The 72,089-nt window shown below is 38.4% G+C and overlaps 1 protein-coding gene and 1 long non-coding RNA gene across 3 annotated transcripts; both read left to right on the forward strand.

Annotated features, from left to right (window-relative positions):
- Positions 1 to 35,178: 35,178 nt before the first annotated feature.
- LOC107800961 (cytochrome P450 98A2-like) lies at positions 35,179 to 40,000 on the forward strand. The gene is made up of 4 exons (XM_016624233.2): positions 35,179 to 35,671; positions 38,240 to 38,637; positions 39,242 to 39,677; positions 39,761 to 40,000. The coding sequence occupies exons 1-4, from the start codon at positions 35,185 to 35,187 to the stop codon at positions 39,961 to 39,963; spliced, it is 1,524 nt and encodes a 507-aa protein (XP_016479719.2). The 5' UTR covers positions 35,179 to 35,184; the 3' UTR covers positions 39,964 to 40,000.
- A 1,898-nt stretch (positions 40,001 to 41,898) lies between these two features.
- LOC107800970 (uncharacterized) lies at positions 41,899 to 43,996 on the forward strand. 2 transcript variants are annotated; one of them, XR_001651536.2, is made up of 3 exons: positions 41,899 to 42,366; positions 43,457 to 43,595; positions 43,708 to 43,996. It is a non-coding gene; the product is annotated as an uncharacterized LOC107800970 (long non-coding RNA). The 2 variants fall into 2 exon arrangements; XR_001651530.2 differs by having other exon boundaries at positions 43,521 to 43,595.
- Positions 43,997 to 72,089: the final 28,093 nt, after the last annotated feature.

Raw genomic sequence — 72,089 nt, forward strand, 5'->3', positions numbered from 1 at the left:
TACGGAATTTTCATCGCAGGTGTGGGCTCGCAGAAGCGAGCTTGGAAAGCGTAGACACGGACAAGGGGCTGGTGAGGAAGTGGTCGCAGGTGCAAATGGGTGGTCCGCAGAAGGGGCGTCGATTGCAGAAGCCAAAACGAAGGGGCCGAGCTGCTTTGCAAAAGTGGACAGCTTCTCACAGAAGCGATGGGAATTCTCGCACCTGCGAGATCGCAGATGTGGCCAATTGGGTCGCAGGTGCAAAAACACTGGACAGTGTATAAAATAAAGGGGTCCGAGATTTTCTCATTTTTGGACATTTCAAACACGGTTTGGGTGATTCTTCAGAGAGAATTCATGGAAAATCTTGAGATAAGTCACTTGTGATCATTGTTAGTCAATAATATTGAATTATCATTGAGTATTCCGACTAGATTACGTGTTTTTGAGGTGTAATTCGAGAATTTGGGCCTAGGGATTTCAAAATAAGAATTTAAGATTTGGAGGTTGAGTTGATGTCAGAATTTGATAAATTTAGTATGGTTGGACTCGTGGTTGAATGGGCGTTCATATTTTGTAACTTTTTTCTGGTTCCGAGACGTGGGCCCCATTGATAAAATTTTAGTTGAATTTCGGATTGTAATTGGAAATTTTAGTATTTTCATTTGGAATTTATTCCTAAAATTTGCGTTGGTTGTATCGAATTAATTGTGACTAGATACGAGGCATTCAGAGGCCAATTCACGAGGCAAAGACCTATTAGAATAAACAATTGCACGGTTTGAGGTAAGTAACACTTCTAAATTTGGAGTTGAGGGTATGAACCCTGATTATACGCGTTATGTGAATTATTTGGAGGTGACTCACATGCAAGGTGACGGGCGTGTGGGCGTGTACCATATAAATTGTGACTTAAATAAATTCCGTAGAATTGCATAATCAAAGAATCATGTCATTATCCACATATCCTCCACGTGTTAGAGAAATTGAGCTGAGACTCATTTTAAAGATCATGTTTAGGCTATGTGCCGATATTTTGGGACCCGCAGGGGTCGTGTTTCTGTTGAATTAATTGTTAAAAATGTAAATTGTACTGTCACATCTAGTATTTGCACATCATATCTCAGTCTCCGTTGTCATTCATTGTTACATCATATCATTATGTCGGATTGATTTTCATGTCATAGTGAGCCCGAGAGACTGGAGATTGTGAGTGATATTTATGGGATTGGGTTGCACGCCACAACATATTTTATTTATTTATGCCTGGATTTGGCTATTATAGCGCTTGGGCTGAAGGAGCCCCTCCGAAGTCTGCACCCCACGCAGTGAGCGTGATTGATTTTATATTGAGGGATGGATCTTCTCTGGGCATGGATCTTGCCCGAATCATTTATATTTTGGGATAGATTTTCCCTGGGCATGGATCTTGCCCGAATCATTTATATCTTTGGGATGGATTTTCCCTGGCATGGATCTTGCCTAATTATCTATATTGAGGGATGGATCTTCCCTGGGTTGGATTGGCCTTATACTGTCACGCCCCAAACTCGGGGAGCGCGACCGGCGCTCAACCGAGAGAACCCGGCCGAGCAAGTCTATTAGAATTCCTTCTACCCAAACTCATCCATGAATAAAGAGGAGATGTACTCCATTAATCAATCACTAAAAAGATTTTATTAACAACTTCCTTTTCATTCCCATTAGTAGCTTCATTCATAATTTCCAAAACATTACGAGTTTATAGAATTAATGAAAAACATAATTTCCAAGTACCAACATTTCTAGTTCAATTCCCAACATCAACCATAACCCACAACCTGTCTACGGAGCCTCTAAGTACAATAGAAGAGTAATATGGAAATGCCGGCAACAAGGCCCCGACTATACCTCAAAATACAGTGCATGAGAAACAAAAGATACATGACCCCGATATAAAGTGGGGCTCACCATATCAGCTGAGAAGAGTGTACTGCTATCACTGATCAATGCCGCCTGTTGAAGAACCACTTGCATCCATTAAAGATGCAGCGCCCCCGGCAAAAGGGACGTTAATACTGCCGAATAGCACTAGTATGCACAACTAAAAGTCCTCTTTCAAAATAGAATGCCCACATAAAAAAAGGCAACACATAGAAACAACAAATCATAATCAACAATATCCAAATGTTCAGTTAAAACATAATAATTTTCAAAATACGAACTTCATATAAAAATTTGGTTGGGAGATCATTAGAACCGATATACCACCGTCTTTGTTAGCATGAAGTCCGATCACGCTTGATCGGCTAGGCCATCTCCCCACGAACAATGTGGTTTGACATGTGATGCGAAAGAAAGTTGTTACCAAGAGTAGTACCACCATATGCGCAATATGGCGTCTGATCTCCACCCTATCAGCTAGGCCGTCTTCCCACATATGCCATGCGGGTTGACTTTTCCAATCCACAAAGGTTCCAATTTCATCCCAATTAAGGGAAATAATATCACGATCCACTCCTACACCGGCACGTGTAGTTTCAGGTGTGGGCCTTATGACCCACCCTTCCTCGGTTTTGCTAATGATTCTCCCAAAAATAGTTTTGATTTGATTTACAAACAGAAATATCATAAATACAATTGTACTCACCTCAACATCTTTCACATTGTATGAATTCTTATTAGTATTTCCAGTCATCCACAACGACAATATTTCCTTGGCTCATTAGGCCATTCACAAGATTCTTTATTCCTGGCACGATGGCCGTATTTCATATTCTACACTTTCACCTCTTTCAATTTCAAAGATCACCATTAAGTATCAACATAAAGGATATTTCAGAAATCATATACTTCAAATCCATTTGAAATAGAAACTTCAAACACAAATGGTTTCTTCCCAAAGAATGAGGCATACCAACCAACAATAGAAACACACATGAAAATCATAAACAATCAATACACCATTTATTCTTACAATGCTCTTCCCTAGCAATGACAATGTACCAGTTCAACACATGAGTATATAGAACTCGAATCATACTAGATATATTTATAAAGCAAAGCATTAGTTAAAGCAACCACTAATGGGCATGAATTGAGTACAAAAGCTTTTAGGTAATTCTATCTTCGAAGTCATTTTTAAACAATTGAGTCGAGGCTCATTTCATATTCTTTATCGCATATTCTCAAATCATTTGCACTACTACACACAATCATAATTTAAATTCTTGACATGTTGGCCACACTCTATATCCCCAATTAACTTATTTCACTTCCAACCATCTTTATAGATTATCAACAATAAGATATTTCCAAATCAAGACTTTAGGTACACATATGAGCAATTAAGAGTCTTAAGAATATGGAGATTTTCTCACACAATTTGGCATACTATCTTTCATTGAAACACGACTCAAAGCCATAACCTTTTAATACGCAACCCATACTTTGAAACTTACGGAAACATTATGGAATTTAATTCCAAGATAGAAAGTTTAGACAACATACCTCAATCGAGCTTCCTTAACTCTAGAATGATCCGGAATTCATAGCAATCCCGATCTATTTTGAGACATAACAAAATTGAACCATAATTAGGAAGATATTCATAATCTCAGCTCATTTGAGCATTTTATCAGACACTAGGTGTGCAAATTTAACCACAAGGTTCTTCTACAAGATTTCCTCCACTCCACAACCCAATCCTTACTTATTTCAGCTAAACAATCTTCCCACAATTCTTATTGGTACATGCATGTATAAATAATAATCTCATACCCATGAATCATATACTCCTAATCAACCATCTTCTACCCAAATTCGAAATTAAAAATTAGGGTATGGAACCTTACCTCTTAGATGAAGAACTTGTGGGTTTTCCTTGTTAATCTTCCAAGATTTGAGCAAGACTTGATGAATAATTAGCCTCGGGTTTTCTTCTCTCTCTAAAACACTCTCCCTTCTCTCTAAAATATCAGATTTTTGCTCCAGAATGATCCAAAGCGTGTATTTAACGAAGTAGGGTCGGGTTTTAAAAAACCCAAAAATGGAGCTCCGGAACAGGTTCTACGGTCGCATATGCGACCGCATAATGGATATGCGGACCGCATATCAGTCGCATAATTACAGACCAAAACGATCAAAAAGCTGTCCGTGTATGCGGTCACTATGCGGTACGCATAACTGTTATGCGATCGCATAATGCACCGCATAACAGTTATGCGGTCGCATAGCCGACCACATAATTTCCCCCAGACTGGCCCTTATCCTGCTCACTTCTGCGGCCATTATGCGGCCCGCAGAGTGATTATGCGCTCGCATAATGGACCGCATAAATACGCTTTTCTGCCAAAAAAATTTCTTTACTTTCCGGTGCATTGTTCAACCCGTAAGCCTCAAACACGTAAGCCTACTCCGGCACCACTAAACCTTGAATTCACTTGCGAAATTTACGGGGCTTTACACTGAAATACTTCAAAATTTTCCGGGGTGTTACATATATAATACTTAGTGACTGACTGTCAGTGACATATATGTGGGGATGAATCTTCCCTGGGCTGGATTGGCCATATACAGTACTGAGTGATTGAGTATTCTGAGAGTGTGAGTACACGAGGTTACCATTATGGTACATCACATGCAACATGTATTTTGGCATGTAGATATAGAGACGTCATATTCCTCATATCATGCAAAATTTATCTATTTTACTTGTATTGGGCTTATCTGTTGAACATGAAAAACATGCCTAAATTTTTGTACTATTATTTCTATATTGGACTGTACCTGTTGAGCTCGTCACTACTTTCAGCCCAAAGTTTAGTCTTGTTACTTATTGAGTACATTGAGTCGGTTGTACTCATACTACACTCTGCACTTCGTGTGCAGATCCAGGTACTTCCGAATACGGCGGCTACTAGATTTCAGAGTTTTATTTGTTGGAGATTATCGAGGTAGCTGCTTGGCATCTGCAAACCTTGACTCTCTTTTCTTTCAGTTATTTGTATTGTTATATATTTTCAGACAATGTTTTATTAGCCAGACTATGTATTATGTCGTACAAATTTGTTGATCCCGGACACTAAATTTATGTTATTCTATTCTCTCATAGATGATGAGGATACGTACTACCTGATCGGACGGTCAGCCACCAATGCCACTAGTTAGGGCCATGAGAGGTCGGCATCGTGGTAGAGGTTGAGCTGTAGCTCGTATAGCAGTTAGAGCTGCACTTGTAGAACCACCAGTTGCTCCAGTTCAGGAGCAGGTTCCAGATATAGTTGAGCCGGCGGGACCAGCTCAGGAACCAGCTATGCCTATTGTGATTCTAGGCCTTTAGGAGGCCTTAGCCCCGATATTGACTGTTTTCAGGTGGTTTCGGCTCAGGCCACACCGGCCACTTCTCAGGCCAGGGGAGGTACTCATACCCCTGTCGCCTGTACTCCAGAACAGGTAGTGCAGGGAATTCAGATACCGGGGGCACTACCAGTCCAACCGGTTGTAGCTGCTCAAGCCCAGGTGGGTCCTATTATGAATGGCGAGGAGCAGAAGAGACTAAAGTGGTTTGAGAGACTCCGTCCTCCATCATTCAGTGGAACTAAGTCAGAGGATGCTCAAGATTTCTTAGACATATGCCAGCGGATTCTTTGTACAACGGGTATTCTGGAGACCAATGGGGTCTCATTTATTACTTTTTAGCTAATCGGGGCATCCTTCAGATGGTGGGAGACTTATGAGAGAAGCAGACCAGTTGGTGCAACACCACTTTCATGGCATGAGTTCTCAGTATTATTATTGGAGAAGTTTGTGTCACAGACCCGCAGGAGGAGTCTCGCAGGGAGGAGCTGCGCAGGCAGTTGGAGCATCTATGTCAGGAAGACTTGTCCGTGACCCAGTATGAGATGCGGTTTTCAGAATTGGCTCGTCATGCAGTTTGGTTGGTTTCCACTGAGAGGGAGAAGATAAGGAGGTTCATTAATGGCATCAACCAGCAGTTTCATTTTGTTATGACTTTGGGGAATGTAGCAGGTGCTCGGCGGCTAGAGATGGTCCGTATTCAGGAGCGTGAGGAGAGATAGGCCAAGAGTTCTCGTGGTCCGCGTAATTCCAGCTCGTCCAGCTCATCGTGGAGCATCAGCTATCCATGGTTCATACAGTGCTTGACCAAGTCAGTCTTATCTTAGTGCACTTCCAGCTCAGAGTTCATCTCGTGCACCATCAGTTTAGGGTTCATCTGTACCAGGTTCTTCTGGTAGTTATTCCGGTTCTCGAGGTCCACCTCAGTACTTGTCGCTGTTTTCAGAGAGAGGTTGTTTTGAGTGTGGAGATTTGGGTCACATTAAGAGATATTGCCCCCGCCTTTCGGGAGGTCCAGCTCAGCAGAGGAATCAGATTACGACTTCAGCACCAGTTACTTTATTACTCGCCCAGCCAGCTCGGGGTGGGGCTTAGTCATCTAGGGGTCGCCCAAGAGAGGGAGGCCGATCAGGTGGCGGTCAGGCCCGATTCTATGCTATTCCTGCCAGGCCAGATGCCATTGCTTCAGATGCAGTGGTCACATGTATTATTTCAGTATGCCACAATGAAGCTTCTATATTATTTGACCCTGGTTCTACATATTCGTATGTATTATCATATTTATATGCCCCGTGAGTTCTTAGTTTTACCTGTTCACGTATCTACGCTGATGGGTGATACTATTGTTGTGGACCGTATATATAGGTCATGTGTAGTAACTATTGGGGTAGTTGATCTCTTATTACTTAGTATGGTTGATTTCGATGTAATCTTGGGTATGGATTGGATGTCTCCATGTCATGCTCTTGATACCCAATTTTTTTCTCATATTTTTAATATATATATATATATATATATATATACTTTCAAAATAGTATATTTGCATTATCATTTAGTTTATAAACCTATACAATCTTTTTTTCCCCATAATTTTCCATAATTTTTAAAGGCTTTAAATCAATTTCTTTCTGCATTTTATTGTATAAATATTCAATAAGTATCCTTCAAATTATTTTTATGATGCTTTAATCATCCAAACTTATCATTTACACCAACATGTATGTTTTTAAATATTTTACTGTATTTTATATAATTACATTTGCATTTTTAGGCTAATCACATATTGTTTTGCAATAATAGCCCATATTCATGTATAATTATATTATTTTGTGCAAAAAATAACTTTTTATATTTTTATAATGTAAGTTATTGTTTTTAATCATTTTAGTGCACAAGTAATATTTTTGTTATTTATTAATTACTTTTATAAATTATTTTGTTTTGCTCAAATATTGGGTATTTAAAAACTAGCCCACTCTTGACCTTATTTTCGGACCAAACAAAGGCCCAAAGCCTAATACACTAGCCCAAACAACCCCCAGCCCAAACCAAAGTAACCCAACCCCTAACCCGGTCGCGACCCATTTCAAATAACCCGACCCAACTACCCTTTAATCGTGACCGTTGATCTCTGAGATCAACGGCCCATATTAAACCCTCCCCTTTAAACTAACCCAAACCCAACCCTAATCAGATTCTCCCCCATCCGCAACCCTAATATCCCTCACCTCCCTTCTCCCTCCTAAGAACTGTAAGGCCCCGTTAAAAATTTCTAATGATTTAATATTTTAAAGTTCGACAGCGGTATTCGGGAATAACGTATTCGAGTATCAAAGGAGACCTATGGGGTGGAACCGCATTATTTTGACATCAAAGTGTTTCAACGACGTCATTTCTTCGCGTATATATGGAGCCATAGCAAATTCAGTTTTGATTAAAGCATTAGATCCGTATTGAAATTACGGAGCCATAGCAAAAAGAATCGTCGAATTCGGACATCGTATGAGAGAGTTATGTCCATTTTCGGGCAAAATAGAAAAGATTTCCCATCGCCAGTGCCCAGGGTAGCGTGGGGCGCTAGTCCTAGCGCTGGGATTTTTGAGTTCTGAAAATTAGGCCACAGGTAGTGCCCCACGCTGCCTGTGACGCCCGAAATGCTATATACTCATTCGGGGTTCATTTTACCCCATTTTTCTTGACCAAACTTTGGGATTTTCCTCCACTCTCTCAAGACCTCTAACTCCCCCCATCTTCACGGTGAGTAATACCTACTAATTTGGTATTTTATTCCATCAATTCCACCCTAAAACTAACTCAATCCTCCATAAAATACATAGATCTTAAAGAAATTTCTTCAAGAACTCAAAGGAGGGTTTTGCAAGATTTCTTCCAAAAGGTAATCCTACACCCTTAGACTTACATGTATGGATATATTATGAGAATATGAGTATGAATTACGTATTGAAACTTATGGTATGGTGATTGAAACCCATAAGTTCCCACTTTAAATACATAACCATTGTAGAGATTGAAAGGTGATTACTTGATGGAATTTTGTTAGTTCAGGGGGATGGATGGTCATGTATGTGATGTTTGGAGTTATGGATTGTTCAAGAAGGATGGTGGGATAAATTATTGGTAAATGATAGTAATTGGATGAACTAATTTTGTGGGTAAGAGATATAGAGATTCATGCCTACTAGGTGTTTGATAAAGTGCATAAATGGCCTAAACTATAAAATTTGTTACTAATATTGGTTCCATTGGATGTTGTCATTGTAGATTGAAGTTGCTTAGTATAGTAGATCGTTGTAGTATCATTAAGAGAAGGATTGAGGTATGTATGGCTAAACTCCCTTCTTCTTAGAATCGAATTCCATGGTGTTCATGTAATTGAAGTAAGACCTTGATCATTATTGAATTGGCTATTCCTAATGTGGTTGTGTCAAAGGATTTATGTTCAATATTTATTCTAAATGTTTTTATCATGTCATCTTGCCATTTGAGGATATGTTCAAAATGTGAAATATGTGTTAGAAATGTTATGACTTCATGTCAAGATCGAAATAAAGGTTGTTATGCCAAATTGTATGAAAAGCCTCTATGTGCCTAAGATTCCCAAATTGTTGTGTTATGTGAACTTACTGTCTTGAATGGGAAGCCTTATTGTTGTTGATAATGATTATGATAATGATATTTGAATGTGGAAAAGGGGACTGAAACTATGAAATACGGCCAAGTGCCAAGAATGATTTGTAATCGTGATTACTAGTGCCAATGAATCGAAAGAATATGAAAGAACTATGATGTGAGATAATTGAAATTGTGGTTATGGTTGATGTCTCAAGTGAGATGGCCTAGCCGATCGGGCCGTGATCGGACGCCATGCCGCACACATGGTGGTAACTGTGCTGGAAATAATAATTGAAATTGTGGATATGGGTGATGTCTCAAATTAGATAACCTAGCCGATTGGGTCGAGATCGGACTCCGTGTAAGAACACGGTGGTATTGTGGATTGTGGCATATGGCACTAAAGATTACCCAACCTAATAAGATGGAAATTAACTTGAGAACTTATGTGATCCTTACTTGATGTTTTAGTATTGTTTTAAAGCTCTTATTGAACTCATGACTGTTTCCCCCCTTGTATTATTGTCCATTCTATTGAGATGGTGTTTTAGCTTTACATACTAGTACTATTCGATGGTACTAACATCCTTTTTGCCGGGGGCGCTGCAATTTTAAATGGATGCAGGTGGTTACATAGCAGACATTGTTGATCGTAGTTAGTGTTACATCATCATCTTCTCAGCAGAATCAGTGAGCCCCATTTCATTCCGGGGTCATGTATTGTACATTTTGTTTATATTATGGTCTCTTTTGAGGTATAGTCGGGGCCTTATTGTCAGCACCATCTTTACTCTCTTTTGTATCTTTAGAGGCTCCGTAGACACTATGTGGGTTGCATATGAGTGTTGGGAATGTTGAATCAGTTATGTTGTGTTTGATCACTTGTTCCATTCGAACTATAAGAAATATGTATTTTGAGACTTAAAGGCGCAATGGCTAATCAAATGATTTAGCATCGTATGTATGAACTTCTTGCTGTATAATTTATGAAATCATGTCTTTTCTTAATTATGGGTGAATTGGGGATAAAGAATCTAATAGGCTTGCTCGGTCGGGATTACTCGGCTGAGCGCCGGTCGCGCTCCTCGAGTTTAGGGCATAACAAACTTGGTATCAGAGCCTAAGGTGTTAAAGTGTCATAGGATGTCTCAGAGCGGTGTCTAGTAGAGTCCTTATTATCGGTGTGTTGTCGACCACATCTATAATTAGGATGCTACATGGGCATTTAGGAATAATACCCTTCTTTCATGTTCTTGATCGTGTGACAAAGCTGGTTGTAAGATTGTTCCTCCTTTAACTCCTACGTTGCTCTAATTTTTCAGTACATGACACCTAAGAAGAAGGCAAGAACTGGCCAAAGAGCCAATGTCACCCCAGGAGTGATAGATGAGCACCCGAGGAGTGAGAACATTCCTCCAGTTACTACACTACCTGACTCTACTACGACTGATCAGACCGCACCTGTCCCACACCTACTGAGGGTGCAACGGTCCCTCCAACTGATATACCAGTTCCACCTCTAGTCCCAACTTCCAATTCTGGTGTTTCTGATGTTGATCTTAGGGGAGCTATCGAGATGCTGACACAGATAGTGGCTTCTCAAGCCCAAAGATCAAATGTTGCACCTACTTCTTCTAGCCAACAAGGGGATTCTAGTGGTTCCAGGGTGAACAAGTTTCTTCAGTTGGATCCTCCGGTGTTCACGGGTGCTAATCCCGAGGAGGACCCACAGGACTTCATTGATGAGATGCATAAGACTCTCCGGGTTATGCGCGCAACTGAGACGGAGGGAGTGGAGTTGGCCGCCTACTGCCTAAAAGGGGTGGCCTATTCTTGGTTTGAGCTGTGGGAGGACTCTCGAGAGGAGGGGAGCCCTCCAGCAAGGTGGAGCGAGTTTGCTGACGCTTTCATAGACTATTTCTTGCCGGCCGAGACTAAGGCAGCTCATGCCGCAGAGTTTGAGAATCTTAAGAAAGGGAGTAGGAGTGTGTGGGAGTATCACATGGAGTTCGCGCACCTGTCAAAATATGCCATTCTAATGTTGCCTACTATGGAGGCTAGAGTGCGCCGGTTTGTGCAGGGCCTTACTCCCTTGGTTATCAATGAGGCCGCTACAACTGCCTTGAATTCAGATATGAACTATGTGAAACTGGTAGCATTTTCTCAAGCTACAGAGGACCATAAGTTAAAGAACAGAAGGGAGAGAGAGGGTACTAGTAAGGCCCGGTACGTAGGCAACTTTGGGGAGTCATTTGGTAGGGGAAGATCAACTTTTAGGGGAGGGTCAACAGGGCCATCCCAGTCTTTTGCTCAGTCATTAGCCAGTGCACCGCCAGCAGGGGCTAGTCAGCAGCAGGCGAGTCGTTTCAGGCCCAATCAAGGCAGCAGGGGACCCGACCAGCAGGGCCGATCAGAAGGGTGATTCCAGCAGCAACGGAAGGCCCCATACCCCAAGTGTGGGAGGATGCATTTGAGAATCTGCTACATTGACCTGCCAGTATGTTACGGGTGTGGATTGAGGGGTCATATTCAGAGGGAATATCGTGCATCCCGCTAGGGTGCGGGCAGGGGCACAACACATCCATCCAGTTCTGCATCTGCTACATCTTCAGCACCCCCTCTAGCTCGAGGCACCCCAGTACCAGTAGGGCGTGGGGTAGCTAGGGGTGGAGCATAGAGTTCGGGAGGATCCGACCGTTTCTATGCTATGAGAGGTCGTCAGAATTTAGAGTCTTCTCCAGATGTTGTCACATGTATATTGACTATCCAATCTCATGATGTATATGCACTTATGATCCCGATTCCACTTTGTCATATGTCACATCTTATGTTGCTATAGAATTTAGAATAGAACCAGAACAGCTTCATGAGCCGTTCTCTGTATCTACTCCGGTTGGTGAGTCTATTTTGGCCGCACGGGTTTATAGGGATTGTGTTGTCACATTGCGTGGTCGGGACACCGTGGCCGATCTTATTGAATTGATAATGGTCGATTTTGATTTGATAATGGGGATGGATTGGCTTTATTCAAGTTTTTCCAAGCTTGATTGCCGAACTAGAACTGTTAGGTTCGAATTTCCAAATGAGCCAGTTATTGAGTGGAAGGGTGATGATGTAGTGCCGAAGGGTAGGTTTATTTCTTACCTTAAGGCCACAAAAAATGATCAACAAGGGGTGTATTTACCATTTGGTCCGGGTTACGGACACCGACGCTGAGGCACTTACACTTGAGTCTGTGCCTGTTGTGAATGAATTTCCAGGAGTCTTCCCGGATGAACTCCCTGGGATCCCACCAGACAGGGAGATTGATTTTGGGATTGATGTGATGCCAGACACACATCATATATCTATTCCACCCTACAGAATGGCACCAGCAAAGTTGAAGGAGCTAAAAGAACAATTGAGAGATTTGTTAGAAAAAGGTTTTATCCGGCCAAGTGTGTCACCTTGGGGCGCACTGGTCCTTTTTGTAAGGAAGAAAAATAGGTCACTGAGAATGTGTATTGACTATCGACAGCTCAACAAGGTCACAATTAAAAATAAATACCACTACCAAGGATAGATGACTTGTTTGATCAATTGTAAGGTGCCAGATACTTCTCCAAAATTGATTTAAGATCCGGGTATCATCAATTGAAGACCAGGAAGCAGGATATTCCGAAAACAGTATTTAGGACCCGGTATGGGCATTTTGAGTTTCTAGTGATGTCTTTTGGGCTAACAAATGCACCGGCAACCTTCATGGATCTTATGAACCGAGTTTTCAAGCCGTTCCTCGATTCCTTTTTGATAGTGTTCATTGACGATATTCTTGTATACTCACGAAGTCGAGAGGACCATGCTGATCATCTTAGGGTAGTTCTGCAAACCCTACATCAGCACCAGTTATATGCAAAGTTTTCAAAGTGTGAATTTTGGCTTGAATCTGTCACATTCTTGGGTCATGTTGTCTCTAGTGAGGGGATTAAGGTTGATCCTCAGAAAATTGCAGCTGTGAAGAATTGGCCGAGGCTTACAACTCCAACAGAGATTCGCAGTTTCTTAGGCTTAGCTGGATATTACAGAAAGTTTGTGTATGGGTTTTCTACCCTTGCCTCTCCATTGACTAAATTGACGCAGAAGGCAATTAAGTTCCAGTGGTCAGATGCATGTGAAAGGAGTTTCCAGGAATTGAAAGCAAGATTGACTACGACATCGGTGTTGACCTTGCCAGAGGGTGCAGATGGATTTGTGTTATATTGTGATACTTCAAGAATTGGGGTTGGATGTGTATTAATACAATAGGGAAAGGTGATAGCTTATGCTTCTAGTCAACTCAAGAATCATGAAAAGAACTATCCAACACATGACTTAGAACTTGCGGCGGTGGTATTTGCATTGAAAATTTGGCGTCATTATTTATATGGGGTCCATGTAGATATATTCACTGACCATAAGAGCCTTCAATATATTTCCAAGCAGAAGGAATTGAATCTGAGGCAGAGAAGATGGCTTGAGTTACTCAAGGACTACGACATCGATATCCTGTATCACCCGGGAAAGGCCAATGTTGTGGCGGATGCTCTTAGCCAAAAATCTATGGGTAGTTTGGCTCACTTGGAGGCATATCAAAGGCCATTGGCCAATGAAGTTCACCGATTGGCTAGTTTGGGAGTTCGTCTTGCAGACTCTAGTGAAGGAGGGGTGATTGTACAAAATAGGACTGAATCATCACTTGTGGTGGAAGTTAAGGAGAAGCAATACAATGATCCATTGTTGGCACAATTCAAAGAGGGAATTCATAAAAATAAGACCATGGCCTTTTCTCTTGGCATGTGTGATGGTACACTAAGGTACCAAGGGCGTCTATGTGTTCCAAATGTAGATGGTCTCTGGGAAAGAATCATGACAGAGGTTCACACCTCTAGGTATTCTGTGCACCCGGGTTCTACGAAAATGTATCATGATCTTAAGGAAGTCTACTGGTGGAATGATATGAAGAGTAATGTAGCGGACTTTGTGGCAAGATGTCCAAATTGATAGCAAGTGAAGGCCGAACACCAAAGGCCCGATGATTTGGCACAAAACATAGAAATTCCATTGTGAAAGTGGGAAATGATTAATATGGACTTCGTGATAGGATTACCTGGTACTCCTCGTAAGTTTGACTCAATTTGGGTGATTGTGGATCGACTCACGAAATCAACACACTTCTTGCCGGTTAAGGCTACCGATTCAATGTAACAATATGCTCAGTTGTATATCAAAGAAATAGTCAGGCTGCATGGTACATCGGTTTCCATCATTTCTGATCATGGAGCACAATTCACTGCTAATTTTTGGAAGAAATTTCAACAAGGTTTGGGTACTCAGGTGAATCTTAGTACAACGTTTCACCTACAGACTGACGGGCATGCAGAGCGGACTATTCAGACGCTTGAGGATATGTTGCGTGCTTGCATTCTAGACTTCAAAGGTAGCTGTGATGATCATTTACCACTCATAGAATTTGCCTACAATAATAGTTATCATGCTAGCGTTCAGATGGCACCGTTTGAGGCATTATATGGAAGGAGATGTAGGTCTACCATTGGGTGGTTCAAAATGGGGGAAGCGGAGTTGATAGTGCCAGACCTCGCGCATCATGCTATGAAAAAAGTTAAAATCATTAGGGAGCGGTTGAAGACTGCTCAGAGTCGTTAGAAGTCTTATTTAGATGTTCGTTGTAGGGATTTAGAGTTCAAAGAAGATGATTGGGAATTCTTGAAGGTTTCCCCCATGAAAGGTGTAATGCAATTTGGTAAGAAAGGAAAACTGAGTCCGAGGTATGTCAGACCATACAAAATCATTCAGAGGATTGGTGAGGTGGCATACAAGCTTGAGCTACCACCTGAGATGTCGTTAGTGCACCCGGTATTTCATGTGTCTATGTTAAAGAAAGTTGTTGGAGACCCGACACTCATTGTTCCGGTAGAGACTATTGAGGTTATTGAGAAATTTACTTATGAAGAGATTCCAGTTTCTATTATTGATCGGCAAGTCCAAAAGTTTAGAAATAAAGAAATTGCTTCCGTGAAAGTGTTATGGCGAAACCAGCAGGTTGAAGAAGCCACATTGGAGGCTGAGGAAAAAAATCAAGAAGTACCCTGAATAGCTATGTAATCATTCTATGAAATTGTTCCCTGTGAATTACATATCATTTGTACAGCTTATGCTAAGGGTGTTCCTTTTCTAGTAATATATTTTGCTTATGAAGCCACGATTGGTGTTGTTTTCATGTTATATTGCGTCATCATATTATGTATATGTTGTAGGATTGGTTTCTGAGATTCTCTGACAGGTGGATAGGCTTAGTCACAGGGGAGACTCTGGCAAAAATTTTGGAGTTAGTAAATATTGGGAACTATTGAAGTGTGGATGAGAATTTAAGTCACATTGGGTGTCAATGGAAAATTCTAACCCTCATTCGAGGACGAATGATCTTAAGCGGGAGAGAATGTAAGGCCCCGTTAAAATTTTCTAATGATTTAATTTTTTAAAGTGCGACAACGGTATTCGGGAATAACATATCCAAGTATCAAAGGAGATCTATGGGGTGGAACCGCATTATTTTGACATCAAAAGTATTTCAACGACGTCATTTCTTAGCATATATGTGGTATTACATTTAGCAAATGAGCTCCAAATTCAGTTTTTATTGAAGCATTAGATCCGTATTGAAATTACGGAGCCATAGCAAAAAGAATCATCGAATTCAGACATCGTATGAGAGAGTTATGCCCATTTCAAGGCGAAATATAAAAGATTTCCCATCGCCAGCGCCCAGAGTAGCGTGGGGCGCTAGCCCTGGCGCTGGAATTTTTGAGGTTCTAGAAATTGGGCCACAGGTAGCGCCCCACGCTGCCTGTGATGCCTGAAATGCTATATACTTATTCGGGGTTCATTTTACCCCATTTTTCTTGACCGAACTTTGGGGTTTTCCTCCACTCTCTCAAGACCTCCAACTCCCCCCATCTTCAAGGTGAGTAATCCCTACTAATTTGGTGTTTCATTCCATCAATTCCACCCTAAAACTAACTCAATCCTCCATAAAATACATAGATCTTCAAGAAATTTCTTCAAGAACTCAAAGGAGGGTTTTGCAAGATTTCTTCCAAAAGGTAATCCTACACCCTTAAACTTACATGTATGGATATATTATGAGAATATGGGTATGAATTAAGTATTTAAACTTATGGTATGGTGATTAGAAGCCATAAGTTCCCAATTTAAATACATAACAATTGTAGAGATTGAAAGGTGATTACTTGATGGAATTTTGTTAGTTCAGGGGGATGGATGGTCATGTATGTGATGTTTGGAGTTATGGATTGTTCAAGAAGGATGGTGGGATAAATTATTGGTAAATGGTAGTAATTGGATGAACTAATTTTACGAGTAAGAGATGTAGAGATTCATGCCTACTAGATGTTTGATAAAATGCATAAATGACCAAAACTATGAAATTTGTTACTAATATTGGTTCCATTGGATGTTGTCATTGTAGATTGAAGTTGCTTAGTATAGTATATAGTTGTAGTATAATTAAGAGAAGGATTGAGGTATGTATGGCTAAATCCCCTTCTTTTTAGAATCGAATTCCACGGTGTTCATGTAATTGAAGTAAGACCTTGATCATTATTGAATTGGCTATTTCTAATGTGGTTGTGTCGAAGGATATATGTTCAATATTTATTCTAAATGTTTTTATCATGTCATCTTGCCATTTGAGGATATGTTCAAAATGTGGAATATGTGTTAGAAATGTTATGACTTCATGTCAAGATCGAAATAAAGGTTGTTATGCCAAATTGTATGAAAAGCCTCTATGTGCCTAAGATTCCCAAATTGTTGTGTTATGTGAACTTACTGTCTTGAATGGGAAGCCTTATTATTATTGATAATGATCATGATAATGATATTTGAATGTGAAAAAGGGACTGAAATTATGAAATACGGCCAAGTTCCAAGAATGATTTGTAATCGTGATTACTAGTGCCAATGAATCGAAAGAATATGAGAGAACTATGATGTGAGATAATTGAAATTGTGGTTATGGTTGATGTCTCAAGTGAGATGGCCTAGTCGATCGGGCCGTGATCGGACGCCATGCCGCACACATAGTAGTAACTGTGCTGGAAATGATAATTGAAATTATAGATATGGGTGATGTCTCAAATGAGATGACCTAACCGATCGTGGCGAGATCGGACTCTGTATAAGAACACGGTGGTTTTGTGCATTGTGGAATATGGCACTAAAGATTACCCAACCTAATAAGATGGAAATTAACTTGAGAACTTATGTGATCCTTACTTGATGTTTTAGTATTGTTTTAAAGCTTTTATTGAACTCATGACTGTTTCCCCCTTGTATTATTGTCCATTCTATTGAGATGGTATTTTAGCTTTACATACTAGTACTATTCGACGGTACTAACGTCCCTTTTACCAGGGGCGCTCCATCTTTAAATGGATGCAGGTGGTTACATAGCAGACATTGTTGATCGTAGTTAGTGTTACATCATCATCTTCTCAGCAGACTCGGTGAACCCCATTTCATTCCGGGGTCATGTATTGTACCTTTTGTTTATATTGTGGTCACTTTTGAGGTATAGTCAGGGCCTTGTTGCCGGCACCATCTTTACTCTCTTTTGTATATTTAGAGGCTCCGTAGACTCTATGTGGGTTGTATATGGGTATTGGGAATGTTGAACTAGTTATGTTGTGTTTGATCACTTGTTCCATTCGAACTATAAGAAGTATATATTTTGAGACTTAAAGGCTCAATGGCTAATCAAATGATTTAGCATCGTATGTATGAACTTCTTGCTGTATAATTTATGAAATCATGTCTTTTCTTGATTATGGGTGAATTGGGGATAGAGAATCTAACAGGCTTGCTCGGCCGGGTTTACTCGGCTGAGCGCCGGTCGCGCTCGTCGGTTTTGGGGTGTGACAAGAACCCTAGCCGCCACCCCCTAAATCCTCTCATAATCCCGTCTAATATGGGATTATATGGCTACTACTTGCCATATATGACCTCCTCCGGGTATTGATTACTCTCCTATACTGCTTGCCTAAACATGGCAAGCAGATCTCCACAAGATCGAACCAAAAGAGGTTCAAATCACAGATCTCCACAAGTTCGTCCTTTTTTGAAGGTTAAAGCACGAAAAGCTCCAATGTGACACTTGAGCATCAAGAGTTGACTTTACTCATCAAGGACGTTCGCACCTTCATGTAGGTCACTGTGGATCCCAAACTTCTCCTCATATACTCTCTGTTAGCTCATCTCACTTAAGAATGTAGCACTCAATTCAATGACTTGTGAAAAGTTCGCTCATCACTCTCAAAAGAATGTCACAAGTACGGCTCTAAGTACCATATGCTTGCCCCTCATGTAGATCACCACTAATGTAAGCTTACTCGGCTTGAAATCACGTAGGGCTTTTTTGGCATATAATGAAGGCTTTTGGACTAAGGTAGGAAATGTTGGAATAGAACGGGTTCATCTTTCCTTAAGCACTCCATTTTCTCTTTTTGGCTCATGCTTTTGCCGACTCTTTGAGTCACTTTCTTTTTCCTTAGGGGGACTAGAGAGACTTGACATCACTCTTTCTTGGTCATGATATTCACTTTATCCTTCTTTGTTTTCTCCATGCTTTGCACTTTTGCTATTCTTTGAATCCCATCAACTCTTCACTTGGTGGTGGTATGTCAGCTGTCTCGGTGGAAGGATTGTCTGTTGTGGAAGGCATGGCAGCTGCAGAAGGCATGGGAGTTGTAGAAGGCTCAGCAGCTGAATCTGTAACCACCACCAATGGCTCATCAGACTGGCCAACGGTAGCAGTTGCCTTACCCTTCAACTTTGGGTTTCCCGGACCTTGCAAAGAGTACCATGAGAAGGGCTTTTTGGTCGGCACATTTGTATCAAAACTCCTCGGCTCCACCTTTGCATCCGTGAGATATGTTGTGAGGGTGTTGAGATATGGGTAGGAGCTTTCACCTTTTCTGACAACCATTAACTTATTGACTGACATGATGGCACCCACATTGATTGGGCACCCGGCCATGATAGATGCCATCCAAACTTCCCGGGGAATTAGAAGATTGTTCTCATTCTGGATCGGGTCTATACGGCTGCACACAAACGTTTGCCACCCTTTTGCTTCAAAATTGAGGGTGGCCCGTGCAATGGGAACCCCCGCTGTGATCCATGGTGGTCGTGGTCCTGGATCTTCCAAGATCTCTACTAGCCAAGACCGAGCTGCATCACCCATAGAAAGTTGCTCCAAGTACTGGACTGGATCTACCTCCTCGAACCACAAGTAAGTGTTCAGAGTGATTTGGTCAAATCTGACTTTCAAGTTCCTCACCATGGTCACTTTGGTACCCCTCTTGATGTGTGTCACATTGGCATAGAACTCCTGTACCAAATGCTCCTTGGATTCCATAACACTCTAGGTGAATCACATCCACCCCTTGTGCTCCCTGAACTGTCTAAGCACATTTGGATTGTATCTATCCAAATCCTTCAATAAGAACTATCGCTCAAGTGTGAGCGATCTCCGGGGCCACCATTCTCTGAACTTTGTGAAGGCTGTCAAGCTCACAAACCTATCTTCCCATGCCTCCTTCCTCTTCGACCTCTCTAGGCCGCCCACTCTAGTGTCACCTCCTCTACCATCATCAGGATCATCATCATCATCATCTACTGCAACTGGTGCATGGGGAGTGTGTGTAGAGAAGGGCTCTGAACCCTGGTTGCCGGCATCTGAACCCTCAGAAGAACTTGCTGTAGTGGAGGGTTCGTTGCGGAGTTGGTATCTCCCAGTGAATTGTGGTGGTTGGGACTGGGCCTCAGGTTGTACCTCCACTAAGTGACCCTCAGAGGCTTCCCTAGACGGGACATAAGAGCTTGATTCTGAGGGCTCTGTGGCCCTACCTCTCTCAGTGGTTTGCTTCTTGGCTATTACTTTCGTCTGTACTGCGAGAGGTTGAGTACCCTTGCCTCGGCCTTGGGAGAGTTCACCCCTCCCTTTAGAAGTATCACTTATACCTCTTGATCAAACCATTGTCTGCAATACAAAACAACATAAGTCAGTTAAAGTCCAGAAGCAGTGTGTTAACAGTTGCAGGAACAACAGTGTGCATATGTGAAAGTGCGGTCCGTATAATATTGAGTGCGGCCGTAGACTGCCTTGTGCGGACCGCACAATTTTGAAGTGCGGTCGCACAACTGAAATACGGACCGAACAATTTTGAGTGAGGCCGCACAAGACCAGGCTCAGACTACTGATTCTCTGAAGTTGAATTTGTGGTAGCACATATTTTTCTGCGGACCGCACAATTTTGAGTGTGGTCCGCACATTGCATGCATACATTGTTTCCCTAACTCAAGATCTGTGCACCACACAATTTCATGTGCGGCCGCACAATTCAAAATAATATGACACTCAACTTAGGTTTTGCAATTATTTTGCACTGTTTAGACATGGTATTGGCAAATTAAACATGATATATGATTTACCCAGCCCCCAATGAGTGCATATGAGATTACCCACACAATTCTAAGCACATATGATGAACATTTGACCTTTTAGGCCTAAATATAACTATACTACTTAAAAACAAAAATTAAGAAAACTTGAAAAATCTAAACATGAATTGAACATACTAGTGATGAAGGATGCATGGTAGAATCTAGGCTGATGAAATGTGTGTGGAGTGTGAAATAATTTTTTGTGCACTGTGCTTGCCTTAGTCTCAAGTGTTCAGAGTGCGTAAAGTTTGAAACAAAGCTATGAGGGCCTATTTATAGGTTGACCAAATTAGGTCAAAAAAGGAAGCTGAGTGCGGCCGCACATTTTTTAGTGCGGTCCGCACTCTTTACCTGAACCCTTGTGAAGATCTGCGGTCCGCACAAAATTGAGTGTGGCCGCAGATATTTATGCGGTCCACATAATTTCGTGTGCAGCCACAGAATGGCCATTCCTATATAATTCCAAACTTCATAGAGTTGCATTTTTTGGTCTCCAGTTGTGCGGCCGCAGACTCCTCTCTGTCGTGGCATTCAATATTGTGCGATCCGCACTTTTTCAACACTTGACCAATTTTTCAAGCACAGTTCCTGTAAAGCACACGCATTCCTGCAATTCACTTCAAAACCAGTTAGCTCAAAACAAAACCTATATAAAAAAGAAGAAAAAGAAAAATAAAAAGAAACATGGGCCTTGTTGATAATTCATGAGTGTGTGGGTAATTGTTGGTCCCAATTGATGTGTGTTTGATTCACCTTAGGCTAGCTGAAGTAACTCTTTTCTTGTGGAGGCGGGAATTACCTTATTTTCTTGAGGACAAGCAAAAGCTTAAGTTTGGGGGAGTTGATAAGTGGGTATTTTGACTACTTATTTGTGCCCTTTTTACTTTCGTTTTAGCTCAAAAATGCTTAAAGGTATTCCCGAAAACTGATAAAATATGCTTTATTGCAGGAGTATTGGAAAATGAGCCAAAGCGATGAAATTCAACTCAAGAAGGAGTATTTTGGACAAGGACTAAAACCAAGCAAAAAGGGTAAAGTGCGGACCGCAGAATTTTGTCTGCGGCCACAGATCATGAAGGGATTTCTGTCAGAGCTTCTTTGAAAAGTGTGGACCGCACAATAATTGTGCGGCCGCAGAAGAGGAAGATCAGAGAGTCCCAACTTTAAGTCCATCAAGAAGTGCGAACCGTACTATTATTGTGCGGCCGCATAACTCAAGAGTGTGGCCGCACTCAGAAATGTGCGGTCCGTAGAACCTGAAGAAGTGCTGCCGCAATTCAGAATTGTGCAGCCGCAGAAGTCCCTCCTGTCAAGCTCTACATCAAAATGCGGATGGCACATAGAATTGTGCAGCCGCAGAACCTCCGAAAGGGTAATTTTATCCGAAAATTTCAGCTGTGTATAAATAGTCTTTTTTGACAAAAATTAGGAAACGTTTGCACATCTGAAAGTTGGGAGCCGTTTTTATTTACTGCTTTAGGAAATTTTATGATAGTTTGTCTATTTTACATTGGAGTTTTATCTCTTTATCACTGAATATGAGTTTAATCTTCTATTCTTCTTTAATTTTTTCATTTTCATCTATGAGTAGATAAATTTCTAGCTAGGGTTGTGATCCAACCCTAGTGTGGGTACCTAATGGGTATTTGATTTAGGGCTTGTTTATGGTTGGGTGTGTAATATTTAGCTTAGTTTTTGCTTTAATTGTAGAATTAATGGTTGCAAACATTGATTCAAGCCTATTTGACTTAGTCTCTACTTGAGAAAGAGAGGCTGAGTCTAGGAAAACTTGGCTAACAACAACTTGATAGTCCCAATTAAAGGGTTGAATCTAGAGATAGTAAAACCCGACTTGAGTATCTATCAATTGTTTTGTGAATTACCCATTTGGACTTGAGAAAGCCAAATTGGGCAAAACCACTCAATTATCGAGAGGTATTAAGTGGGTAATTGCGTGTTGATTGTTATAATACACCCCGACCAATAAAACCCACTCTAAAGCCCACAACCCGTTAGGCAAACACCTAGGTGGAAGTCACAGCCCTAGATCTTTTACATACTTGAAAAACAACACCAAAAATATTATTCTCTAGCTTTACATTTGCAAACCGTGGCATAATTTAGAAGTAGAATCAAAACACAGTTTGTGGAAGTGCATCTTAGACAATTTACGTGCTTAGTCCAAATATATACATAATCCCATCCACGCTCCCAGTGGATTCGATCCCGACTCCTAGTTGTGTATTATTATTGCAATTGACCTCTTCACAACCCCAAACTGAGGTATGATTTGGGCGAGATCACTTAATTGCAGGAATGGTGGAAAATGAGCCTCAAAGATGAAATCTAACTCAAAAAGTAGTAATCTGAACCAAGGACAAAAACAGGCACAGAAGCTCTAAAGTGCGGACCGCAGATTATTATATGCGGCCGCAGATTGTGCAGAAGAACTTATCAGAGATCTGTGAGAAGTGCGGTCCGCACATGAAATGTGTGGCCGCAGAAGCAAGGCAAGACTGAAAGTTCTGAGAACATGCATATCAAGTTCAACGAAAGTGCGGACCATACAATTATTGTGTGGCCGCAGAAGATCAGCTATGCGGCTGCAGTTGCATTTGTGCGGTCCGCAAAAGAGTCATGTGCGGTCGCACTAAAAAATGTGCGGACAATAGAAAGAGAGAGATGCAGCCGCAATTCAGAATTGTGCATCCGCAAGAGTCCAATCCTGTCAAGCTGAAGCAAAGTGCGGACAGCACATGGAATTGTGCGGCCGTAGAAACTTCGAAAGGACAATTTTGTCCGAAAATTTCCGCACCGTATAAATAGAAGAGTTTCACTTTTTTTATGTTAACTTTTGGAATTTTTGACATCAACAACCACTCTAGACATTTTCCTTTGTTCTTTTAGTAGTATTTGCTATTTTGAGCATTTTGAATATTGATTTTATCATTTTAATTATTAATATGGGTTTAATTATCACTTCTTCTTTTTTGTTTTAATAATTTAAGCATGAGTAGCTAGATTTTTACTAGGGTTATGACCCAACCCTAGTGTGTAAACTTAATGGGTATTTGATTTATTGCTTGTTTATGGTTGGGTGTTGATTATCTAGCCTTGTTCTTGCTTTTATTTGAATAATTAATGGTTGCAAATATTATTTCATGGCTTTTTGACTTGGTCTCTACTTGAGTAAGAGAGACCTAGTCTAGAAAAACTTGGCTAGCAAGAAATTGGGTTAATCGAGAGATTGATAAGCCCAATTAAAGGGTTGAACCTAGAGATAGTAAAACCCGACTTGAGCTTATTATCAACTGCTTTGTTCAAATACCCATTTGGGCTTGAGAAAGTCAAATTGGGCAAAATCACTCTCTGACCGAGAGGTATTGAGTGGGTACTTGAGTGTTGATAGCTATAATACACCCCGACCAATAAAACAAGCTTTAAAGTTTACAACCCATTAAGCGAACACCTAGGTGAAGGTCATAGCCCTAGGTTTTTTTATCATTTGAAAAACAACCAATAACAATCTCCTAGTTCCATTCTTTAAATCGCAATTGCAGTCTAACTTAGATTTCCAAATAAAACCCAATATTGCGGAAGTGCAAATTAAGATATACAAACTCACGTTTTAAGATATATACTACTAACCCCCATTCACATAACTCCCTGTGGAATTCAACCCCGACTCTGTTGGGTACTATTATTGCATCGACCGTTTTCATATCCTCAAAATTGGACGAGATCACTAATGCATGCTCAAGTTATTTAATTCATTTGTTAAAACTTCATACCAAAACATGCTAAAGCTTTGTCCTCCAGTCTACAATTTTGTCATGAGTTTTATCCGAAACTTCAGTCTAAACAAGCTGAAGTTTTTTAGTTCATTTGCTAAAACTTCAGACTAAACATGCTTAAGTTTTTGTCTTGCAGTATGTAATTTTCTAATGAGTTTTTGCTAATGCATACTGAAGTTATTTAGTTCATTTGCTAAAACTTCAAACCAAAACATGCTGAAGTTTTGTCCTGCAGTCTACAATTTTGTCATGAGTTTTATACGAAACTTCAGTCTAAACAAGCTGAAGTTTTTTAGTTCATTTGATATAACTTCAGACTAAACATGCTTAAGTTTTTGTCTTGCAGTATGTAATTTTCTAATGAGTTTTTGCTAATGCATGCTGAAGTTATTTAGTTCATTGGCTAAAACTTCATACCAAAACATGCTGAAGTTTTGTCCTGTAGTCTACAGTTTTGTCTTGCGTTTTGTCCGAAATTTCAGTCTAAACAAGCTGAATTTTTTTAGTTCATTTGCTAAAATTTCAGACTAAACATGCTTAAGTTTTTGTCTTGCAGTATGTAATTTTCTAATGAGTTTTTGCTAATGCATGCTGAAGTTATTTAGTTTATTTGCTAAAACTTCATACCAAAATATGCTGAAATTTTGTCATGTAGTCTACAGTTTTGTCAATAGTCTTTTATTAAAGAAGGACAATCGTCTTTTTGAAACGCTTTTAACTAAAAAAGGGTACGGATGCAAACGGAAAAATAAAATGGGTACAAGTTAAAAAGGGGTAACAAAATAGGGCGCCCCATGCAATTTTTACTTTTTTTCTCCTCATTACGGGCTATCTACATTGCTATAATATAGGGGTATCAAATGGGTGAGTTGGGATGATTTTGGGCGGGTCAAAATGGGTTAAGTCAATAAATCGACGGGTTATTGATCCGTCCAAAAGTTGCTTGTGCTAAGATGGGTTGGGTCAAGATGGACTAAAATATGAGTCGTATCCCAACCCGCCCAACTATTACCAGACTTTAATTCATATATATTTTTTAATAAATTGTTTAATTATCAAATATGGCTTTTTTCTTTTATTAGGGTCATATATCACATATAAAAAAAGTTACTTTAAAGATATTTTAGCAAAGTTACTCATAAATCAATTTGGGTTAAAAATCAGCCCAAATTTAGATGGGCTGGATCAAGATGGACTGAGTTTAACAAACGAGCGGGGTTAAATAGGTTTGAGCTCCCTACTATAAAAATGACAGGTTAAGTTGGTGTTTTCAATTTTGTTGTTTCAGTCAAGTGATAGGCCCAATGGGTCCAAATGAGACAAAGAACAGACTTGGTCCAGTCCCATAAGTCTAGTACCCTTTGTCTAGCCCAAATGTTTGGTGCTTTTAGCTCAGGGGCCTATCACAGTTCCACTCCATTTAAGTGAGTTTGACTCTGCAAAGTTAAGTATGGCTAGATATGGCTAATTGAAACAATCCTGGGGGATAGCTTAAAGAGAATAGGATAGTTATGCAAACCAAATGACTGTAATAAACGTACGATGTGTTATAAATATATTATATTATGGATATTCATTTAGTACTCCGTTGTAAATAAGCTTCCTGAAGAAGTTTATCTATATGAGACTCCGCCGTAAATAAGTTTATCTACATAGTACTCTATTGGAAATAAGTCTCCTGAAGAAACTTATCTTTTCGGTACCCCATTATGGATAAACATCATCCCCGGTAGAAGATTATCTATATCTGGTACAATGAGATTATCCTTTCAGTACCCCGTTATGGATAAACATCACACCCGGTAGAAGATTATCTATTTTTGGTATAATGAGCTTATCCTTTCGGTAGTCCGTTATGGATAAATATTACCCCCGATAGAAGATTATCTATATCTGGTACAATGAGCTTATCCTTTCGGTACCCCGCTATGGATAAACATTACCCCCGATAGAAGATTATCTATATCTGGTATAATGAGCTTATCCTTTCGGTACTCCGTTATGGATAAACATTACCCCCGATAGAAGATTATCTATATCTGGTATAATGAGCTTATCCTTTCGGTACTCCGTTATGGATAAACATTACCCCTGGTAGAAGATTATCTATATCTAGTACAGTAGCAGCTTACACAGCAGCTTGCATAAGCAGCTTACACAACAGCTTGCTTTCTTCTATAAATAGAGGATATTTCAGTTCATTATGTACATAAGTTTGAAGTTTGAATAATATATCAGTTTCTCTCTATACTTGTCTTTACTTTACAGTCTTTATTTTAGAACAGGTTATCAGCACGAGACTCTGCCATCTCGAGCAAATACTTTGAAAGTATCAGAGGTACGGACTTTCTTTTTCTATCTAATGTCAAATCTTTTTAAACTTGAATTTGTAGCCCTGGATATATCGGGCAAAAGCTACATGTCTTGGGTTCTTGATGCTTAAATTCATCTTGATGCGATGGGTATGGCAGACACCATCAAGGACAAAAATCAAGCATCAAACCAAGACCGTGCCAAAGCAATGATATTCCTATGCCATCACCTTGATGAAGGCTTGAAAATGGAATATCTCACCATTAAAGACCCAGTCATACTGTGGAATAATTTGAAAGATAGATATCTGAAGATGGTCGTTCTTCCACAGGCACGTTATGATTGGACTCATCTAAGGCTACAAGATTTTAAATCTATCAGTGAGTATAATTCTGCTATGTTCAGAATTATTTCCCAATTGAAACTACGTGGTGATAATATTACTGATCATGATATGTTGGAGAAAACTTTCACCACTTTTCATGCCTCAAATATGCTCTTGCATCAGCAATATCGAGAGATGGGATTCAAAAAGTATTCTGAACTTATCCCACATCTTCTTGTAGCCAAGCAACATAATGGGCTATTAATGAAAAACCATAAAAGCTGACCTACAGGTTCTTGTCCATTCCCTGAAGTGAATGAGACGAACTTCCACCAAGCTAAGCATGGAAGATGACGTGTCCCCAGTCATGGTCATGGCCGTGGTCGGGGAAGAAATACTAATCATGGTAATAATAATGCACCAAAGAACCATCCTCACCACCAGCAGTGGAAAAGGAAGGAACAAAATCATAAAGCGGTGCAAGCAACAAACGCAGAAAATACATTCTATAGATGTGGAGGAAAAGGGCACTGGTCACGTACATGTCGTACACCAAAGCACTTGGTTGAGCTGTATCAAGCCCCCCTGAAGAAGATAGAGAAAAATGCTGAAGCAAATTTTATTTCTGAAGATAATTTAAACTTCATGCATTTGGATGTAGCTGATTACTTTGCACTCCCAGAAGGAGAAACAAGTCATGTGATCGGTGATGAATATATAGAGATATAAATATTTTAATTTTTGTTGTTTGTAGTAGATAGTATGGTTATGTAATTGTTGTACATAAATAAAAGTTATGCTTTGATAATGATGTTTACTATCATATTTATTTTGTTTATGTCATTTTGAAGAATATGGATAATCCTCAAATTATGTTTGGATCAAAGACCAATCATGAAGATATTTGTGTAATTGATAGTGGAACAACTCATGCCATATTCAAAGATCAGAAATACTTTTCTTATTTGCATAAGGAAAAAAGCAAATATTTCAATAATTTCTGGTAATATAAGTTTGATTGAAGGCTTCGGAAGAGCCACTATATTTATGTCTAAGGGAACAAAACTTATAATAGACAATGCATTATTCTCCTCCAAGTCCCGAAGAAACTTGTTGAGGTTTATAGATATCCGCCGAAATAGGTATCATGTTGAGATGATAGATGAAATGAATATAGAATATCTTTGTATTACAAAGAATGTTTCTGGCCAGAAGTGCATTGTAGAAAAGTTACCATCTTTATCTTCTGGCTTATACTAATCCAGAATTAGTACAGTTGAAGCACACTCTATCGTAAACTAGAAGTTTACTGATTCAAATATTTTTGTGGTTTGGCATGGCCGTTTGGGCCATCCTGGATCAATAATGATGAGATGAATTACTGAAAATTCGAGTGGGCATCCATTAAAGAACCTGAAGATTCTTACAAATAATGAATTTTCTTGTGATTCTTGTTATCAAGGCAAAATGATCACTAGACCATCACCAATGAAGGTTGGCATTGAATCCCCTGCCTTTTTAGAACGTATACATGAGGATATATGCGGACCTATTCACCCACCAAGTGGGTTGTTTAGATATTTTATGGTCCTACTAGATGCATTTTCAAGATTGTCTCATGTGTATCTACTATCATCTCGCAACCTGGCCTTTGCAAAGCTATTAGCCCAAATAATTCGATTATGGGCACAATTCCTAGATTATCCTATAAAGGCTATTCGCCTTGATAATGCTGGAGAATTCTCATCTCAAGCTTTTGATGATTATTGTATATTAGTTGGGATAAAAGTTGAATATCCTGTAACTTATGTTCATACTCAAAATGGCCTTGCAGAGTCATTTATTAAACGCCTGCAATTGATTGCAAGACCACTACTTATGAAAACAAAATTGCACACTACTGTTTGGGGCTATGCTATCTTGCATACAACATCATTTATCCGTCTCAGACCGACATATTATAATAAATATTCTCTATCACAATTAGTTTTTGGTCATGAACCAAATATTACCCATCTAAGAATTTTTGAATGTGATATATATGTGCCAGTAGCACCACCACAGCGCAGTAAGATGGGCCTGCAGAGAAGATTAGGAATATATGTTGGGTTTGAATCACCCTCTATTATTCGCTATCTTGAACCATTGACAGGAGATTTATTTACTGCTCTATTTGCAGATTGTCGGTTTGATGAAACAAATTTCCCACAATTAGGGAGAGAGAAAAAGGAAATCAAAAGAGAAATTGTGTAAAAAGTTTCATCATTATCCCATTTTGATCCACATACCCCTATATGTAATCAGGAGGTCCAGAAGATCATCTATTCAAAAAATATAGCAAATCAAATGCCAGACGCGTCTACTGATTTGAAAAGGATAACTAAGTCACATATCGCTGCAGAGAATGTGCCTATCCGAATTGATGTCCCAACAGGACCATCTACTAGAATGAGAGCTAGTGAACCTAAAGCGCGCCTGAAGCGTGGTAGACCTTTGGGTTCTAAGGATGGAAATCCTTGAAAAAGAAAATCAACAAATGATCAAAACGATACTATGAAGGGATCCCCTGAAGAGACCCAAGATCTGATTAGTTCTGAGATTCCTGAAGAAAACAATGAACCCGTGACTCAAGTGAGTGAGAAGCTTTTAATAAGTTCTATTGGTGAAGGGATTAATTTAAATTGATCTGAAATAGTGGTGGATAATATTTTTGCATATAATGTTGCACTTAACATTATGCAAGATAGTGAGGATCTTGAACTCCGATCTATCGAAGAATGTCGACAAAGATCTGATTGGACAAAATGGCAAGAGGCAATTCAATCAGAATTGAACGCACTTGCTAAAGGAGATATATTTGGACCAGTAGTCCAAACACCTGCTGGTATAAAACCAGTTGGTCATAAATGGGTTTTTGTGCGAAAAAGGAATGATAAAAATGAAATTGAAAGATACAAAGCTTGCCTTGTCGCACAAGGATTCTCACAACGACATGGAGTCGATTTTGATGAAACATATTGACCTGTTATGGATGGCATAATATTTCGATATCTCATCAGTTTAGCACTACATGAAAAGCTTGAAATACATCTAATGGATGTAGTTACAGCTTATTTGTACGATTCACTTGATAATGAAATTTATATGAAAATCCCAGAAGGACTTAAAATGCCTGAAGCAAATCCAAAATCTCGGAAAATGTATTCAATCAGATCACAAAGATCTTTGTATGGTTTAAAGCAATCTGGGCGTATTGGTATAATCGCCTTAGTGAATATTTGCTGAAAGAGGGTTACATAAATAATGTTATTTGTCCATGTACTTTTATAAAGAAAATGACATCAGAATTTGTTATACTTGCTGTTTATGTTGATGACATAAATCTTGTTGGAACTCCAGAAGAGCTCCAAAAGGCAATTGAATATCTTAAAAAAGAATTTGAGATGAAAGATCGTGGAAATACAAAACATTGTCTTGGTCTGCAAATTGAACATTTAGCATACGAGATCTTTATCCATCAATATGCCTATACAGAAAGGGTCTTAAAACGCTTTTACATGGACAAAGCGCACCCATTGAGTACACCAATGGTTCTTCGATCGCTTGAAGTGAATAAGGATTTGTTCTGACCTCCAGAAGAGGATGAGGAACTCATTGGTCCCGAAATACCTTTTCTTAGTGCAATTGGTGCACTTATGTATCTTGCTAATGGCCTGACATAGCATTTTCTGTTAATTTACTAGCAAGATATAGCTCTTCTCCTACACGGAGACATTGGAATGAGATTAAGCATATATTACAATATTTAAAGGGAACACTTGATATGAGTTTATTTTATTCTAACAATGGTAGTGTAGATCTTGTTGGTTATGCAGATGCAGGTTATTTATCTGATCCACATAAAGCTCGATCTCAAACCGGGTACGTGTTTACATATGGAGGTACTGTCATATCATGGCGCTCCACAAAGCAATCTATTGTTGCTACTTCTTCAAATCATGCTGAGATAATAGCTATTCATGAAGCAAGTAGGGAATGCGTGTGGTTGAGATCAGTGATTCATTTTATTCAAGGAAAATGTAGTTTGGAATGTGATAAAAGATCCACAATTTTATACGAAGACAATGCTGCATGCATAGCCCAATTGAAGGGGGGATTTATAAAAGGAGATAGAACGAAGCACATTTCACCAAAATTATTCTACACACATGATCTTCAGAAAAATGGTGACATTGATGTACAACAAATCCGTTCAAGTGACAATCCGACATATTTATTCACTAAATCTTTGCCAACTTTAACTTTTGAGAAGATGGTATACAAGATTGGAATGCAGAGACTCAAATATTTGAAACAACGTTTTTATCAGGGGGAGTAAAATATGTGCCATACTCTTTTTTCCTTACTAAGGTTTTTTCCACAGGTTTTTCCTTATAAGGGTTTTAATAAGATAACTAGTTATGCATATTACTAAATATGTGTACTCTTTTTCCTTCACTAGAATTTTTTTCCACGGGGTTTTTTCTAGTAAGGTTTTAATGAGACACATTAACTTTTAATGAACATCCAAGGGGAGTGTTATAAATATATTATATTATGGATGTTCATTTAGTACTCCGTTGAAAATAAGCTTCCTGAAGAAGCTTATCTATACGAGACTCCGCCGTAAATATGTTTATCTATTTAGTATTCTATTGGAAATAAGTCTCCTGAAGAAGCTTATCCTTTCGGTACCCCGTTATGGATAAACATCACCCCGGTAGAAGATTATCTATACCTGGTACAATGAGCTTATCCTTTCAGTACCCCGTTATGGATAAACATCACACCCAGTAGAAGATTATCTATTTCTGGTATAATGAGCTTATCCTTTCGGTACTCCATTATGGATAAACATTACCCCCGATAGAAGATTATCTATATCTGGTACAATAAACTTATCCTTTCGGTACCCCGCTATGGATAAACATTACACCCGGTAGAAGATTATCATATCTGGTATAACGAGCTTATCCTTTCGGTACTCCGTTATGGATAAACATTACCCCCGGTAGAAGATTATCTATATCTGGTACAGTAACAACTTACACAACAGCTTGCAGAAGCAGCTTACACAGCAGCTTGCAGAAGCAACTTACATAGCAGTATGTTTTCTTCTATAAATAGAGGAGATTTCAGTTCATTATGTACATAAGTTTGAAGTTTGAATAATATATCAGTTTTTCTATACTTGTCTTTACTTTACAACATTTATTTTATAACAAGATGTGCGTATTTTGAACAATTTTTTATCATTTGAACCATGACTGGTATGTATATTTTCACAATAATTTAGCATATTGTCACAAATATTTAGTGTGCATAAGTTCTTGTCAATTGCTATTTGCTACCGATTCATATGACATTGTAGTAGAATTTATGCGCAGTCTAATAAGCCACCCTTATCTCAACAAGACGGATCTAAAGGTGGAGTTATGATTTTAATTTTATGGTTCTGGATTTTAGAATGACGATTTCAAGTACTAATAATTGGGTTTTAAATTTAATATTTATACATATGTAATGAATTTTTTAACACAAATATAAATATAGTGTTTGAACAAAGATAGTGGATTGGGTTAAATCCGTACTCGAGTTTCTAGCTTCGCGCTGCTGGACGGACCTTTTAATATTTTTCAACTAAAACTGGCGCATGGACACATTATCCTTACATATTCATGACATCAACACTAATGGTCTTAGCTATACAGAAAGAAATTTTTATCGTACTTGTATCAGGGCGGAAATTTGAGCATCCAAAAGTATATATATATTATATAATTTTCGAACATGTTTTTAACTTTAAAAAAAAAAGTCAATATTTGAATGGTCAAACGTATGTCATGACTTGATAAAAGATGGAGGTCAAGGCTAGCTCATGGCGTATGCCGCGTCCTAATTAAGGATCCGCAGCATTCACTGACCCATTAGACCTCCAACTTGGTTGCCCATTTACACATTGAGCCAATTCGTAAACTTTACCTTTCTTTTTTTGGGTTTCTCATCGCCCGGTATTTGTATTGGGGCTAGAAAAAATTCGAATTCGTGTCGAGAAGTTCCATATTAGGGATAAAGCACTCCGTAACAGAGGCGATACCATAATCAAGGCTCGAACCCGATACCTTTGATTACGGATGAAGGAGTACTTACCATTCTACCACAACCCTTGTTGGTATAAAATTTATCTTTCGGACCTAGTTAGGTTCATCAGTGTTGTAATATATATTCTAACAAAAGCAAGAATCTCAAATTCGAGCCTCGTGAGAATAAAAAATATTTAGATAGGAAGCATTTTACTTCCCATTAGTTGAGTTATTTAATGTGATTTCGAATTAGCGAAAGTAGCGAGTTTTGAACATTTGATGCATAAAACAAAAAAAGAGAAAAAAGGAATAATCATGAAATATAATATGAATGTAATAAATGAAGTTTATATAATATTATTACATCTTTCCTTTTTAAAGATGAGAGAACTTTATATTTACTATTAATAGTAATGACGCGGAGACGCCATGAGCTAGCCTCGATCGCTATCCTTACCAAAACGGGATATGTTTGACCATTCAAAAATTGGCATTGAGATACGAGCCGAATTTTGTTATGTCATGCTTATTTCAAGGTGACTAGCTAGTCTGAAAGCAAAATATACTTTCAAATATTTCCTAAGATCTTACTTATTCTTAATATGTGTATTACCACCAATTATCTCTCAAAACCAAGTAAATTGGGGTTGGATATACATATAAATTATCAATGTACATATCGTTCCATTTAAATACATCTCAATCCAAATCTAATACATAGTTCAAATCTCCTTAATTATTGATTTGATTTTTATCATAAATCGATTAGTTTTACTTTGGTTGTTAATATACTGCAACCTTCATCCTTTATTTGAGTTTGAAAACATACAATGCGAGCTTGAGCTTACACAGGTAGAGTTAGTCTTAATATTGAAGTTAAGACGATAATGTATTAATTTATTCTATTTTCGTTAAAATTAGTTTTGAATTTCTGTTCCAATTGAGATAAGGATGGTATGTTTGTTAGCTAGCTTATTATCAATATGTCGTCACCTACTGAATAATGCAGCAGCAAGCTAGATATAGTAGTAGTCGTAGCAGCTAAATCACACTATTCGTTTTAGTTGAATATTTCTACTCAGAATTTATTGCAAATTCACGTAAATTTTATCTGAATGTTTCTTTCTCTAAGTTCACCAATGATCTTTTTGCATTGAAAAATACTCAGTTGTTCAACAGAAAAATAGTGTATCATAACTCATATAAGTGGTTTTCTCTCAGCTCATTTAATGGCATCAGCAGGAGACAAGATAGATATAATTTTTTTTCTTTTATAAATTACATATCTTTACTGAATAACGCGATCTCAAAAGTTAGATCAAACTAGCTCCTCAATATTATGCATTGATTTAATCCAATTTACGGTATCCTACCATTCTCAGCATTAGCAAGGGTGTTTAAATTAAAAAATCTATACAGTGTGGTTAAAATATTTTTATTATGAGATAAATAAACAATCACCAATAACCTCAAAAAAAAAAGAAAAAAGAAAAGAAAAGAGTTGCCATTTGGACAGAGGCATTATTACTGTCAAAGCATTTAAGAGTCAACTTGGTCATGCCGTAAATTATAATTTATAAATTTGTCAACCAAATTTATGGATCAAAGAAATAAGGCAATCCTTGGATAAGGTCAATGTCTGTTATATATGGAATAATCAACTAGCTAGTAATATATTTTTGAAGTATCGTCAGAATTGTGGTGGAATGGATAGAAACTCTCAACCAGATGTTTCGGGTTCGATCTTCGAAAAGAAAGTAAACCTATTAATAGGAAGCGCTTCCTCCCTAATGGATCTTATGCGGAACAAATATAACAGATTAGTTGGGCCCTAATGCGAATATCAGATATCCGCGGGGAATTAAAAAAAAGAAGAAGATTCTTAAACTAGGGGTGGTCCACTCATTTTCAAGTTGAGCAAAATCATAAGAATGTGATATGGTCATAATAGTTATAATCATCGTTTCTGTCAATTCATGATAATCATTAATTCTATCAAAGTTAATTAAAATTTTAAAATATATAAAAGGTACGACTTTTTCTTCTTTAAGGGAATGAAAAAATTGGTATATAAAGGGGCCATAGCGTGCCTCATATCTTCACCCACAAACTTCCCATAATGGCTCTTCTTTTAGTACTCTCCATATCTATATTTCTCATCTTTTTTTCTTACAAACTCTACCACCGGCTCACGGCCAAGCTGCCGCCGGGTCCGTGGCCGTGGCCGGTTATCGGGAACCTCTTCGACATAACGCCGGTGAGGTTCCAATGCTTTGCTGAATGGGCCCAAGTTTATGGGCCCATCTTCTCATTTTATCTTGGTTCACAGCTAAATGTGGTGGTGAATAATGCAGAATTAGCTAAAGAAGTTCTGAAAGATAATGATCAAAATTTGGCCAACAGGTTTAGAACTAAGCCTCTTGAAAATGTTAGTAAAAATGGGATGGATTTAATTTGGGCTGATTATGGGCCTCATTATGTGAAAGTAAGGAAGCTTTGTAATCTTGAGCTTTTTACTCCTAAAAGACTTGAAGCTCTTAGACCTATTAGAGAAGATGAAGTTATTGCCATGGTTGAAAACATCTTCAGAGACTCTACTAAGCCTTGTAAGTTTTTCATTTTACTTTTTACTGTCTTTCTCCATTTTTGTTTTGGGTAGATCTTGAAATTTTCTCATTGCTTGCTTCATATCTTGAAATTAAATGCGGTTCTGTTGAAATTTGATAGCAACTCTTATTTAGACAATGCAAATTAATCTTGAATTAATAAAATATAGGAACATGTTAAGGGATAATCTCTCTATGGCCAATTGGCCATGCGACATATAAGAAGTTTGAGTACATAATTCCATGATAAATCCAACAAAAGGAAAAACGAAAACTTACGGCTAAACAGTTGTTTGATAGCAAATAAAGTCCTTTTGTATAAATAATGATTAAATGGAATGTAGTTAGGATTTTGTTTTTGGACACAAGCACTACAATTCCACGCAAAATGCTTTTTTTAATTCCAGTCAAAATGAGATAGATATCGCCCCACCATAGCACAAGCTTCTTTTTTAAAGAGATATTTTTTCCTAACTAATCCAAAAAGGAAGCAATATAATAATATATATTAATCAAAGGGAGAGAGTGGTCTCTGATCTTCTCTCTGTGCGTGTGTTAATTATAGGCTTATAGCTAGTTATATGTTTCAGTTTCATATATATATATATATGAAGAATTAACCTCTCACCCTCTCACTTAAACTAAAAATAGCTAGTGAATGTATAATATATGCATAATTTATATATTACATGCATGTGTATAATTGTATATAATTAATGTATATATCTAGAAAAAAGTAAATAATTAATATGGTCCCTATACGTGTGTGTGTGTGTGTGTGATATTATGTTTAGAAAGTGAAGGTTCCAATTATATAGCTAGATTGAATATTTTAAAATGGAGATGTCGAGCCTAACCTCGACGAAATAGTGACGAACATAATAAACCTGAATTTATGTATATATATATATATATATATATATATATATATATATATATATATATATATATATATATATATATATATATATATATATATATATATATGTGTGTGTGTGTGCGCAATTTAACAGGCATGTTTTAATTTACAATATGCAATAATCGTCTTCTTGAGCTGAGGGTATTTCGGAAACAGCCTCTCTTCTCTTTCGGGATAGGGGTAAGATTTGGGTACACACCACCCTCTTCAAACCTCATTTATGAGATTTCACTGGATCGTTATTGTTGTTGTTGTTCTAGTTCTATTTCTCATATTAATCAACTTAAAATATATGTGCAAAATTTACCAATTGTTATAGGTTAGTTTTACGAATGGCTTAGTATATATAGTTTTACCAATTGTATAAATAATGTATATATAGATACGAATGGCTTAGTTGCTCCGCGCGTAAGGGCTAGATCAAAGGCTAGTGTTAGCATGGGTTGTTTGCTTGGGGTCAGATCAATTGACATGGTCATAAAGAGTGTCATTCTTTTGCATGGGGGTTTGCTTTTGAACGTTGAAAAGTGTCATTCTTTATTTTTGGAATGACCGCACGGCGGATTTTTGATGCGGACTAAAAATATATATGTAAAATTTTATTAAAATTGTAAAAATATTAGATATGAACCCATAACTTTAAAAATTATAAAAATTGAACTCATAGAGTTTAAATCCTAAATCCGCTTAGGAGTCCACGTAACATAAAACGGATAGAATATTTACTAAATAAAAAATCAACATGAGCGATCACAAGCTATCTGACTAAAAAAGATGGTTTGAAAACTCACTCTCTTCCGCCGGCAAACAGACGAGATCACCCCTTTTGTCATTAATAGACTTCCCCATGCTAAGAGAAAAGGTAGAAAACGTAAAAGGAGAGCCCTACTTGCCTGAGTGTGTGTGTGCTGACTCTTGAATGATGGCCCCATAGCCCTATGCTATAATGGATTGATGGTCCTAAAAGTTGCTGTTTATGAGGAGAACATTGATCCAAATTTGAATAGTGAAATCCTCCAATAAAGATAGGGCATATATACTTTTAGATCCAACGTTTTTGGTTATTTATTTCTCTGAGGTGTAGAATAAAGAATGAAGATATATCTGATCTCTTATGACAAGTAGCAATTTGAATAGAGGAAAGTGTTATTACAAAAACTTATTTACTTTTTAATTATTGGTCTTGCTCTTAGTGCAAGACCACCTAACACGAAAAGGACTATCAATATAGAATTATTGGTGTAATTATTGGTCTTGCTCTAAGTATAGAATTAGATAGTGATAGCTTCTTCCTTTTGTTAATTGTTTATACGAACATCTGAGAATTAGATTATGGTTAATATATCTCCAAATGCAACAACCGAATCCTCCAGGCTTCAACAAATGATTATATATAGGAATTATGAGTTTAAGTTATATATATTGATGAAATAAAATATTTATATAATTAGGTGATCTAAAAGGCAGTTATAAAAAAAACTATATTTAGTATGTATTCAATGGTAACCTACAATAAATAATAAGAAACTTGCTATAATGGAATAATTATTAGTCAGTGCATATATCTAAAATCATTTTATTATACTCTACGTATCACTACTATTAGTGCATAGAGCTTAAACTCATATGTAATATGTGTATATGTGCAGGCAATGTTAGTAAAACCTTGATGTTGAGGAACTACTTGGGATCAGTAGCATTCAACAACATAACAAGACTAACATTTGGGAAGAGATTTATGAACTCAGAAGGTGAAGTTGATGAGCAAGGTGAAGAGCTCAAAGCCATAGTCTCCAATGGCATAAAGATTGGAGGAAAGCTTAATTTGGGAGAGTTTGTTCCATGGCTGCGTTGGGTTTTTAAGGATGATAATGAAGCTCTCGAGGCTCAAGACAGACGTTTGGAAAAGTTTACAAGAATTATAATGGAAGAACACACTCTTGCTAGGAACAAAACTGGGGAAACCAAACACCATTTTGTTGATGCTTTGCTTACCCTTCAGAAGCAGTATGATCTTAGTGATGACACCGTTATTGGCCTTCTTTGGGTAAGTATACTAATTTCCTTTTTTTATTATTACATATTGGATATACTTTTCGAGGCAGACTCAGAATTTAAAGTTCTATAGGTCATACAACAAATTCAAGTTAATATACAGTAAAAATTGAGTTCATAGTCAAATTTTTATAGGCATTTAGTTGATTTGTTAATACGTATATAGGATCAGGATTGCATGAACCCATAAGTTACAGTATAGATCTATTTCTAGATATTAATAGAGTTTAACTTCTATGTGCTTACGGTGATATTTACACTTCTAGGTAAACTAAAAGATACTAACTACAAATAATTGTTCATATTATTTATATGGTAGGTGTATATAATCTAATTCCATATTAATCTATTAGTAAGGGTCAGTCTGATCTTGACATTAACATAGCGGATTTATTTTTATTTTAAAAAATATATTGCAATCTAAACAAAGTTTGCTTAGGTTAAATGTTATAAATTTTTATCCTTTACGTAAATGTCTGCAGGTCAACAAGTGATGCGAAAGTGGAGTTTTTTCGTTTTCGCATAAAGATTTTATTTTTCTGTAGTTGGAATTATAAAATCATATGACTAAGTGTTGTGAATAAAAATATTTGCAGGATATGATAACAGCAGGGATGGACACAGTAGCTATTACAGTTGAATGGGCTATGGCAGAACTAGTAAAGAATCCAAGGGTTCAACAAAAGGTCCAAGAGGAGTTAGACCGGGTTATCGGGTCAGATCGGATCGTAAACGAATCAGATATCTCTAAACTCTCTTATCTACAATATGTAGTCAAAGAATCACTAAGGTTGCATCCTCCAACTCCCCTAATGCTACCTCATATGGCAAGTAACAATGTCAAAGTGAGTGGTTACAACATTCCTAAAGGTTCAATTGTGCATGTTAATGTTTGGTCCTTAGGTCGTGATCCAAGAATTTGGAAAGATCCTTTGCAATTTTGGCCAGAAAGATTTGTAAAAGAGGATGTTGACATGAAGGGACATGACTATAGGTTACTGCCTTTTGGTGCCGGAAGACGTATATGTCCAGGTATGAATCTTGCCATAAAATTTTGAATTTCCTGTCTTCTTTGTATGTTTATTTCTTATATTTTGTTTGTTCTGCCGCTGCAGGTATGAATCTTGCCATTAATTTGGTCACGTCTATGTTAGCACATTTGTTGCACCAGTTTACTTGGTCTTTGCCTCCTGGTGTTAAGCTTGAAGATGTTGATATGTTGGAGAGTCCTGGTACAGTCACCTACATGCAAACTTCATTACAGGTTGTTCCTAATCCTAGGTTACCTCTACACTTGTATACACATATAAGCCAATGAATATGTAACATTTTTTATTTATTTAAATCACTCGGGCTTAGTATTTTCATGTACTTTTATTTATAAATTCTGAAGAAGAAAAATACAACAAGGTACTCAAACATTATACCTTACTACTGATCTATGTAGCATCTTTTGTTTTTCCACTATTTCATTTTCTTTTTTCTTATTTTTTTGGTTCGATAACATGGTTACTTGAATCTTTGTAAGACATTAATAAGATTATGTATTGTTTTTTTACTAGTGAAATTTCAATGTCTTCGTAATCTGATTGAACTTCAAAAACGCTTTTTTCCTCAAGAACGCACATAAAGTTTTAGCTTGTTCTAATGTTCCCCAAGGGTAAAATTGCAAGAAATACTAGTATTACAATTAGCTCAAGGTTTGTGACACTACTACTTAAGAAGAACACGAAGAAGAACATAGTTGAATGATGATAGAATACATATATATTGCTAATAAGTAGCCTATTGCTCACATTGAACCCGATTAAACAATACATCAAATGCAACATGCTTAATTCAACGATTGTTAACTTATATAAATTAAAAAGATAGGAATCAAGAACTGAACTAATTTTAGTATGAAGGCAAAGCAAGAACCAAAGAAGGCAGAAAAACAGTAGCAATCAAAACCATCTTTGTTTTTCCCCCCAAATATAAAACAAACCCTAATATGCAGTTAGAATGATACACGATATCTTCATCGAAACCCAAAAGATACACCTATTAAGCAGTTTAAATCAATCCAATGTATCAAGAGAAGAGAAAGAAGATTAATAGTCATAAGCATTCAAACGCTTTCCAATCTCAAAAGAAATAAAAGCATCAACACAAGCATACTGCACCTGATCCCGTGCTCTGCACGATCACTTGGATTCTAACTACGCTTAAAAAGTTACCAAACTTTGCTTGATCTGAAATTATGGGTTCATCGAAAATATCCTAGTAACTAATACCCATGGCTTTGCCATGACTGACATCGATTTTTGGCTTTACGGGGTTATGAAATAGAAATTAATTATGACTTCTATTTTTTCGTGTGTTTATATACATGATAATTTTCTTGAATTTGGTTGACGGACTCTGATTGGCCTAAACATTGGTGGAACCAGCGGATGCGGCCTTGTAAGTAATACTCACCATGATTAATAATATTTTTTGGCGTTCCGGGGTAATAAAACATGAATTAATAATATGTCCATTTTTTGTGTGTTTATATCATAATAATTTTCTAGAATTTGGTTGACGGACTCCATATTGGCCTAAATATTTGTAGTACCATCGCATATGACCTTCAAGAATTAATGCTTATGTTTATTTTTTCGTATGTTTATATACATGATAATTTTTTTGAATTTGGTTAACAAACTCCGAAAAGCCTAAAAATTGGTGGATCCATCAGATATGACCTTGTGAGCAATACTCACCATGACAAATATTATTTTTTGGTATTTTGTGGTCATAAAATTTTGTCGGGCCATAAAAAACGACCTAAGGAACAATAGTCATCGCTTCACCATGATCATTCCTCATTTTTTGGCGTTTTAGGGCCATAAAACTAGAAGTACGCCTCATTCCCAGATTTTCATTCCCACGCCATCTACATGCATCCGGGCGACCAAACCCAAATTGCCTAAAATTGACGAGTGATAAAAAGCGACCTAAAAAATAATAGTTATCGCTTCGGCATGACCGTTGCTCTTTTTTGACGTTTTAGGGTCATAAAATTGGAATTACGCCCACTACAGAAAAATTAACTTTTAAAGATCACTTTTTAACGAAGGGACCTAGATCTGGTCGTTATAAGTGTACTATAGGCCACATTGTTTTGTGGACGTTAAAGCCAATTTTTAAGTTCATATTAACGAAGGGACAATATACGGCCCTTAAAAGACTTAATATCCGGACGGTAAAACTAATTTGTACTAATTGATTAAAAAAATGGACGTTAATTATTTTCCTTTCCCCTTCCCCAATCCTAACTCTCCCAGAGCAAAAGAAACCCTCGTTATCGTTCTGTTGATTTCAGCCCTCTTTTATTCTTAATTTGAGATCACAGTCAATTATTCCAAAAGCCTTCAATCTATTTTGATTCACCATCGCATACGTCTTCCAATTCGTCGTCTGAGTCACTGAAATTTATGTAACCCTAGGCACTAAATCCTGGCTTGAAAGGGGTCGTTGTACCTCTTCAAATATGCCTTCGTGTCACAGAATGCCATCTCGTTCAGTTTGGTAAAGTTCAATCGAGCTCTGTCCCTTGTTTCGACAAATCATGATATTGTTTTGGCGTTAATTGTCTAGAACTGCTGTTCTAGGAAAGATATTATCCTGTTATTTGGCTATCACTACAGTTACCATTTGATGAGTCTTTCTTTACAATGATTGCACGCTTCAACAGGTTTTCCTTCTTCTTCTTTGGTTAAAACTTAAATGCTTCGATTATGCACACTGCTTAAGCTCATTACAACCCTTAAATTGTTCACCATAGCCTTCAGTCGTCCCAAATATTTAGTTCTTTTTATGCTCTTCTCGAACATGGATTTTCCCCTCTTCTGCTCTAGTTTATAATGTACTTTATGCACTTGTTCGACAAGTTTAATTGTTAGTTTTGTCTTCTGCTTTAACGATTTTAGAAAGGGTTGTACCAGCTATGTGAAGCAATTTGTAATTCAATATCTTGACACATGTAAGCATGAAGGTTACATTTTGCTACAAGATCCATTCTATGATTTCTGTGAAGCTTTAAGTGTTGAATCTGATGGTTGGGACGAACTTGACATCCATAATCTACTTCAATTTTCTCCAACAGGAACTTTCTTTGTCAGTTCTTTAATCACAAAAAGGTGAATAGATATTAGTTTTGTTTAGCTCGAGTTAATCCTATGAGTGAAACCTTATTTTATTCTATTTCAAATGGTACTCCATTAGCTCTATATCACTGACATAATGATCTAGGATAATCTTTAAGCAGAAGATTGCCAAATGAACCACAGATATGAAACAGTAAAGAGAGGTCAAGGGAAATGACTAGACATGAAACATGTCACACTTTTGTAGTATGTCATATTGAAAGCTTAAACAAAGACATCTTAGCAGGAATTGATTGTTCAATTTTTGTTAAAGTTTTCTTTTGCGCTATACATTTATGTAGAGATTTTGCTGTCTTTTTTCATCGTAATATTTTGAATTAGGACCACTTTTCTTTAACAGAATAGAGGGAATGAACTACAATGTTAGAATTGAAAGACTTTGCAGGATATTTCCATCGTCCCATTGCTGTAAATGTTAAAAAAATGAACATATATCCTACTGTGATGAAGAAGGTTTGTAGAAGGGATGGCTTGTTAATATGGCGGAATAGGATTTTAATCTCTAATAGTGTTGAAGAAAGGGCGAGTTTGAAGATAGACGTAGCGAAGTTGGAAGAACGGACTTGCCAAACTTTTTGAAGCACCTGTTAGCTGATTACACCTTTTTTGTCTTTGCAGATTAGCTTATCATTAATGTGCAGTTGAAGGTAGATTTATAGTTACGTGTTTCTTTTCTTTCTAGATCTTTCAATGGTAACATTTGTCATAATTCAGAGGAAATGGGTGCAGTTTATATTCTGTGTTTCAAAGGAAATAGGTACAACTTCTCTCTCTCTGTCTCACTACATCCGTCTACATCCGTATATTTGTCTGAATATCTACCTTTTTATTTCTGGCATTCATGAACTAACATTTCAATTGTTTTTCAGAACTAGCATTCATGAACTAGCAATGGGTACTACTTCATTGGACTTGTTCACAATTGAAGCAAGGATTATTGTTGAGTGAGTTGAAGCAGCTGTAAATGTTAAAGACCAAGTTGAATTACGAGAGGAACCTACTTTGTTTTGCAAAGGGTTGAGTTGCCCTATTTAGATGTTACAATTCTATTCTTTTCTTTTTGGACTTTGAAAAGAATAATGTCATACAATTTGAATATTTATATATTTTAGTCTATGTGATGCATTAGTTCTTTGTCATTAACAATGATGTTTTATGAGTATTAAATGTTTATATTTTTGGTGATGTGATCCATTAGTTCCATCTAATTATATTTATTAAAAATACCATTAGCGAATAGAATTTTGGCCATTAAATGTAATGTTATTGAGAGCAATTCACAATTAGCGTGAGTAATTTTGGTCGTTAAAAGCAGAATTAGTTGTCATTATAGAGGCTCTTAACGACGGTGAAATGGCAATTAACGAAGGGAAATTTTGTCGTTGAAAGGTGCTATAACGACCGGATTTATTGTTGTCGTTAAAAAAGTTTTAACGTCAGGATTGGAATCCGGTCGTGAACTTTTAACGTCAAGACCTTTAACAACCGTATTTGTACTGGTCGTTATTGGTCGATAACGACCGTATTTGGACCTATAGCGACCAGATTTTCCTTCGCTAAAGACCCTTTTTCTTGTAGTGCCTATTTCTCAGATTTTTGTGTGCTAAATCCCACTCCATCTGCATGCATCCGGAAGACCGGACCAGAATCAACTAAAATTTTGCCGAGCCATCAAAAACGACCTAAGGAACAATAACCATCGCTTCGCCATGACCGTTGTTCGTTTTTGGGCATTTTAGGGTCATAAAACTAGAATTACACCCGATTTTTAGACTTTTTTGTGCTATAGCCCACGCCATCTGCATGCATCTGGGCGGCCGAACCCGAATCGCCTAAAATTTTATCGGCCCATGAAAAATGACCTAAGGAATAATAGTCATCGCTCTACCATGACCGTTCCTCATTTTTTAGACTTTCAGGGCCATAAAATTGGAATTCCGCCTGATTCTCAAATTCCGTGTGCTATATAGCCCACGCTATCTGCATGCATCTGAACGACCAGATCTGAATCTCCTAAAATTTTGTCTGCCCATAAGAAACAACCCAAAGAACAATAATCATTATTTTGCCATGATCGTTCCTCGATTTTTGGCGTTGTAGGGCCATAAAATTGAAATTCCGTCGGATTTCGAGATTTACATGTGCTATAGCCCACACCATCTATATATGCGTCCGGGCGATTGAACCCGAATTACTAAAATTTTCGCTGGCCCATCGAAAAGGACCTAAGGAACTATTGTCATCGCTTCTCCATGACCGTTCCTTATTTTTTGGCGTTTTAGGGCCATAAAACTATAATTTCACCTGATTCCCAGATTTTTGAGTGCTATATCCCACACCATCTGCATGCATACGGGCGATCGGACCCGAATCGCCTAAATTTTTGTCGGCCCGTCAAAAATGACGTAAGGAACAGTACTCATCGCTTCGCCTTGACCGTTCCTCATCCTTTGACAATTTAGGGCCATTAAACTAGAATTTCGCCCGACTCTCAGATTTTTGTGTGCTATAGCCCACGTCATCTGCATGCATCCGAACGACCGGACCCGCATCGCTTAAAATTTTGTCGGACCATAAACAACGACCCAAGGAACAATAGTTATCGCTTCGCCATGACCATTCATCGATTTTGGGCATTTTACAGCCCTTAAAACTGAAATTTTGCCCGATTACCAGATTTTTATGTGCTATATATATATATATATATATATATATATATATATATATATATATATATATATAGCCCACGCCATCTGCCTACATCAGGGCGACTGGACCCGAATCTCCCAAAATTTTCCGGCCCATAAATAATGACCTAAGGAACAATAGTCATCGCTTCGCTATGACCGTTCTTTGGTTTTTGGCATTTTAGGGCCAGAAAATCGAAATTTCACTTGATTCCCAGATTTTCATATGCTATAGCCCACGTCATCTGCATGCATCCAGGCGACCGGACCCGCATTGCATAAAATTTTGTCAGTCCATAAAAATGACGTAAGGAACAATAGTCATCGCTTCGCCATGACTGTTCCTCATTTTTGGCATTTTAGGGCCATAAAATTGGAATTCGGCCCGATTTTCGGATTTTTGTGTACTATAGCCCACGCCATCGGCATGCATCCGGGCCATAAAACCCGAATCCGGCAAAGGAACAATAGTCATCACTTCGCCATGACCGTTCTTCATTTTTTGGCAGGGCAATAAAACTGAAATTCCACATGATTCCCAAATTTTTGTATGCTATAACCACACCATCTGCATGCATCCGGTCGACCGGACCCGAATCGTCTAAAATATTGCTAGGCCTTGGTTTGTCCTCTAGCCGAGGAAAGTCATGATCATCTCTTTTTTCCATGTGACTTCTCTACTAATGTTTGGAGTAAACTATTACAATGGCTAGGAATCCATCGAACTGTACAAAACTGGAATGGAGAAATCACTTGGACAACTACTCATGCTAGGGAAAAGAACGTGCAAGATGAGATCTTTAGAATGACACTAGCTGGTGTTCTATATCATATTTGGCAAGAAAGAAACATGTGATTATTTCAGAACAAACAAAGAACACCTGCAATAATAATTAGGCAACTCGTACAAGAAGTATATTGCAGGGGAGCAATGAAGAGTTGATTAGCAAGAGGTTTGGAACAGTTTGATTTCTATCCTAGATAGATGTTGAGCTAATGTAATAGGATAGTACATCAATATGTTGGTTAGAATTTTGCTGGAATTAGCAGGTTTGGGGAAACTGTCCACATCTTGCCTTTTGTTTTGTACTGTACAGTTTGTTATTATTCTGTATTGCTGTAATAAACAATTAAACTTTTTGGAAAAACAAAACAGAAAGTTAGTAATACTTGTTTAACGAAATAGATTCTGGAAAACAAAAAACATTATAGGAATAAATCGAGCCCACTGAATACACAGTGTGTCCTTAAGGAAATTATTCCCCTCAAGTACCCGAGGTGCTGGAATATATCCTTCCAGGATAGAACGATTTAACTCACCAGTGTATTGGTACCAAAAACTCTGATGAACTGCGAACCACTCAATGGTCGTAAAACACACTGAAAAATATTGTGCAGAAGAAGAAGAAGAAGAAGCTCAGAAAATTTCGTAAGGAAAGATTCTGGGATTCAAACTCTATTTATAGAGTTGCTGGCATTGTTTCTGAAAAGGTTTTCAACCTTTCAGAAATAGCCATGGCTGTTGGAAAAGGGGTGTTTGAAATATTGCGGGAAAAATATATTTAAAATAATCCGGGAAAGAAAACAGACCTGACCAAACCGGGTCGCGGGTCATAGGTTATTTCGGATTGAATTTTTCGTTAATTATTTAATTAATTAAATAATTAAAAGGAATTTTATCCAAAAAGATTAATCAATCAATCGATCTTTGACCAAATCCGAAGCCGAAGCCGAAGCCGAGCCGAGCGAGCGACGACGACGACGGCGCGAGGCTTGCCTTTTTCTTAACTCTTTAAGAGCTAGAAGAAGAGTAATTAAATATATACCCATCAAAAGCCTTTTCTTCCTCCGATATGAGACAATGTCCCTTTCCCAAGGGAAACTCAAATATTTTATTTTTTCTCCATTTCTCATTCACCTTCTTTAAGCTACACAAGCTTAAAATCCCAACAATTTCCCACATGAATGGGGAATGGCTATAAAATAAAGGAATGCACGGACGCGTGTGTATTTTACATGCAAGAATTAATTACATCTAGATAAGTAGGTTTCCCTTTGAACTTTTCGTAGTGAACTTATATCGGATATACTCGGTCAATCAGTAGATTTGATATCTTTGAACCGTCGAGCTTTGTTGTATACCTAGACAACATAAGTCACACAATCAATTCTTAACCATTTATGGTTCTCACGGCTGTGTTCGTTTAAGCCATGAACACCGCCTGATTTCATGAGTGCTTAGAGAATGGGCCTTTACTTTCATTCCCCTTGAAGCGGCTTACACTTCACACTCACATAGATGATTTCTAAGCGTGTAATCCTATAGACACACTAGCTGGTCATATCCTGCCAGACTTAGCAAATCATTAAAAAACCTTTAAGCTTTGTTGACTCATCAAAAAGCCTTAATGCTTTACCTCGATTTCTAAACATTGTCTTCATCACGAGAATTGGTTGAGTTATTTGACAATGTTGAACCGTCATTCATAACTTTGTTTGATCTCTTTGAACCTAGCTCGTAGGATCTCCAGTCTGCTAGGTAGAGTTACCGTCATGATGACTTGTCCTAGACCTTAACCCCATTCCCTTTGATGATCTTTCAACTGCCTCTCTAGATAGGCCTTTTGTAAGTGGATCCGACACGTTATCTCTTGACTTTATGTAGTCAATTGTGATAACACCACTAGAGAGTAGTTGTTTAACGGTATTGTGTCTCCGTCGTATATGACGAGATTTTCCGTTATACATAACGCTCCCTGCCCTGCCTATTGTCGCTTGACTATCACAATGTATACAAATAGGTGCCAAAGGTTTGGGCCAAAATGGAATATCTTCCAAAAAATTCCGAAGCCATTCAGCTTCTTCACCGGTCTTATCTAAAGCTATGAATTCAGATTCCATTGTAGAACGGGCGATGCACGTTTGTTTGGATGATTTCCAAGACACTGCTCCACCCCCAATTGTGAAAATATATCCACTCGTGGATTTAACTTCAGATGATCCAGTGATCCAATTTGCATCACTATATTCCTCGATCACGGAGGGATATTTGTTATAATGCAAAGCGTAATTTTGGGTATGTTTGAGATACCCCAAAAGTCGTTTCATTGCCATCCAATGTATGTGATTGGGATTACTTGTAAACCGACTCAGTTTACTAATAGCACATGCTATATCTGATCGTGTACAATTCATGATATACATCAAACTTCCCAATACTCTTGCATAATCCAATTGTGAGTCACTTTCACCTTCATTCTTTTGAAGTGCATAACTCACGTCAATTGGAGTCTTGGCAATTTTGAAATCCAAATACTTGAACTTGTCAAGTACCTTTTCAATGTAGTGAGACTGTGATAATGCTAGACCTTGTGGAGTCTTGTGAATTCTGATTCCTAAGATCACATCAGCAACTCCTAAGTCTTTCATATGGAATTTGCTAGCCAACATGCGCTTAGTAGCATTTATATCTGCCATGTTTTTGCTCATTATCAACATGTCATCAACATATAAACAAACAATGACTTCATGACCTGGAGTGTTTTTAATGTAAACAGATTTGTCGCACTCGTTGATTTTAAACCCACTTGTCAATATTGTTTGGTCAAATTTGGCATGCCATTGTTTGGGTGCTTGTTTAAGTCCATAAAGTGACTTAACAAGTTTGCACACTTTCTTTTCTTTACTAGTTACCACAAAACCCTCAGGTTATTCCATGTAAATCTCTTCCTCTAATTCTCCATTTAAGAAAGCTGTTTTAACATCAATTTGATGGATTTCAAGACCATACACGGCCGCTAGTGCTACTAACACCCTAATAGATGTTATCCTCGTTACTGGAGAGTAAGTATCAAAGTAATCAAGGCCTTCCTTTTGTCTATAACCTTTGACAACAAGTCTTGCCTTATATTTGTCAATAGTGCCATCAGCTTTCACTTTCCGTTTAAAGATCCATTTCGAACCTAAAGGCTTATTTCCTGGAGGAAGATCTACCAATTCCCATGTATGATTATCCAAAATTGATTGAATCTCACTATTGACTGCCTCTTTCCAAAACGCTGAATCAGAAGATGACATAGCTGCTTTAAAAGTTTGAGGCTCATTTTCAAGCAAGAATGTCACAAAATCTGGTCCAAAGGAAGTAGATGTTCTTTGACGTTTGCTACGCCTTGGATCTTCTATACTTGGAGTATTTTCCTTTGGTTCTTCCCGATGTCGTTTAGGTCTTTCACTTAACGACTCACATTTAGTTTTATACGGATAGATGCTTTCAAAGAATTCAGCATTATCTGATTCCATTACCGTATTAATGTGAATTTCGGGATTATCGGATTTATGAACCAAAACCCGACATGCTTTACTGTTTGTAGCATATCCAATGAAAACGCAATCAACCGTTTTTGGTCCGATTTTAACCCTTTTAGGTAAAGAAACTTGTACCTTTGCTAGATACCCCCACACTTTGAAATATTTCAAGTTGGGTTTTCTTCCTTTTCATTTTTCATATGGAATAGATTGCGTTTTGCTGTGGGATACTCTGTTGAGTATTCGGTTAGCTGTAAGGATAGCTTCGCCCCACAAACTCTGCGGTAATCCGAAACTTATTAATAAAGAATTCATCATTTCCTTTAATGTCCGATTTTTCCTTTCCGCAATTCCATTGGATTGAGGTGTGTAAGGTGCAGTAGTTTGATGGATAATTCCATATTCCGAACATATTTCTGCAAATGGAAATTCATATTCTCCACCCCTATCACTTCTAATCATTTTGATCTTTTTATTCAATTGATTCTCCACTTCATTCTTGTATTGCTTAAATGCTTCAATTGCTTCATCCTTACTATTAAACAAATAAACATAACAATATCGAGTGTAGTCATCAATAAAAGTAATAAAATACTTTTTCCCACCTCGAGATGGTATCGACTTCATATCACAAATGTCAGTATGAATTAAGTCTAAAGGATTTGAATTCCTTTCAATAGACTTATAAGGATGTTTTACAAACTTAGACTCAACACATATTTGACATTTTAATTTATTACACTCGAATTTAGGCAACACTTCTAAATTAATTAACTTCCGCAAGGTTTTATAATTGACATGTCCTAAACGAATATGCCATAAATCATTTGACTCCATTAAATAAGAAGAAGCTGCAATTTTATTCATACTGTCAACAACCATTATATTTAGTTTGAAGAGGCCCTCTGTGAGGTAGTCATTTCCAACATACATTTCATTCTTGCTTACAACAACTTTATCAGAAACAAATACACATTTGAATCCGTTCTTAACAAGCAAAGAAGTAGAAACTAAATTCTTCCTAATAGTAGGAACATGAAGAACGTTGTTGAGCGTTAACACCTTGCCGGAAGTCATCTTCAGGAATATCTTCCCATAACCTTCAATCTTGGCTGTTGCAGTATTTCCCATGGAAAGCTCTTCTTCGGGACCAGCAGTAGAGTAAGTCGCAAATGCTTCCTTGACAGCACAAACATGTCGAGTGGCTCCAGAGTCAATCCACCACTCCTTCGGATTTCCAACTAGGTTGCATTCCGAAAGCATTGCACACAAATCATCAATGTCATAATTCTTCTCCACTATGTTGGCCTGTCCCTTCTTCTTATACTTTTTCGGGAGACGACAATCGGGGGCTTTGTGACCGGTTTTTCCACAATTGTAGCAGCTGCCCTTGAATTGTTTTTTGTTCTGCTCCTTAGTCTGTCCAGAAGACCTCTTTTTCTTCTTACTTTTTGGAGCAGTCTCCTCAACGATATTAGCTCCCATGATCGTTGAATTTTCACGAGACTTCTTCTCGGCTGTTTTGTTGTCTTCCTCAATCTTGAGACGAATCACAAGATCTTCTAACTTCATTTCTTTGCGCTTGTGCTTAAGATAGTTCTTGAAATCTCTCCACGAAGGAGGCAATTTTTCAATCATTGCAGCCATTTGAAATGCTTCATTCACGACCATACCTTCAGCAATAAGGTCATAAAAAATAAGTTGAAGCTCCTGAACTTGGGTTCCAACAGTTTTACTGTCTATCATTTTATAGTCTAGAAACTTGGCAACCACGAATTTCTTCAAGCATGCATCTTCAGTCTTGTACTTCTTCTCAAGTGCGTCCCATAATTCTTTCGAAGTATTCATCGTACTGTACACATTGTACAAGTCATCCTCTAAAGCGCTTAAGATATAGCCTTTGCAAAGAAAATCTGCCTGCTTCCACGCCTCAGCAATCATGAATTTCTCATTGTCCGGCATGTCCGTAGCAGGCACTGGAAGTTCTTCACTAGTGAATTTCTGCATATCAAGTGTGGTAAGCCAGAAGAACACCCTTTGCTACCATCTTTTGAAGTTGGCTCCGGAAAATTTTCCCGGTTTCTCTGCCGGTGGAACAACAGTCCGGCTTGACGAGGCTATCGTCGTTGCCGCTATTGTCGCAAAAGAATTTTCGTTATCAATTGCCATTTCTCACTGTAAACAACAGAAGAGTTCAATTAATGGCAAAATCAGAACAGTAAACAATACTGTTATTAACAAAAACAGTATGTATAATAAATAAAACCGAAGTTTTTATATACTGTTTCACAAAAAAATGATGAAGTTTTTATGTTCTTCAAATCATTTTACGAATTTCAATACTCTGATGAAGTTTTTTATATCTTCAAATCATAATAGTAAAATTCAGAAGGAGTAGAAAACCACACAGGTTTTAATCTCCACAAATAAAATACAGAATATATAAAAAAATAATTTCCTTAAGAATGTTATTATTCTGTATTGCTGTAATAAACAATTAAACTTTCTGGAAAAATAATTTCCTTAAGAGTTGCTAGCATTATTTCTGAAAAGGTTTGCAACCTTTCAGAAACAGCCATGGCTGTTGGAAAAGGGGTGTTTGAAATATTGCGGAAAAAATATATTTAAAATAATTCGGGAAAGAAAACGGGCCTGACCGAACCGGGTCGCGGGTCATGGGTTATTCCGGATTGAATTTTTCATTAATTATTTAATTAATTAAATAATTGAAAGGAATTTTGTCCAAAAAGATTAATTAATCAATCTTTGCGAAGTCGAGCCGAGCGAGCGACGACGACGACGGCGCGAGACTTGCCTTTTTCTTAACTCTTTAAGAGTTAGAAGAAGAGCAATTATATATATACCCATCAAAAGCTTTTTCTTCCTCCGATATGGGGCAATGTCTCTTTCCCAAAGGAAACTCAAATATTTCATTTTCCCTCCATTTCTCATTCACCTTCTTTAAGCTACACAAACTTAAAATCCCAACACAGTTATACTTGGTAACAAAAGTTTCTTTATTTACGAAAAAAACTCGTGTTCTCCTCTAAATTAGATCAACAAATTTTTGCTTACTGAAGTAGGAAAAAATCAACTCTAAGCTTCAATCCAAATTCCCCAATAAAGCTTGCCTCATTTTGTACGTTTCTTTCAGTTACAAGGAGGTGTACTTATATTTATATACACTTATTACAGAAATATTATCCATATCATATTTCTTTTTTCAGCCAGTGTTTATATCTTTTCCGGCAACGTGAATCTTCTCCGGCAGCGAGCATCTTCTCCGGCGAGGTAAGTTCTTCCTTCATCCTTTCTGCGACCTTGAATGTTAATATATTTTTCTTTTTGTTTGTATTGATATTAAAATTAGAATTTTAGAATTTTTAGTTTGAATATGGAAAGATTAGAATTGAAATTAGGGTTGAAATGGAGAATAATTTATTCTTTAACCTTAAAAAAGTATTGTTTAGAGCCTTGAGTAACATTAAAATTAATCTTCTTTTGAATAAAAAAATTAGTAGTGAATTAGCCTTGAGTAACATTAAAATTAATCTTCTTATGAAAGTTGACATACATATTCTTCTTCAATAGGAGTAATTTTCAATTTGTATTGTAATTTATATATGTTATAGAATTAGGAATAAAACTATTCAATATATGTTATTCAATTAGTATTAAGTAGTGTGTTTGAATAATTATAGCATTAATCTTGATTCATCTTGCAAAGAGCTCCAACTGTATTTTATATTATTTATGTGATGTAGCTAGTATAATTTTAACAATAGTGAAGTAAATATATAAAATGATTGTAAGATTAAAATTTATTAAATATAATAAATTTATTGGTTTGAAATTGTATTAAGTTTTAGATTTCTTGAATATAATGTTTAACGTTTGTTGTTGCTTTTGAGTTTACTAATAAATATGGATAACTGAAAAAACCTTTTAGATTACTAAATAAATTGGATAAATATCAATAACACTAAAATATATAATTAAACTATTTAGATAAGTAACCTTTGAAGAATAGAATTTATTGCTTAGGGTAAATAACATAAATATTTCAACTTCTATTTTTCTTCTATGTGTAGGTGGAATTTGCACATCATAGATGGATGTATAATAGGAATCATCTGAATCGTACAAGTTTGTCACGATCCAAAACTCACTATAGGCCGTGATGACGCCCAACATCGTCGTTAGGCAAGCCAACGGTGAACTATCACATTAATTATTTATTTTATTACTTTCGAAATCATAAATTTTATTAAGTAAGGAAATTTACACCTTTAAAATTATGGGTACATAAATAATTAGTATTGCATAAAAATAAAGGTGATAATAATATGTGAATCTGTAAGCAAATTCTAGAATGCCCCAAAATTCGGTGTCACAAGTGCATGCGCATTTACTAAGGAGTACAATAATAATACAACATATGTCTGGAATGTAAATAAGACAGGATAAAGTGAACAGTACGATATAGATTATATGGGCTGCGATACGTAGCCTGGAATGCAACTCACCATAAAGTCTCCTCAGCAGCTGTGCCTACGTGCCAAGATGACCACCAAATGAACCTGTCAGATCCTGCACATTTAGTGCAGAAGTACAACATGAGTACGTAAATCAAATCGTACCCAGCAAGTATCTAGCCTAACCCCGGAGAAGTAATGACGAGGGGTCGACATCGACACTTACTAGAGGTCTAATAAAGTAATATGATAAGTCATAAATAGATATGAAGCACAACAACAGCAGTGAGGTAAAAACTATAACTAACATAATCTTTCAAAAGTTCTTTTAACAATATAAATTTCTCAATCTCATATCCTATCTCAACAGCTCGGAAAATATCAAGTGCTAATATCAAATGGATAAGGAATACCATATAAAATACCACGCATCAGTGGAAGGATAATCTGGTAAATATTCGGACTGCTAGCGATATAACGTACGATTATGCCGAGGTCGTACAACCCGATCCAGAGTGGTGTGTACACTGCAGAGGGTCGACCGGAACGAACCAGAGATGCATCTCAATATACTGCCGAAGCGTTCGACCCGCTCCACAAGAAAGGAAGGAACTTATCGAATTACGAGACACGTGCTTACAGTACAATACATGAGCATAAGGTGGATATACCCTTTAACGTTTATCAGATATTTTTTCAATAACTCAAGGTGATATGGCTCGGCCTAATATATATTCCTAAATCAATTTTAATTATGAATTCACTTAATTAAGCTAGCAAAAATGAGTTCCAATAATTCAAATATTACATGATAAAGTTCTAAGTCTACCCGGATATAAACATGCTTTAGCTATGTATGGACTCTCGTTACCTCATGTGTACGTAGCACCCAAAACTAGTAGCACATAACAACTACATCACTTAGGAGGTAGTTTCCCCCTCACAAGGTTAGACATGAGACTTACCTCGCTCTGAAGTTTCACAACCGGCTCCAATGCCTCTCTAACACCTCAAACCGATGCCCATCAATCCGAAACTGATCAAACAACATGAAAACTAATAAAAATATATTCCAATACTCATAATTAATTAATTTATAATAATTTCCAACTCCGTCCGAAAAGTCAACAAAGTCAATCCCAAGTCCACGCCTCGGAATCCAACAAAATTTACAAAATCCAAACACACATTCAACAACGAGTCCAACCACTCCAAAATTACCAAATTGTGTGGTTTTCCCTAAATTCCCCTGCCTTCGCTTCTGCGGACCAGACTCCGCTTCTATGGAGTCGCACCTACGACCTGGGCTCCGCTTCTGCGAAAATGACAACCTCACGCCCCCTTCGCACCTGCGCATCTCCTTCCTGCATCTGTGATCTCGCAGGTGTGGCCAAAACTTCGCACCTGTGTATCCCCTCTGCCCAACACAATTCCGCACCTGCGATGCCAAACACGCCCCTACGGTCTCGCACCTGCAACCAAATCCTTCGCAGGTGCGATCGCACATGACCTGGTGCACTTCAGCAGTTCCCCAAGTCCAAACTCATCCTGATTTCCAATCCGAATCACCCCCAAGCCCCCAGGTCCCTATCCAAACATACAAATGCATCCCGATAACACCAAAGTCCAATTCAAACCAAACTTAGGAAATTCTAAAACTTTAAAAATGCCAACTTTCCATAATAAGCACCTAAATGATCTCGGACCACCCGATCCTCAACCCGGACATACGCCCAAGTCCAAAATCTTCATACGAACCTATTGGAACCTTCAAATCCCGATTATGAGGGTTGTTTACTCAAATATCAAATCTTAGTCAACTCCTGCGACTTAAAGCTTCCGAATGGAGAATTTTCAATCCGAAACAACTCAAACTTCCCGAAATTCAATTATGACCACACATACAAGTCACAAAAGATGAAGTGAAGCTACTTACGGCCTCAAACTGCAGAACAACATACTGGAGCTTAAAACAATCGGTTGTGTCGTTACATGGTTGCAAGATGAATTTATAGAAGGGGTTGCTAGCTTTATTGCTAAGGCAAAGACACTTGATGATTTCCTTATTGAAGGGATGATTAGGTGTCCCTGTGTGAAATGTAACTGTGGCCCGATATTGTTACTATTCATTTGTATAAGAAGGGTTTATGGAAAATTATTATGTGTGGACTGTACATGGGGAGAGTCATGCTAGTGTAGATGGTGTTAATTTTTAGAACTCATCTGGTGGTGAAGAAGGTAGTCCCATAGCGTAGAATATTAATATTGAAAATTCTAGATTTAATGAAATGATCAGGGATGCTTTTGAGATGTTCCCTGGGGGTCAATCCGAACCAAATGATGAGTCTACGAGCTTCTTCACGTAATTAGAGGAAGCTAGTTGTCCGCTTTGTGAAGGAGCAACGCATTCCAAGTTGTCTGTTGCAGTTAGATTACTAAGTATTAAATCAGATAATTCTATTTCTCAAGCGGGCATGGATTCCATCATTGGACTTATGTATGAAATTAATCAGACCAAGATTGACATGCCTAAAGATTTTTACACGGCAAAGAAATTGGTTTCCAAGTTGGGTCTTTCATCGGAGAGGCTTGATTGTTGTGAGAAAGGTTGCATGTTATTCTACAAGGATGATGCAGCATTAGAAAATTGCAAACTTTATGACCAGCTGTGTTACAAAGAAGTCACAAATGCTAAACAGAAGAAGGTTTCAGTGAAGGCGATGCATTACTTACCCCTTATACCAAGGTTAAAGAGGTTGTATGCATCAATGCGTTCCGCTCCTCATATAAGATGGAATTATGAACATAGAAGGCCATATGTTATGCTATGTCATCCGTCAAATGGATAAGCATGGAAGAATTTTGATAGGGTGTTCCCAGACTTTGCTGGTGAACCGAGAAATATTAGACTGGGATTATGTGCTGATAGATTCACTCCATTTGCAGTGTTTGCTGCACCATATTCATATTGGCCAGTGTTTGTTATGCCGTATAATCTGCAGCCTGAATTGTGTATGACAAGTCAATATTTCCTTCTAACTTGTATTGTTCTAGGTCCACGCAATCCAAATAAATCGATTGATGTATACATGCAACCCCTAATTGATGAGTTGAAGTTATTGCGGCATGAAGGTGTGGAAACATATGACGTATCAACTAAGAAAAACTTCAGACTTCGTGCTGCTTTGATGTGGACTATAAATTATTTTCACGCTTATGGAATGATGTCCGACTTGTATGGAAGACACAAAGGCATTCACTTTGAAACATGGAGGCAAGAGCACTTGGTTTGACTGTCATCGCCACTTCTTGCCAATGGATCATGAGTTTAGGAGAAATACTACTGCATTTATGAAGAACAAAACTGATTATGAGGAGCCACTACGTGTCTTGTCGCCTGAAGAGATTTGGAACAGAGTTAGGGATCTACCTAAGGTAATAGAGTATCCATTACCTAATAAGATACCGAGGAATGGTGTAACACACAACTGGACAAAACAGAGCATATTTTGGGAGTTACCTTATTGGAAGCACAATTTTCTTCGGCATAATCTTAATGTTATGCATATCGATAAGAACCTTTTTGATAACTTTTTTAATACTGTGAGGGATGTAAGAAACAAGACAAAAGATAACTTGAAGGCCAGGATGGATTTGAAAGAATATTGTAGGCGGGCTGAGTTGTACTTGGCATACTTGAACAACAAGATTCAGAAGCCTAAGGCCAGTTACTGTCACGACCCAAAATTTGCATGTCGTGATGGCGCCTATCTCAATACTACGCAAGCCGATAACCTCAATAAATCACTATAATCTTTCAAGTTTGAAAACATAATATTTAGATTTAATAGAAAATCCCACAAATACTTATACAAATACACTCCCCAAAATCTGGTGTCACCGAGTACATGAGCATCTAAATGATAACATAGTCTGACTGATAAAACACTATCTGAAAATATAGAATAGTACAAATAACTGAAAAGAAAGAGAGTCAAGGTCTGCGGACGCCAAGCAGCTACCTCGATAATCTCCAACAGATAAAACTCCGAAATCTAGCAGCCGCTATATCCAGAAGTACCTGGATCTGCACACAAAGTGCAGAGTATAATATGAGTACAACCGACCCAATGTACTCAATAAGTAACAAGACTAACCTTTGGGCTAAAAGTAATGACGATCTCAACATGTACATTCCAATATAGAAATAACAGTACAAAAATATAGGCATGTTCTCAAGTTCAACAGATAAGCCCAATACAAGTAAAATAGATAAATTTTGCATGATATGAGGAATATGACATCTCTATATCTACACGCCAAAATACATGTTGTATGTCATGTACCACAATGGAAACCTAATGTACGCACGCTCTCAAAATACTCAATCACTCAGTACTATATATGGCCAATTCAGCCTAGGGAAGATCCATCCCCAAATATATATCACTGACAGTCAGTCACTCAGTAATGTATAAGGCCAATCCAACTCAGGGAAGATCCATCCCTCAATATAGATAATTAGGCAAGATCCATGTCGGGGAAAATCTATCCCAAAGATATAAATGATTCGGGCAAAATCCATGTCCAGGGAAAATCCATCCCAAAAATATAAATGATTCGGGCAAGATCCATGCCTAGTGAAGATCCATCCCTCAATATAAAATCAATCGCGCTCATTGTGTGGGGGTGCAGACTCTGGAGGGACTGCTTCAGCCCAAGCGCTATAATAGCCAGATCCAGACATAAATAAATAAAACATGTTGCGGCGTGCAACCCGATCCCATAAATATCACTCACAATCTCCAGTCTCTCGGGCTCACTATGACATGAAAATCAACCCGACATAATGATATGATGTATCAATAAATGACAACAGAGACTGATATATGATGTGCATATACTAGATGTGACTGAGTACAATTTACATTTCTAAACAATTAATTCAACAGCAACACGACCCCTTGTAACGACCCTGCCGGTCGTTTCGAGAGTTATAGCCCCGTTTTCCCCATTTCTACTTCTTTTTATGTTAATTAGCTATATTATATTATATCGGATTAGTTGGTTCGAGTCTGGAAGGAACTCGGAGTGAAATGAGACACTTAGTCTCATAATTGAAAATTTTAAGTTAGAAAAGTAGACCAGATATGGACCTATATGTAAACGACCTCGGATTTGAATTTTGATGATTCCATTAGCTCCGTATGGTGATTTTGGGCTTAGGAGCGTATCCAGAATATTATTTGGAAGTCCGTAGAGGAATTAGGCTTGAAATGCCGAAAGTTTTATTTTTGAGAAGTTTGACCAGGGGGTTGACTTTTTGATATCGGAGTTGGAATCCGATTCTGAAAATTAGAATACCTCTGTCATGTCATTTATGACTTGTGTGAAAAATTTGAGGCCAATCAAACGTGATTTGATAGGTTCCGGAATTGTTTGTAGAAATTAAAAATTTTAAAGTTCATTAGGCTTGAATTGGGGTGTAATTCATGGTTTTAGCGTTGTTTGAGGTGATTTGAGGATTTGACTAAGTTCGTATGATGTTTTAGGATTTGTTGGTATATTTGGTTGAGGTCTCGAGGGCCTCGGGTGAGTTTCGGATGGTTAACGGATCAAATTGAACTACAACAGCTGTTGTAATTTCCTTCTGTTGGAAATTTCTTCTGCCAGCGATCGAGCCCAGCAATCTCCCAGAAATCGAGCCCAGAATCGAGGGCCACGATCGGAGACATAATCGAGCCCAGAATCAAGGGGCACGATCGAAGATATGATCGAGCTCAGAGTCGAGGGCCACGATCGAAGATATGATAGAGCCCAGGGTCAAGAGTCACGGTCGAAGGCCAGGATCGAAGGCATGATCGAAGACCTAGGACCGAGAATCAGGATCGAAGGCCCAGGATCAAGGCCCAGGATCGAGCGCCAAGATCGAGGGCTAGGATCGAGGACAAGGATCGAGGACCTCGATCGAAGACCGAGGATGTCTGGGCAAAATTATAAAAATAGGGACTTCGTCCCATTCGCCATTTTTGACAAATTGGAGCTTGAGGAGAGCCGGTTTTTGGTATATTTGCAAGGAAAACTTGAGGTAAGTCCTTTGTTATCATTTCTACTCCATAATATTGAATTATCATCGAATAATCCGACTAGATTACATGATTTTGAGGTGTAAATCGGAGATTGGAACTTAGAAATTTGGAACTAAGATTTATACATTTGAGGGTCGAGTTGAGGTCAGATTTTGGTAAAATTGGTATAGGTAGACTCGTGGTTGAAAGGGCTTTCAGATTTTGTAAATTTTGTCGGGTTCTGAGATGTGGGCCCCACAGGCGAAGTTGAGCCAATTTCGGGTTTTGGTCTAATTTTGAAGCTTTTCTTGTGGACTTCATTCCATTAGCATATATTGATGGTATTATACTGATTGTGAATAGATTTGGAGCATTTGGAGGCCGAATCCAGAGGCAAGAGCATTGCGAGGTAGAGATTTGACCAGTTTGAGGTAAGTAACGATTGTAAATCTAGTCCTGAGGGTATGAAACCCCGAATTTTGTATCATTCTACTATTTTAAAGTGACGCACATGGTAGGTAACGGGCGTGTAGGCGTGCACTGTTGGGGATTTGTGACTTGGTCTGTCCCGAAGCAACTGTAAAGTTGCATACCTTGTTGAAACCATTTGATACTTATATGTTTTAGAAAGAATTTCAGTAAATTGGGCTGAATGCCATGTTTGGGCCTTGCGCCAATGCTGTTTGGACCCTCAGAGGCTGTTTCTTACCATCCTCTCACTGTTTTCGATTGAAAATCTATGCTCAGTCATGTTTATCCTTGTTTACCGCATAACTCAGTTTTATGACTCTATTTTATGCATATAAATATTTTGGGCCGAATGCCCTGTTTTACTGAAAGGCCCACGTGGCTTGAAATATTTATGACTGAGTGAGGTCGAGGGCCTGATTGGTGAGGATGAGTGTGGATCGGGGCTGCCCGCCTGCAGCATACTTGTGACTGAGTGAGGTCGAGGGCCTGATTTGTGAGGATGAGTGTGGATCGGGGCTGCCCGCCTGCAGCATACTTTATTATTATCGCACGTGAGTTGTCCGTGCAGATTATAGCGCTTGGGATGAAGGATCCCCTCCGGATTTTGTACACACCCCCACTGAGCGCAGGTACCTACTGAGTGCGAGTGCCGAGTGCTGAGTGATTGTGAGGTATGCCCGAGTGGCAAGAGTGATTGTGAGGTATGCCCGAGTGGCAAGAGTGATTGTGAGGCATGCCCGAGTGGCAAGAGTGATTGTGAGGTATGCCCGAGTGGCAAGAGTGATTGTGAGGTATGCCCGAGTGGCAAGAGTGATTGTGAGATTTGCCCGAGGAGCTGTTTATGATTTCATCATTTTTACTCACATTTGCTGAGCCTTTGTTTGAAAAACTGTTGGAAAAATATCTTTAAATGATTTTTACTGGAACCGGGTTTAAACGAGACGATTTGATTCAAACATTGATTTTTAAGCATGTTGTACTTTACTGAGATTTCATGATATGAACGTTATATGCTTTATTGCTCGTCACTACTACTCAGTCTTTATTTATTGTTGTTACTTACTGAGTTGGCGTACTCACGTTACTCCCTGCACCTTGTGTGCAGATTCAGGTGTAGCTGGACACGGTATCGGTTATTGAGTGTTCTGGTTGCAAGTTTTTCTTGGAGATAGTAAGGTAGCTGTTTGGCGATCGCAGCCCCTGCTCTTCTCCCTCTTATCTTCCTCTAGTTGTATTTAGCTATTTCCAGGCTAAGTTAGCCTTGATATTGTTAGACAGATTATAGTAGATGCTCATGACTAGTGACACCCCGATGTCGGGCATTTATTTTCTGCAATTCTATTTTTCTTTGATTTAAACTCTTTTAAATGAAGGTTTTATTTTTAATAACCTTGGAATTATCTTTGAAATGAAATATCGGTTTGTTTTGGAAATGAGTCGGCTTGCCTAGTTCCACGATAGGCGCATCATGACAGGGTTAATTTTGGGTCGTGACAGATTGGTATCAGAGCTTAGGTTACATAGGTCTCACGAGTCATGAGCGGGTTTAGTAGAGTCTTGTGGATCGGTACGGAGACATCTGTACTTATGTTCGAGAGGCTGTAGAACCCTTAGAAAAATTTTACTTTCTTGTATTCTATCGTGCGAAATTGATTCAGCTTGAAACATAACTCTTTGAATTCCTTCCACGCATTCGTATGCGCACATAAGCGCTCGGTATCAGTTGTGCATCGCCGACTTATGATTCTATGAATGAGGTTCGAGGTGTTTATTATGTGTTTTGGTGATGGGCTAGTCTGGAGGACTTGAGGCCAGGTTTAAACCGCCGTTTTGGCTCGGTAGCTTCAGTTGTAACCTGTACATTTGGACTCATATGTCTGGTAATGTCCCTACGAGTGTAATTCGTAGCTCAATGAGCGGTGGAATGGCTTTGTGATGAGTATGATGTAACTGCGGGATATGTTGAGATGATTTGAATGTGACGAGAAGTGTTTCCTTGAAATGTAAAGGAAGGCCATTGGGCACTTGATTTTCGTTTTGATGTGACGTACGGTCTCATGTGTGAATGTTTGAAGGATCTTTCACGTTGTTAAATGTTGGGGGAAATTAAATTCTCATGTCTTGTCAATGAGTTTGGACTCAAGAAGGGTAAGTGATTGTGTATTGTGGTTGCGAATGGGTATTTTTGATGTTGATGGCTCGAGAAGATGATCTTCGAAGAGACTTAGAGTCGGTAACATTTTATTGGTTCAGGTGCAACAGAGATACATTTCGATTTGATGCAGCAGTTGGGTAGCAAAGTATGAGGGAAGACATGCCGGGAAGTATTTCGCGGTGGTTGGAGTACTAGCAGGTCAAGTAGGAGAAGTAAAGGTTGAGAAGTTTCTCAAAAGAGATTATTTAACTGAAGTGAGAGTGGCAAATTAGCATAGGAATTCACTAGTAGGGTAGTCGTGCGCCTTGAGGAAGTGTAGAATGGTTTCGAATCGTGTTAGTATGTGAATCAGCATGCAGACTCTATTTGGAGTGATGGTTAGTGTACAAAGGTAAATTGAATATGGCAGAAAGGAGTGTGTTTGAAATGAATAGAGGCGTGAAGATCTGATTATCGTGTCAGGTGCAATATGACTTGAGTTTGGAAGGTATTGTTGACGTACAGTTGATGTCAATAGGGAAAGTGCAGACTTATACAGATGGTGGGCGAGCATAAACTCAGGAGAATTTACGGATTTAGTGGTCATTGCACTCAGTGTAGTGTCATTGGAAGATGTCGGTAAGGAATTCCACATGTAGGTTATCTCCTGTGTGCAACTAGCGGTGGCGTGATGTTGATGAAGCATTTGCGAGGAATATTACTCGCTACCCGGTAGGAGTTCGCGTATGTGATTTTGGCTGGAGATTCAGAATGTTCATGAAAGGCTTAATAAAAGACTTCGAGAAGTCTAGCAGGTTAACGGTGCAAGACCTTGGTAATTGAGAAGGAGAAATCCTTACGGATTCTAATTTTATATAATTGCAGCTTAAGGCTAAGTGGGGGAGTCTGCTATTGACGAGTTGATTGCACGGTTATGGGTCATATTAGTTTCGATTCGGGGTATACCGGTGAGTCAGTTATGAGTTGCAGAGGTCGAGGTCGAGGATGACTCGGGTAAAGGAATTTCTGGACACAAGTTGTATTACACTCTATGGTTATAGGAGGACCATAAAATAATTGAGCAGTTATTCACAGAGAATATAGTGTACATGGAGTGGGAATTTGCTCGGTTGCGTAGGAGTGCGGGTTACTCTTTATTCCCTTAGGTGTTGGTGTGCTAAGAGGGCACAGGTCGTTTCGGTCCGTTTGGTCGGTTAATTCGAGAATTGAGTAGAGTGGATGACTCTCGAGAATGGTTCCAATGGATTCAAGATTTATAAATATGGCTAGAAAATTGGGAGTTGCATTGAACGGTGTTGAGACTCGTGGCATCTTATATCATTGTGAATTATGCATTTCAATATCAAGAAGGTGAAGGAAACAGTTTTAGGTTCACATAAAGTCTCTTCGGAGTAAGCATTTTGTTTTGTTTTTGGCTGTGGAGCCTTTGGGATACATAAAAAGGGAATTCGGCGCCTTATAAGCCTTAGGGTGGCGTGATTCTATGCTAGAGTTCGTGGGGGTAAGTTTTAGTTAAGGATAGTAGTGTTCTAACAAGAAAAAAGTAGCAATTTGAAGGAAATTTAGAAAGAACTTGGAGAAATAGGACAGCTCGGTAGTAGGTTGGATTAGCACAATAATGGGTATGATCATTTCTTTGGGTACTTATGATGTGGCTAGTATCTACAACTGTTTCGTGGCAATGCTCTCGAATTTGGAAACCTGTGTGGCTTGGTGGAGTTAGAGGAATTCAGTTCAGATAGCTTGGTTATGTGCAAATGGATTTCAAAGTGTTCATGATGGGTTCTACCATGGTTTGAACCGGATATTTTCTACCGAGGTACGGAACGTGTTGTGTTTTATGATTTCCTCCTAGAAAGAAGCAAGAAAGAGGTTTCTGACTAATAAGGAATATGATTTACATGTACAAGGTCACAGTTCAGTTTTGAAGGAAAGGACATAAATTCTTAGGCAGCATGAACGATTTTCGATGACTAGGTAAATGATATTACAATCTGGTATAGCTTGATGAGAGTGTACATTTCAGAAGGAGCAGATTGTTTCATGGTTGTGGACTGTGAAGTTGTGGCCGGAGCTAGCCAGATGATAGAATGTATTATGATTCCGTCATTGTGGACTTTCGGAGGTTGTTTATCTATTGGTGGCTGACCATAGTTGATTTGGGGCCCATTGGTAGGCCCAATTAGGATGTGTATTCTACACCGAGCCGGATTGATCGGCTCCATACTGCTATTGTTGAAGGATGTGCCATTCGATTGATGTGAAGCTTATTCGTGTTCTGAAATGATCTGTGAGTTACTCTTCTATGCTACGAGGAGTTGTGTTTCGTTGGTTATATGCACATATGGTGCGGTTCTATTGTGGCCTTATAACGGAATTTGAGCAAGAATAGTATTGGATATTGCTTGGTTAATGATGTATTGGTTATGTTCTTTCGAGTTTTATGTGGCATGGTGTCGTTTGCTTCTTCGTGGTTATGGTAATGCACTTTGGGTACTTGATGTCGAATTGCGCATGGTTATTGATGTTATCAGGGTGGCTTGAGGTGTTTCATATGGACCAGTATTTGGATAGGGTCGCGTATTGCAGCAGAGTTATGTGGAAATATGATCCCTCGCATAAGATTCGTGTGTTATGGTTCTGCGGTGTGTGATGGGTTCTTAGCATTGCGTCAGGGGGTACTCATCGAGCTTGCGAAAAGGTTCTCCTGTTTAGGTCATTGTTACGATTGGGTACATTTGGAATATTGCTATCTGGTGCACGTATTGCACGAGTTGTGGCTTTAGATTGTATTGATGTGTCATGTCACTAGAGTGGTTGTGTTGGATGAGACGAGGTCATTGGGCCTAGAATGAATGCTATCAGATTTGATTGTGGTATAATTGGGAGGATAATATCAGAAGTCAGCTTTGAAATTTGGTATAGTTCTTGTAGAAGGAACGGGAGCTCCATGACCTGTTGGTCTAATGAATGGTTATGAAATTCGGTGTGTTTCTTTCATCATCGGCAGTGTACGAAGGTTTTAGAACGAGGTTTTGTCTAATAGGAGGTTTATTACCAGCACTGGTTGATTTGAGTCGATACTATGGTTTGAAATCATTGCTTCGAGTATTCGAGCTATACGGTATTTGAATTTGAGTATGGTTACGGCTTTTGGTACAGCTTGTTCAGACTTATACGGTATGTAGATACTAACTTCTAATCTTATAAGAAATTTTGGATGTCGGAAAATTTGATTCGAAGGCTTGTGGGCTAGGTTGAATTGACGAATTTCAGTTATGCTGTGCTATCAGACGTGTATGGGATAGGGTGACATGGGATCACCACCGGGTATGTGCATGGGAAAGTTACACAGCCATTTCTTGGCTCTTGGAACAACTCTCGGCATGTTCGAGGACGAACGTATGTTTAAGTGGGGGAGGATGTAACGACCCTGCCGGTCGTTTCGGGAGTTATAGCCCCATTTCCCCCATTTCTGTTTCCTTTTTTGTGTTAATTAGCAATATTATATTATATTGAGTTAGTTGGTTCGAGTCTGGAAGGAATTCGGAGTGAAATGAGACACTTAGTCTCATAATTAAAGATTTTAAGTTAGAAAAATATAGGATATGGACCTATGTGTAAACGACCTCGGATTTGAATTTTGATGATTCCAATAGATCCGTATGGTGATTTTGGGCTTAGGAGCGTATCCGAAATATTATTTGGAAGTCCGTAGAGGAATTAGGCTTGAAATGCCGAAAGTTTTATTTTTGAGAAGTTTAACCGGGGGGTTGACTTTTTGATATCGGAGTCGGAATCTGATTCTGAAAATTGGAATACCTCTGTCATGTCATTTATGACTTGTGTGCAAAATTTGAGGTCAATCGGACGTGATTTGATAGGTTCCGGAATTGTTTGTAGTAATTAGAAATTTTAAAGTTCATTAGGCTTGAATTGGGGTGTAATTCATGGTTTTAGCGTTATTTGAGGTGATTTGAGGATTCGACTAAGTTCGTATGATGTTTTAGGATTTGTTGGTATATTTGGTTGAGGTCCCGAGGGCCTCGGGTGCGTTTCGGATGGTTAACGGATCAAATTGAACTACAACAGCTGCTGCAATTTCCTTCTGTTGGAAATTTCTTCTGCCAGCGATCAAGCCCAGCAATCTCCCAGAAATCGAGCCCAGCGATCAAGCCCAGAATCGAGGGCCACGATCGGAGACATAATCGAGCCCAGAATCAAGGGGCACGATCGAAGATATGATCGAGCTCAGAGTCGAGGGCCACGATCGAAGATATGATCGAGCTCAAGGTCGAGGGTCACGGTCGAAGGCCAGGATCGAAGGCATGATCGAAGACCTAGGAGCAAGAATCAGGATCGAAGGCCCAGGATCGAGCGCCAAGATCGAGGGCAAGGATCGAGGACCAGGATCGAGGACTTCGATTGAAGACCGAGGATGTCTGGGCAGAATTATAAAAACAGGGACTTCGTCCCATTAGCCATTTTTGACAAATTGGAGCTTGAGGAGAGTCGGTTTTTGGTATATTTGCAAGGAAAACTTGAGGTAAGTCCCTTGTTATCATTTCTACTCCATAATATTGAATTATCATCGAATAATCCGACTAGATTACATGATTTTGAGGTGTAAATCGGAGATTGGAACTTAGAAATTTGGAACTAAGATTTATACATTTGAGGGTCGAGTTGAGGTCAGATTTTGGTAAAATTAGTATGGGTAGACTCGTGGTGGAAAGAGCTTTCAGATTTTGTAACTTTTGTCGGGTTCCGAGACGTGGGCCCCACAGGCGAATTTGAGCCAATTTCGGGTTTTGGTCTAATTTTGAAGCTTTTCTTGTGGACTTCATTCCATTAGCATATATTGATGGTATTATGCTGATTGTGAATAGATTTGTAGCATTTGGAGGCCGAATCCAGAGGCAAGAGCATTGTGAGGTAGAGATTTGACCGGTTTGAGGTAAGTAATGATTATAAATCTAGTCCTGAGGGTATGAAACCCCGAATTTTGTATCATTCTACTATTTTAAAGTGACGCACATTCTAGGTGACGGGCGTGTGGGCGTGCACTGTTGGGGATTTGTTACTTGGTCCGTCCCGTAGCAACTGTAAAGTTGCATACTTGTTGAAACCATTTGATACTTATATGTTTTAGAAAGAATTTCAGTAAATTGGGTTGAATGCCATGTTTGGGCCTTGCGCCAATGCTGTTTGGACCCTCAGGGGCTGTTTCTTACCATCCTCTCACTGTTTTCGATTGAAAATCTATGCTCAGTCATGTTTATCCTTGTTTACCGCATAACTCAGTTTTATGACTCTATTTTATGCATATAAATATTTTGGGCCGAATGCCATGTTTTACTGAAATGCCCGAGTGGCTTAAAATATTTATGACTGAGTAAGGTCGAGGGTCTGATTGGTGAGGATGAGTGTGGATCGGGGCTGCACGCATGCAGCATACTTGTGACTGAGTGAGGCCGACGGCCTGATTTGTGAGGATGAGTGTGGATCGGGGCTGCCCGCCTGTAGCATACTTTATTATTATCGCACGTGAGTTGTCCGTGCAGATTATAGCGCTTGAGATGAAGGATCTCCTCCGGATTTTGTACACACCCCCAGTGAGCGCAGGTACCTACTGAGTGCGAGTGCCGAGTGCCGAGTGCTGAGTGATTGTGGGGTATGCCCGAGTGGCCTGAGTGATTGTGAGGTATGCCCGAGTGGCAAGAGTGATTGTGAGGCATGTCCGAGTGGCAAGAGTGATTGTGAGGTATGCCCGAGTGGCAAGAGTGATTGTGAGGTATGCCCGAGTGGCAAGAGTGATTGTGAGATTTGCCCAAGGAGCTGTTTATGATTTCATCATTTTTACTCACATTTGCTGAGCCTTTGTTTGAAAAACTGTTGGAAAAATATCTTTAAATGATTTTTACTGGAACCGGGCTTAAACGAGACGATTCGATTCAAACACTTATTTTTATGCATGTTGTACTTTACTGAGATTTCATGATATGAACGTTATATGCTTTATTGCTCGTCACTACTGCTCAGTCTTTATTTATTGTTGTTACTTACTGAGTTGGCGTACTCACGTTACTCCCTGCACCTTGTGTGCAGATTCAGGTATAGCTGGACTCGGTAGCGGTTATTGAGTGTTCTGGTTGCAGGTTTTTCTTGGAGATAGTAAGGTAGCTGTTTGGCGATCGCAGCCCCTGCTCTTCTCCCTCTTATCTTCCTCTAGTTGTATTTAGCTATTTTTCAGGCTAAGTTAGCCTTGATATTGTTAGACAGATTATAGTAGATGCTCATGACTAGTGACACCCCGATGTCGGGCTTTTCTTTTCCACAATTCTATTTTTCTTTGATTTGAATTCTTTTAAATGGAGGTTTTATTTTTAATAACCTTGGAATTATCTTTGAAATGAAATATCGATTTGTTTTGGAAATGAGTCGGCTTGCCTAGTTCCACGATAGGCACCATCACGACAGGGTTAGTTTTGGGTCGTGACACCCCTCTGGGTCCAAAAATATCGGGTCCAATTTCTTTAATAAGAGTCTCAACATTATCTTTAATTCGAGTCTTAACTCAATTTCTCTAACACGTGGAGGATATGTGGATAATGACGAGTCCAACCATGCCAAATTTACCTAATTCTGGCATCAACTCGACCTCGAAATCTTAAATTCCTATTTTGAAATCCCTAGGCCCAAATTCTCGAATTACACCTCAAAAATACGTAATCTAGTCGGAATACTCAATAATAATTCAATACTATTGACTAACAATGATTACAAGTGACTTATCTGAAGGTTTCCCGTGAATTCTCTCTGAAAAATCGCCCCTAACCGTGTTTGAAATGTCCAAAAATGAGAAACTCTCGGTCTCGCTTCAACGAGAAGTGATGTAGCCCAAACTCACACCACTAATTGAGATTGTGAGGCGATCGATGTAATTATAAATACCCAACGCGAGTCGGGGTCAATTTTATAGAGAGCTTTATGTTAGATTAGGTATATACCTAGTCTAAGTATATGACGTGCCCAAGATTGCACTTCCACATATTCGGTTGTTTCTTTTCTACTTCTAAATCTTATGCTAATGTTGTAATTTTAAAGCTAAGAGACAATGTTTTTGGTATTGTTGTTTTTAAGGTTATAAAAGATCTAGGGTTGTAACTTCCTCCTAGTTGGTTAGCTAATGGATTGAGAGCTTTAGGGCATGCTTGGTTGGACGGGATACAATATAGCAATCACAGGCGATTACTCACTCTATACCTCTCAAAAGTTTGAGTGATTTTGCCCAATTTGGCTTTCTCAAGGCCAAATAGGTATCTCACGAAACAAGTGATAGGTGATCAAGTCGGGTCTTACTATCTCTAGATTCGACCCTTTAATTGGAGCTATCAATTTCTCGAGTTCACCCCAATTTCTTGTTAGCCAAGTTTTCCTAGACTTAGTCTCTCTTTCTCAAGTAGAGACTAAGTCAATTAGGCATGAATCAATATTTGCAACCATCAATTCTCAAATTCAAGTAATAACTAGGCTAAATATCACATACCCAATCATAAATAAACCCTAATTCAATCACCCATTAATTACCCATACTAGGGTTGGGTCACAACCCTAGATAAGGGTTTAGCTACTCATAGAAAATAAAGAAATTAAAGAAGAAACTAAGATAAAACTCATAATAGATGATTAAGGGAAGAAAATCTAATGTTAAGATGATAAACTATTACAAAGTTTTCCAAAACAGTAAAGAAAAATGGCTATCTATTTTTTGGAGTTCAAACTTAACCTAAAAATGACAAAAAGATCTATTTATACCCAACTAACATTATCAGACAAAATTGTCCCTGCGGAGATTCTGCGGCCGCACAATTATGTGTGCGGTCCGCACTTTGACACTAGCTTGACAGGATGGACTTCTGCGGCCGCACAATTCTGGGTTGCGGCCGCACTTCTTCAAATTTCATGGTCCGCACATTTCTGAGTGCGGCCGCACTCTCGAATTTTAACTTTGAGATGCAAGACTTCTGCGGACCGCACATTTTTGAGTGCGGTCGCACTTTTTATTCAGCGGTCACATAATAATGGTGTTGTCCGCACTTCTTCATGACCCCAGAGTCCATTTCTCTGAACCTCATCTTCTACGGCCGCACAATAATTGTGCGGTCCGCACTTTGCATGGAAATGTTGTCAGAGACTTCCTCATGTTCTGCGGCCGCACTCAATATTGTGCGGTCCACAATTGGCCCTTTTAGCTTTGTTTTGGTCCTTATCTAAAATTACTCCTTCTTGAGTTGATTTTCATCTTTTTGACTCATATTCCAACACTCCCGCAAGAAAGCACATTTCATCAGTTTTTAGGAATACCTTTAAGCAATTTTGAGCTAGAACGAAAGTAAAAGAGTGCAAATAAGTAGTCAAAATCCCTACTTATCAACTCCCCCAAACTTAAGCTTTTTCTTGTCCTTAAGCAAATAAAATAATTCCTACCTCCACAAGAAAAGAGCTATTTCAGCTGGCCTAAGGTGAATCAAACACACATCTATTGGGACCAACAATTACCCACAACACTTATGAATTATCAACAATGCAGTGATTTGACTTTTTAAGTACAATAGTTCTAATGTGACACTAGAGCATCAAGAGTTGACTTTATTCATCAAGGAAGCTCGCTCTTTCATGTAGGTCATTGTGGATACCAAACTCCTCCTCTACTCTCTGTTAGCATATCTCACTTTAGAATGTAACACTCAATACAAGGATTGTGAAAAGTTCGCTCATCTCTCTCAAAAGAATGTTGCAAGTACGGCTCGAAATACCATATGCTTACCCCTCATGTAAATCACCACTAATGCAAGCTCACTCGACTTGAAATCATGTAGGGCTTTTTCGGGATGTAATGAAGGCTTTTGAACTAAGGTATGATTTCTTGGAATATCATCTTTCCTTAAGCACTCCATTTTCTCTTTTTGGCTCATACTTTGTCGACTCTTTGAGTCATGTTCTTTCTCCTCGGGGGAACTAGAGAGACTTAACGTCACTCTTTCTTGGTCATGATATTCATTTTATCCTTCTTTGTTTACTCCATGA

Source organism: Nicotiana tabacum, chromosome 24 (assembly GCF_000715075.1).
Source record: "Nicotiana tabacum cultivar K326 chromosome 24, ASM71507v2, whole genome shotgun sequence".
NCBI lineage: Eukaryota > Viridiplantae > Streptophyta > Magnoliopsida > Solanales > Solanaceae > Nicotiana > Nicotiana tabacum.

Coding starts and splice junctions, on each gene's coding strand:
- LOC107800961 (XM_016624233.2), top strand. CDS start 35,185: ATGGCTCTTCTTTTAGTACTCTCCATATCTATATTTCTCATCTTTTTT. Junction 38,638..39,241: donor CCGTTATTGGCCTTCTTTGG/GTAAGTATACTA, acceptor AAATATTTGCAG/GATATGATAACAGCAGGGAT. Junction 39,678..39,760: donor CGGAAGACGTATATGTCCAG/GTATGAATCTTG, acceptor CTGCCGCTGCAG/GTATGAATCTTGCCATTAAT.